The 67356-nt window shown below is 43.7% G+C and overlaps 2 protein-coding genes across 5 annotated transcripts; both read right to left on the bottom strand.

Annotated features, from left to right (window-relative positions):
• Nucleotides 1-6964: 6964 nt before the first annotated feature.
• Nucleotides 6965-21755, bottom strand: LOC120062805 (calcineurin B homologous protein 3-like). Its single transcript, XM_039012878.1, has 8 exons — nucleotides 21593-21755; nucleotides 17235-17304; nucleotides 11891-11971; nucleotides 11236-11375; nucleotides 10673-10734; nucleotides 7733-7840; nucleotides 7468-7515; nucleotides 6965-7113 (listed from the first exon to the last, which is right to left on the bottom strand). The coding sequence occupies exons 1-8, from the start codon at nucleotides 21654-21656 to the stop codon at nucleotides 7024-7026; spliced, it is 663 nt and encodes a 220-aa protein (XP_038868806.1). The 5' UTR covers nucleotides 21657-21755; the 3' UTR covers nucleotides 6965-7023.
• Nucleotides 21756-22177: 422 nt separating this feature from the next.
• Nucleotides 22178-37684, bottom strand: LOC120063400 (F-box only protein 21-like). 4 transcript variants are annotated; one of them, XM_039013764.1, is made up of 13 exons: nucleotides 37447-37684; nucleotides 32964-33099; nucleotides 32369-32478; nucleotides 31830-31951; nucleotides 30653-30799; nucleotides 28290-28426; nucleotides 27468-27604; nucleotides 26802-26981; nucleotides 26642-26656; nucleotides 26414-26546; nucleotides 24683-24873; nucleotides 24115-24272; nucleotides 22178-23805 (listed from the first exon to the last, which is right to left on the bottom strand). In XM_039013764.1, the coding sequence occupies exons 1-13, from the start codon at nucleotides 37668-37670 to the stop codon at nucleotides 23483-23485; spliced, it is 2013 nt and encodes a 670-aa protein (XP_038869692.1). In that variant the 5' UTR covers nucleotides 37671-37684; the 3' UTR covers nucleotides 22178-23482. The 4 variants fall into 4 exon arrangements, with proteins under 4 accessions (XP_038869692.1, XP_038869694.1, XP_038869695.1 ...); XM_039013766.1 differs by having other exon boundaries at nucleotides 32369-32463; XM_039013767.1 differs by having other exon boundaries at nucleotides 32964-33121; nucleotides 37447-37650.
• Between the last annotated feature and the right edge of the window lie 29672 nt (nucleotides 37685-67356).

Below are 67356 nucleotides of genomic sequence, written 5' to 3'. Positions count from 1 at the left end.
GTTGTGATTGTTTGGGTTTGGTGTGTGTTTGGTTTGTGTGTGGTTTTTTGGGTTTGTGTGTTTTTTTGTTTGTTGTTTGTTTTGTTTGTTTGTGTTTTTTTTTTGTTGTGTTTGTGTTTGGTGTGTTTTGGGTTTGTGGTGTTTTGGGTGTTTTTGGTTTTGGTGGTTGTGTTTGGGTTTGTTTGGGTTTGGGTTTGTGTGTGTTTGGGTTTGTGAGTGTTTGGGTTTGTGTGTTTTTGGGTTTGTGTGTGTTTGGTTTTGTGGTGTTTGGGTTTGTGAGTGTTTTGTGTTTTTTTTTGTTTGGTTTTGTGGGTGTTTTGGGTTGTGAGTTTGTGGGTTTGTGGTGTTTGGTTTGTTGTTTTTGGGTTTGTTGTGTTTTGTGTTTTTGGTGTTTGGGTTTTTGGTGTTTGGGTTTTGTGGTGTTTGGGTTTGTGTGTGTTTGGGTTTGTGTGTGTTTGGGTTTGTGAGTGTTTGGGTTTGTGAGTGTTTGGGTTTGTGAGTGTTTGGGTTTGTGTGTGTTTGGGTTTGTGTGTGTTTGGGTTTGTGTGTGTTTGGGTTTGTGTGTGTTTGGGTTTGTGTGTGTTTGGGTTTGTGTGTGTTTGGGTTTGTGTGTGTTTGGGTTTGTGAGTGTTTGGGTTTGTGTGTGTTTGGGTTTGTGTGTGTTTGGTTTTTGGGTTTTGTGAGTGTTTGGTTTTTGTGTGTGTTTGGGTTTGTGATGTTTTGGGTTTGTTGTGTGTTGGGTTTGTTTGGGTTGTGTGTGTGATTGTTTTTGGTTTTGAGTGTTTGGTTTGTTGTGTTTGGGTTTTGTGGTGTTTGGGTTTGTGTGTGTTTGTTGGTTTTTGTGATGTTTTGGGTTTGTGAGTGTTTGTTTTTGGATTTGTTTGGTTTGTTGTTTGTTTGTTTTGTGGTGTGTGTGAGTGTTTGGGTTTGTGTGTGTGAGTGTTTGGGTTTGTGAGTGTTTGGGTTTGTGAGTGTTTGGGTTTGTGTGTGTTTGGGTTTGTTTGGGTTTGTGTGTGTGAGTGTTTGTGTTTGTGAGTGTTTGGGTTTGTAAGTGTTTGGGTTTGTGTGTGTTTGTGTGTTTGGGTTTGTGTGTGTTTGGGTTTGTGTGTGTTTGTGTGTGTGAGTGTTTGGGTTTGTGTGTGTGAGTGTTTGGGTTTGTTTGGGTTTGTGAGTGTTTGGGTTTGGGTTTGTGAGTGTTTGGGTTTGTGAGTGTTTGGGTTTGTGAGTGTTTGTGTGTGTGAGTGTTTGGGTTTGTGAGTGTTTGGGTTTGTGAGTGTTTGGGTTTGTGTGTGTTTGGGTTTGTTTGTGTTTGGGTTTGTGAGTGTTTGGGTTTGTGAGTGTTTGGGTTTGTGTGTGTTTGTGTGTTTGGGTTTGTGAGTGTTTGGGTTTGTGTGTGTTTGGGTTTGTGAGTGTTTGGGTTTGTGTGTGTTTGGGTTTGTTTGGGTTTGTGTGTGTTTGGGTTTGTGAGTGTTTGGGTTTGTGTGTGTTTGGGTTTGTGTGTGTTTGGGTTTGTGTGTGTTTTTTTGGGTTTGTGTGTGTTTGGTTTGTTTGTTTTGGGTTTGTGTGTGTTGTTTGTGTGTTTTGGGTTGTGTGTGGTTTGTGGTTTGTGTGTTTGTTTGTTTTGTGTGTTTGGGTTTGTGTGTGTTTGGGTTTGTGTGTGTTTGGGTTTGTGAGTGTTTGGGTTTGGGTTTGTGAGTGTTTGGGTTTGTGTGTGTTTGGGTTTGTGGTGTTTGGTTTGTGTGTGTTTGGGTTTGTGAGTGTTTGGGTTTGTGTGTGTTTGGGTTTGTGTGTGTTTGGGTTTGTGAGTGTTTGGGTTTGTGTGTGTTTGGGTTTGTGAGTGTTTGGGTTTGTGTGTGTTTGGGCTTGTGTGTGTTTGGGTTTGTTTGGGTTTGTGTGTGTTTGTGTGGTTTTTGAGTGTTTGGGTTTGTTGTTGTTGGGTTTGTGTGTGTTTGGGTTTGTGATTGTTTGGGTTTGTGAGTGTTTGGGTTTGGTGTGTTTGGGTTTGTGTGTGTTTGGGTTTGTGAGTGTTTGGGTTTGTGAGTGTTTGGGTTTGTGAGTGTTTGGGTTTGTGAGTGTTTGGGTTTGTGTGTGTTTGGTGTTTGGGTTTGTTTGGGTTTGTGTGTGTGAGTGTTTGGGTTTGTGTGTGTTTGGGTTTGTGTGTGTTTGGGTTTGTGTGTGTTTGGGTTTGTGTGTGTTTGGGTTTGTGTGTGTTTGGGTTTGGGTTTGTGAGTGTTTGGGTTTGTGAGTGTTTGGGTTTGTGTGAAAAATATATAAAAAATATTTAATTGTAAAAAATGGTGTTTGTTGTTTTTCCTTCCTGTCTATTTTCAGGCACCCAGTCAGACACGTCCGGTTCAACACCAGCTCCCTGGTGACAACCAACGTCCCAGACAAAAGTCTCCACGAGGGGCCTGCATCACAGACAACGACCTCACAGCCTACTGCAGGTGACTGATAACACACAGACCCTCCCTCACCCCTCTAACACTGACTCCCGCTGACACTCTAAACCCTGAAGGCTGTTTGATGCTAATGCTATTCACAAACATGGCATACCCCGGTTCTAAGTACTTCCTCAGGCTGTCCTATCCCAATACAGATCATTGCACAAGAAAATACTTCTCATACTTCTAAGTTTTGGGCTTAGCGCACCTCTACTTTGTTCTACAGAGAACATTATGCAGAGAGCATTGGCTCATTATCTCTGTCCACACGACACAGGGGACAGAGAGTAGTGTCTGTTGTTTAACTCACCTCATTCTCTCTGTCCACACGACACAGGGGACAGAGAGTAGTGTCTGTTGTTTAACTCACCTCATTCTCTCTGTCCACATTAGACACAGGGGACAGAGAGTAGTGTCTGTTGTTTAACTCACCTCATTCTCTCTGTCCACACGACACAGGGGACAGAGAGTAGTGTCTGTTGTTTAACTCACCTCATTATCTCTGTCCACACGACACAGGGGACAGAGAGTAGTGTCTGTTGTTTAACTCACCTCATTCTCTCTGTCCACATTAGACACAGGGGACAGAGAGTAGTGTCTGATGTTTAACTCACCTCATTCTCTCTGTCCACATTAGACACAGGGGACAGAGTAGTGTCTGTTGTTTAACTCACCTCATTCTCTCTGTCCACATTAGACACAGGGGACAGAGAGTAGTGTCTGTTGTTTAACTCACCTCATTCTCTCTGTCCACATTAGACACAGGGGACAGAGAGTAGTGTCTGTTGTTTAACTCACCTCATTCTCTCTGTCCACATTAGACACAGGGGACAGAGAGTAGTGTCTGTTGTTTAACTCACCTCATTCTCTCTGTCCACATTAGACACAGGGGACAGAGAGTAGTGTCTGTTGTTTAACTCACCTCATTCTCTCTGTCCACATTAGACACAGGGGACAGAGAGTAGTGTCTGTTGTTTAACTCACCTCATTCTCTCTGTCCACATTAGACACAGGGGACAGAGAGTAGTGTCTGTTGTTTAACTCACCTCATTCTCTCTGTCCACATTAGACACAGGGGACAGAGAGTAGTGTCTGTTGTTTAACTCACCTCATTCTCTCTGTCCACACGACACAGGGGACAGAGAGTAGTGTCTGTTGTTTAACTCACCTCATTCTCTCTGTCCACACAACACAGGGGACAGAGAGTAGTGTCTGTTGTTTAACTCACCTCATTCTCTCTGTCCACACGACACAGGGGACAGAGAGTAGTGTCTGTTGTTTAACTCACCTCATTCTCTCTGTCCACACGACACAGGGGACAGAGAGTAGTGTCTGTTGTTTAACTCACCTCATTCTCTCTGTCCACACGACACAGGGGACAGAGAGTAGTGTCTGTTGTTTAACTCACCTCATTCTCTCTGTCCACACGACACAGGGGACAGAGAGTAGTGTCTGTTGTTTAACTCACCTCATTCTCTCTGTCCACACGACACAGGGGACAGAGAGTAGTGTCTGTTGTTTAACTCACCTCATTCTCTCTGTCCACACGACACAGGGGACAGAGAGTAGTGTCTGTTGTTTAACTCACCTCATTCTCTCTGTCCACATTAGACACAGGGGACAGAGAGTAGTGTCTGATGTTTAACTCACCTCATTCTCTCTGTCCACATTAGACACAGGGGACAGAGAGTAGTGTCTGTTGTTTAACTCACCTCATTCTCTCTGTCCACATTAGACACAGGGGACAGAGAGTAGTGTCTGTTGTTTAACTCACCTCATTCTCTCTGTCCACATTAGACACAGGGGACAGAGAGTAGTGTCTGTTGTTTAACTCACCTCATTCTCTCTGTCCACATTAGACACAGGGGACAGAGAGTAGTGTCTGTTGTTTAACTCACCTCATTCTCTCTGTCCACATTAGACACAGGGGACAGAGAGTAGTGTCTGTTGTTTAACTCACCTCATTCTCTCTGTCCACATTAGACACAGGGGACAGAGAGTAGTGTCTGTTGTTTAACTCACCTCATTCTCTCTGTCCACACGACACAGGGGACAGAGTAGTGTCTGTTGTTTAACTCACCTCATTCTCTCTGTCCACATTAGACACAGGGGACAGAGAGTAGTGTCTGTTGTTTAACTCACCTCATTCTCTCTGTCCACATTAGACACAGGGGACAGAGAGTAGTGTCTGTTGTTTAACTCACCTCATTCTCTCTGTCCACATTAGACACAGGGGACAGAGAGTAGTGTCTGTTGTTTAACTCACCTCATTCTCTCTGTCCACATTAGACACAGGGGACAGAGAGTAGTGTCTGTTGTTTAACTCACCTCATTCTCTCTGTCCACACGACACAGGGGACAGAGAGTAGTGTCTGTTGTTTAACTCACCTCATTCTCTCTGTCCACATTAGACACAGGGGACAGAGAGTAGTGTCTGTTGTTTAACTCACCTCATTCTCTCTGTCCACACGACACAGGGGACAGAGAGTAGTGTCTGTTGTTTAACTCACCTCATTATCTCTGTCCACACGACACAGGGGACAGAGAGTAGTGTCTGTTGTTTAACTCACCTCATTCTCTCTGTCCGCACGACACAGGGGACAGAGAGTAGTGTCTGTTGTTTAACTCACCTCATTCTCTCTGTCCACATTAGACACAGGGGACAGAGAGTAGTGTCTGTTGTTTAACTCACCTCATTCTCTCTGTCCACATTAGACACAGAGGAGTGATCTGCCACTAGGACTTCTCTGAAGACTCTTCCTCCCAGGACCATGTTCTGCCCATCTGCAGGTCTCACTACGTAGAGTCACCTGGTTACAACATCGGCCTGGCCGTTCCCTATGACATCCTGTCTTGCTCTCACCCTTCCTACTGACCCACGTACCCAATCTACAACCAGTATTTTTATACACTGGTTGTGGGCCTCTGGACACTATATACTGTATGTGATGTGTGACTGTATTGTTCTCATATCCTGGTTAAATCAAAAATCTAATCAAAATCAAATGTTAAAAGTCACATGCGACGAATACAACAGGTGTACCTTACGGTGAAATGCTTACTTACAAGCCCTTAACCAACAATGCTTTAAGAAGTTTTAAGAGAAATAAATCTTAAGTAAAAAATGAAAATGACAAATAATTAAACAGCAGCAGTAATATAACAACAGCAAGGTACAGAGTGAATGTGTGGGGGCACCGGTTAGTTGAGGTAATATGTACATGTAGGTCGAGTTAAGTGACTATGCATAGATAAGAAGACTGAATGCTGTGCTCACTGTTGTTTCATCAGTGTTCAGTCTGGTTTAACCAGGATATGGGGTCTGCACAAATCAAACCAGCTTTTATAAATCTGTTTGATTTTCCAAACTGAATTTAATTTTGAATTTTGTTTGTGAAGGTAGTGGTCCGTATTTGTTTTTAAAGAACCTCATGTTTCCTTATAAAGGTGTAATCTTGCTATCCACATTCTGTATAGTGAGTTGTTTAATTGAACTTCTGATGTAAAATAAATTAATTCAGAATAAATGCGTTGTCATGATGGGATTATATTTTGTTAAAGAGATATTGAACTTCACACTGATACAGTATGCTCCATAAATTGACCAACAATCAACTAATCTTTCTGCTTAATTTACTTCAGTGGAACTGCGTAAAGTGCTTCTGTATTCACAAGAAGATGCACGCAAAACACAAATAATGTTGACATTTTTCATCACAATTTTTTTATTTTGAATTAATAGAAAATGTATATAAATTACTGTCAAGGCTATTACAAGTTCTTTGGGCATAAGGCACAATATCCATTTAATGTATTAGAAATTGAATTTAAACAAAAAAGTAGTACATTTAAGTGGTTATTCTTTGGTTTTAGAGGGTAGGAAGGTGAAACTTACAACTTACAGAGAGTGCTGTAAGTCTCCCTACCAAGGCCATAGCAGAGGACAGTGTCCAGTGTTTCCAACTTACAGAGAGTGCTGTAAGTCTCCCTACCAAGGCCATAGCAGAGGACAGTGTCCAGTGTTTCAATTGGAAATGCACAGACATAATAAAGCTCGGTGAAGTAGATAAATGAGTCCCAAGTGTATTCTCTAGCCCTGTAGGAATGCACTGTGCCCTGTGTCTCAGGCTCTGAATGTGAGCATGAATAAAAGTGACCCTGGATGCCATTGCCAACTCTGATCCTCAGAAGTGATCCACATAACAGGTCATGTGAACATCTAGGCATTCAAAATGTCAGTACTGTAAACATAACATTGACATGAGGGGGGCGGTATGAAGGGAGGAGGGGGGTATGAAGGCTGAGGGGGGTATATGTAGGCAATACTGTGCATTTACATGTCATGTATCACAATGTATTATTCTGATAATAATTTCCCATTAATAATTAAAAGTATGAAAACATTAGTGCATATTAATTGTATTTAAATATTAGTGCATATGAAAGGTATTTAATTACACTTTAGTGCATGAAAAGTATTTTATGAAAAGTATTTGGCTTCATTACAGAGGAAGACGGGAGAGATTAATTCAACAAAAAACAGCAGTACCATAACGATGTCTCTAAAGGAGACCGAGGCTCATTTAGATTTTCCACATCGCAAGGTTGCAGTGTCCATGTTTAAGAAGCGAACATGCATCCTCGTCTCAATATCGAAGGTGTTTAGAATCTGAGGGGAGAAAAGGTAGTGGAATATAAGACTGATATGGCAGTATACAGTATGTAAAGTATACAGTATGTAAAGTATACAGTACAGTATATAAATAAACAGTATAAAGTAAACAGTATAAAGTATACAGTATATAAAGTAAACAGTATAAGGTATATAAAGTAAACAGTATATAAAGTAAACAGCATAAAGTATATCAAGTATACAGTATTTAAAGTATACTGTATATAAAGTATATCAGAATTTAAAGACACCAAATGTCACTGTTTTATAACTCATAGTGAAATGGCATTTCCTTTTTTTTAATGTAACAGCCAATTTGAATATCTTGTGCAATACACAGTAACACCATACCTGTAGAAAATTTTCAAAAGTGATTCCTTCATAGAATTCATCAGGTTCCTGAAAAACAAAGTAACCCAATTTAAGCAATAAGGCATGATGACCTGTTCTTAGGCACGACACAAAGCAGTACACAGTAGAACAGTACTTTGCACTTCAAAATAAGGTGTGGTTCACTGTAATGAATCGTGCTATCAGCATATCTTACTCATATACCTACTTCATAAACTATTTGATCAGTAGTACAATAAAGCAGTGTTAGTGATATCCCCGTTACCATTTTGCCCCTTGTAGTGCTTGCCACTTCCAGCATGGCAGCGTCTGCGATGGCTTTGGCGGTCTCCTGCCCGATAGTGCCAGCCTTAGATAGGAGCTCCTCCACCACCTAGATAGAAAACAGCACAATGGTCCATAAAACATTTATTAATTTATTGTGTTATCTTGAACTTCTGATGTACACGCAATTCAGCTTTAAAGCTGCCATGTATATTGGAATAAACTCAATTTATACTAAAATGGTCAATGATAAACCGTCCATCACAAAGCGTCACAGGGATAGGAGTGCTGACAGGATCAGTATTGCGTTTTAGATCCTAATGTAAAAGATGACTATGTGGACAAGGGGACCTGATGCTACATCAGCACTACTTCTCTGAGACACTTTGGGGGGAATTCCGACCCGAGTTAAACACACCCGTAAATGGAAAGTCCCTTTTATGCACTTTTCTCTCTATGAGTATACTGACCTTGAACTTAAGCATGAGAATAGCATGCTATTCACCCTGCTATTCACCCTGCTGTTCACCCTGCTGTTCACCATGCTATTCACCCTGCTATTCACCCTGCTGTTCACCCTGCTGTTCACCCTGCTATTCACCATGCTATTCACCCTGCTGTTCACCATGCTATTCACCCTGCTGTTCACCCTGCTATTCACCATGCTGTTCACCATGCTGTTCACCCTGCTATTCACCCTGCTGTTCACCATGCTATTCACCCTGCTATTCACCCTGCTATTCACCATGCTATTCACCATGCTATTCACCCTGCTGTTCACCCTGCTATTCACCATGCTATGCACCATGCTATTCACCCTGCTATGCACCATGCTATTCACCCTGCTATTCACCCTGCTATTCACCCTGCTATTCACCCTGCTATTCACCCTGCTGTTCACCCTGCTGTTCACCCTGCTATTCACCATGCTATTCACCCTGCTATTCACCATGCTATTCACCCTGCTACTCACCCTGCTATTCACCCTGCTATTCACCATGCTATGCACCATGCTATTCACCCTGCTATTCACCGTGCTATGCACCGTGCTATTCACCGTGCTATTCACCATGCTATTCACCATGCTATGCACCATGCTATGCACCATGCTATTCACCCTGCTATTCACCATGCTATTCACCCTGCTATTCACCGTGCTATTCACCGTGCTATGCACCGTGCTATTCACCGTGCTATTCACCATGCTATTCACCATGCTATGCACCATGCTATTCACCATGCTATTCACCATGCTGTTCACCCTGCTGTTCACCCTGCTATTCACCATGCTATTCACCCTGCTATTCACCCTGCTATTCACCATGCTATGCACCATGCTATTCACCCTGCTATGCACCATGCTATTCACCCTGCTATTCACCATGCTATTCACCCTGCTATTCACCCTGCTGTTCACCATGCTATTCACCCTGCTATTCACCCTGCTGTTCACCATGCTATTCACCATGCTATTCACCCTGCTATTCACCCTGCTATTCACCATGCTATTCACCCTGCTATTCACCATGCTATTCACCCTGCTATTCACCCTGCTGTTCACCATGCTATTCACCATGCTATGCACCATGCTATTCACCCTGCTATGCACCATGCTATTCACCCTGCTGTTCACCATGCTATTCACCCTGCTATGCACCATGCTATTCACCCTGCTATTCACCCTGCTATTCACCATGCTATTCACCATGCTGTTCACCCTGCTGTTCACCCTGCTATTCACCATGCTATTCACCCTGCTATTCACCATGCTATTCACCCTGCTATTCACCCTGCTACTCACCCTGCTATTCACCATGCTATGCACCATGCTATTCACCCTGCTATTCACCCTGCTATTCACCATGCTATGCACCATGCTATTCACCATGCTATTCACCCTGCTATTCACCATGCTATTCACCATGCTATGCACCATGTTATTCACCATGCTATTCACCATGCTATTCACCATGCTATACACCATGCTATTCACCATGCTATTCACCCTGCTATTCACCCTGCTGTTTGTTTGGGGTGGAGATCAAAGAAATGATGGTTTGGCTGTGGTGTCTACAGATACACCGTATTCTGACCTTGACTTCATTCCCACCTTTACATGCGATGAAACTGGGAATAAGATCGAGCAACCTGTTGGTTCCAAGTGGAACAACATCAACTTCTCTGATAGAAATAACACCATTCTCCATGCACTGTAATTTACAGATTGATAAAAACTATTGAAAAGAGCTAGGTAAATGAGTAGGTAAATGAGTAAGCCGTAATGACAGGACCATTGTCATCACAGTTCCATGATTATTAGGGTAGATTTATAGGACTACTGTTCAACCCCTATTGTACACTGTTCTCACCTTCCAATATGTAATGGATTGAACAATTGAATATGGTAACTTTCAGGATGAATCAAACAGCTGTATTTTTTATTTTATTCATAAATACTTTCCTAACCCTAAATAATATACAAGATCAGAGTATTTTTAAATCTACCAATTGGTTCTGAAACAGAGATGAATATGCATATATTTAGATGGCTTTCATTAATTGAGCCCTAATATTCTGAACCCTTCTCTCCATAAATTCTAGTGAGTCTGTCAAGAAAATTCAAATTAAAGATAGGCCTACACTAAATTCAAAGGGATGGCTTCAGATATATTTACTGAAAAACATATTGAATGAAAACTCCACGAGAAAATCTGTTGGCCAGCAATTGGGAGAGTTTTCATCGGTTGAATTAAATTAATTCAGTGCGCCAAGGGAACCATGCCTGCAAAGCCTGTTACGCACCAGCACAAGATGAACACCAACTACTGAGAAGTGTGTAGGAAAGGCGTACATTTCCCAAGTCTGAGTCGGGCCCTTTGTGAATACAGGCCCTGGGCCTGGAGGACTATGGTGAGGAGAGAGAAGTAAAGAGAGGCGTTACCCGTCTGTACTCCTCCAGGTTGATGGTGCCGTCGCTGTCTGTGTCATGCATGTTGAACAGAACTGAAGAGACAATAAAGAGGAACAAGCTTAACAGTATGTTTTTACCAAATATTTTCTCCCCAAAGATAGTGTAACTTAAGGGTCTCTTACTATCATTGTTCAGGGGAAGGATATGACTCTAATGGCCTATTCCACATGTAGGAGGAAGTAATGAATGATTAGAAAAAAATTGGTCTCTGAGATTCAGCCATGATTATGAGGATCAAGACAGACTGGTTGGTGCACTTTAGGCCCTATTTAGATTCTAGACAAGAGTATGATTACTAAACTGAAACTTTGTTAGAATTATATCTATGCTTGAAGAATAACCCTTAGAATAGCAACTCAGAATATGTGGTTTTTCTTCAATTATAAATCTTGGTGTTGACTTAGTATCAAACCCATGTATTCTGCATGACTCAAGACCACGTTAGCTCACTGAGTTAAAGCCTAGGCATTAGCCCAGGGTACTAACACAAGTCTTAGACAATCTTACTTTACTCATCACCAAACCAAACTCACATCGTAGTTTCTCCCTCCTCAGGTTCTCCCTCTCCTCCTCCGTTAGGCCCATGGCTGCTGGGCGGAAGTGAGTCATCACCATAAGGAACTCCTCAAAGCCAATCTCCTGGACTGTACCCGTCTCATTCTGATGGAGGTTTCTGTATCAGGTATACAGAGGAGGCATTTAGCTGGTTAAACCAGAGGGCAGGGTTCAGTTTGGTTCAACCAAACAATTAGAGAGGCATAGAGTTACAGTTACATGGCAATTCACTGACTGCCATGTGCTGAACATGCTTCACGACTAAAGCCTTTATAGCATCACTGATTACTTCATGAACAAAACTCTTGTCTATGTGTAATAACTTGGTTATAACAGTCAATGGCAGTAAAGATGTATTGCATGAGTGATTTCAATATTTTCAAATATTTTTTTAATTTTATATATTTTTTACCCCTTTTTCTCCCCAATTTCGTGGTATCCAATTGGTACTTCTCATCACTGCAACTCCCGTACGGACTCGTGAGAGGCGAAGGTCGAGAGCCGTGCGTCCTCCGAAACACAACCCAACCAAGCCGTACTGCTTCTTGACACAATGCCCACTTAACCCGGAAGTCAGCCACCACCAATGTGTCGGAGGATATTTTCAATATTACACTTTGGCTATATACTCACCTTTTATCAAAGAATGCATTAATAATTTGAGCCCGGATTGGATTGTTATCTAGAGCAGGGATGCTGGCCAAATCCTCTCGACTGCAGAAGAAACATGATATGACAATACGTTAGTAACAAGTCAACAACAAAACAGAAAACATGATATGACAATATGTTCGTAACAAGTAAACAACAAAACAGAAAACATGATATGACAATATGTTCGTAACAAGTCAACAACAAAACAGAAAACATGATATGACAATATGTTCGTAACAAGTCAACAACAAAACAGAAAACATGATATGACAATATGTTTGTAACAAGTAAACAGCAAAACAGAAAACATGATATAACAGTTATTTACCTCTATTAATCAAAGTTAAAGGGTGTCTTTTTTCTAAAGGTCAAGGTTATTGTTCTGTCAATACATATTATTTAAATTCAGTACAGTATAGAATATCAAAATAAATACTTGTACACTCCCTCTCCTTTCTTTTTAAAGGGAAGGCATGTTCAATCTATCACTATGTCACTATGCAAGGCAACCTGCCAATGATGAGTGATTGTGTGTGTGATTGTGTGTGCGCCTATGTCTGTGTGTGTCCATAACATACATACCCACAATGCAACACATTCAAAAGGACTTAGCAGGCACTATTTTAGGCCTAGATTCAATCAGATCATGCGTTGACCGGTGATAGCCGACACCCGCATAGCTGATGTTTTGGAGGTGTCGGAGGTGGAACTGCTGAGCAGCTGCTCTTGTTCATTGTCACGAAGCCACACTCATCCCACTAATATTAGTTCAGAAGGAGAACGTGTGGGCGATATAGAAATAATGACACTCACATTTAACTAATTAAACAAAATGATGAGGATTTCTATCGGCCTAATCGAGGTGTAGATTACATCTCACATTCAAGTGTTCAAACTTGTAAACAAGGCTGCATGAGATTTCTCATAATGCGACTCTGTGCAGGCAGGTGTAGATTTATAAAGGTGGGAGCACATGCATTGTCAAGGTCTCCATTCTTACTGTTCAACTTAAGTTTAACACTTACCAAATAGAAGTTTCTTTGGCATCTCATGTTCGCTTTAGGTATTATGCCAGGAGCTGCTTGTGGATTTGACAGCTCTAACACAGTTTCACCTCCGACACCGCCAAAACAACCGCTATGTGGATGTCGGCTAAAGCGGATCTGATTGAATAGTACCCTTAGTTTAGGTAAATAATACTCAACGTGTTTCAATGAAGAGGGGTGTGTTATGAATACATGGATATGGGTAACAGACAATGATGGACTGACTATATGTTGGTGTTGGTGACTATATGTTGGTGTTGGTGACTATATGTTGGTGTTGGTTACTATATGTTGGTGTTGGTGACTATATGTTGGTGTTGGTGGACTGAATGATGGTGTTGGTGACTATATGTTGGCGTTGGTGGACCGTATGAGGGAGTTGGTGGACCGTATGAGGGCGTTGGTGGACCGTATGAGGGCGTTGGTGGACCGTATGAGGGCGTTGGTGGACCGTATGAGGGCGTTGGTGGACCGTATGAGGGCGTTGGTGGACCGTACGAGGGCGTTGGTGGACCGTACGAGGGAGTTGGTGGACCGTACGAGGGAGTTGGTGGACCGTACGAGGGCGTAGGTGGACCGTATGAGGGCGTTGGTGGACCGTACGAGGGCGTTGGTGGACCGTATGAGGGCGTTGGTGGACCGTATGAGGGAGTTGGTGGACCGTACGAGGGCGTTGGTGGACCGTATGAGGGCGTTGGTGGACCGTATGAGGGCGTTGGTGGACCGTATGAGGGCGTTGGTGGACCGTATGAGGGCGTTGGTGGACCGTACGAGGGCGTTGGTGGACCGTATGAGGGCGTTGGTGGACCGTACGAGGCCGTTGGTGGACCGTGTGAGGGCGTTGGTGGACCGTGTGAGGGCGTTGGTGGACAGTGTGAGGGCGTTGGTGGACCGTGTGAGGGCGTTGGTGGACCGTGTGAGGGCGTTGGTGGACCGTGTGAGGGCGTTGGTGGACCGTATGAGGGCGTTGGTGGACCGTATGAGGGCGTTGGTGGACCGTGTGAGGGCGTTGGTGGACCGTGTGAGGGCGTTGGTGGACCGTGTGAGGGCGTTGGTGGACCGTGTGAGGGCGTTGGTGGACCGTATGAGGGCGTTGGTGGACCGTATGAGGGCGTTGGTGGACCGTGTGAGGGCGTTGGTGGACCGTGTGAGGGCGTTGGTGGACCGTACGAGGGCGTTGGTGGACCGTATGAGGGCGTTGGTGGACCGTGTGAGGGCGTTGGTGGACCGTACGAGGGCGTTGGTGGACCGTACGAGGGCGTTGGTGGACCGTGTGAGGGCGTTGGTGGACCGTATGAGGGCGTTGGTGGACCGTACGAGGGAGTTGGTGGACCGTACGAGGGCGTTGGTGGACCGTACGAGGGCGTTGGTGGACCGTATGAGGGCGTTGGTGGACCGTACGAGGGCGTTGGTGGACAGTAGGAGGGCGTTGGTGGACCGTACGAGGGCGTTGGTGGACCGTATGAGGGCGTTGGTGGACCGTATGAGGGCGTTGGTGGACGGAATGAGGGCGTTGGTGGACCGTATGAGGGCGTTGGTGGACCGTATGAGGGCGTTGGTGGACCGTATGAGGGCGTTGGTGGACCGTATGAGGGCTTTGGTGGACCGTGTGAGGGCGTTGGTGGACCGTATGAGGGCGTTGGTGGACCGTGTGAGGGCGTTGGTGGACAGTACGAGGGCGTTGGTGGACCGTATGAGGGCTTTGGTGGACCGTGTGAGGGCGTTGGTGGACCGTACGAGGGCGTTGGTGGACAGTATGAGGGCGTTGGTGGACCGTGTGAGGGCGTTGGTGGACCGTACGAGGGCGTTGGTGGACCGTATGAGGGCGTTGGTGGACCGTATGAGGGCGTTGGTGGACCGTGTGAGGGCGTTGGTGGACCGTATGAGGGCGTTGGTGGACCGTATGAGGGCGTTGGTGGACCGTATGAGGGTGTTGGTGGACCGTACGAGGGCGTTGGTGGACCGTATGAGGGCGTTGGTGGACAGTATGAGGGCGTTGGTGGACCGTATGAGGGCGTTGGTGGACCGTATGAGGGCGTTGGTGGACAGTATGAGGGCGTTGGTGGACCGTATGAGGGCGTTGGTGGACCGTGTGAGGGCGTTGGTGGACCGTACGAGGGCATTGGTGGACCGTACGAGGGCATTGGTGGACCGTATGAGGGCGTTGGTGGACCGTACGAGGGCATTGGTGGACCGTATGAGGGCGTTGGTGGACCGTACGAGGGCGTTGGTGGACCGTACGAGGGCATTGGTGGACCGTACGAGGCCGTTGGTGGACCGTGTGAGGGCGTTGGTGGACCGTGTGAGGGCGTTGGTGGACAGTGTGAGGGCGTTGGTGGACCGTGTGAGGGCGTTGGTGGACCGTGTGAGGGCGTTGGTGGACCGTATGAGGGCGTTGGTGGACAGTAGGAGGGCGTTGGTGGACCGTGTGAGGGCGTTGGTGGACCGTATGAGGGTGTTGGTGGACCGTACGAGGGCGTTGGTGGACCGTATGAGGGCGTTGGTGGACAGTAGGAGGGCGTTGGTGGACCGTACGAGGGCGTTGGTGGACCGTACGAGGGCGTTGGTGGACCGTACGAGGGCGTTGGTGGACCGTACGAGGGCGTTGGTGGACCGTACGAGGGCGTTGGTGGACCGTGTGAGGGCGTTGGTGGACCGTACGAGGGCGTTGGTGGACCGTACGAGGGCGTTGGTGGACCGTATGAGGGCGTTGGTGGACCGTACGAGGGCGTTGGTGGACCGTACGAGGGCGTTGGTGGACCGTACGAGGGTGTTGGTGGACCGTACGAGGGCGTTGGTGGACAGTATGAGGGCGTTGGTGGACAGTATGAGGGCGTTGGTGGACCGTGTGAGGGTGTTGGTGGACCGTACGAGGGCGTTGGTGGACCGTATGAGGGTGTTGGTGGACCGTATGAGGGTGTTGGTGGACCGTACGAGGGCGTTGGTGGACCGTACGAGGGCGTTGGTGGACCGTACGAGGGCGTTGGTGGACCGTACGAGGGCGTTGGTGGACAGTAGGAGGGCGTTGGTGGACCGTATGAGGGCGTTGGTGGACCGTACGAGGGCGTTGGTGGACCGTACGAGGGCGTTGGTGGACCGTATGAGGGCGTTGGTGGACCGTATGAGGGCGTTGGTGGACCGTGTGAGGGCGTTGGTGGACCGTATGAGGGCGTTGGTGGACCGTGTGAGGGCGTTGGTGGACCGTGTGAGGGCGTTGGTGGACCGTACGAGGGCGTTGGTGGACCGTACGAGGGCGTTGGTGGACCGTACGAGGGCGTTGGTGGACCGTACGAGGGCGTTGGTGGACCGTATGAGGGCGTTGGTGGACCGTGTGAGGGCGTTGGTGGACCGTGTGAGGGCGTTGGTGGACCGTGTGAGGGCGTTGGTGGACCGTATGAGGGCGTTGGTGGACCGTATGAGGGCGTTGGTGGACCGTATGAGGGTGTTGGTGGACCGTATGAGGGCGTTGGTGGACCGTACGAGGGCGTTGGTGGACCGTATGAGGGCGTTGGTGGACCGTATGAGGGCGTTGGTGGACCGTACGAGGGCGTTGGTGGACCGTACGAGGGTGTTGGTGGACCGTATGAGGGCGTTGGTGGACCGTATGAGGGCGTTGGTGGACCGTATGAGGGCGTTGGTGGACCGTACGAGGGCGTTGGTGGACCGTATGAGGGCGTTGGTGGACCGTATGAGGGCGTTGGTGGACTGTATGAGGGCGTTGGTGGATTGTGTGAGGGCGTTGGTGGACTGTATGAGGGCGTTGGTGGATTGTGTGAGGGAGTTGGTGGACTGTATGAGGGCGTTGGTGGACCGTATGAGGGCGTTGGTGGACCGTATGAGGGCGTTGGTGGACCGTATGAGGGCGTTGGTGGACCGTGTGAGGGCGTTGGTGGACCGTGTGAGGGCGTTGGTGGACCGTGTGAGGGCGTTGGTGGACCGTGTGAGGGCGTTGGTGGACCGTATGAGGGCGTTGGTGGACCGTATGAGGGCGTTGGTGGACCGTACGAGGGCGTTGGTGGACCGTATGAGGGTGTTGGTGGACCGTATGAGGGTGTTGGTGGACCGTATGAGGGCGTTGGTGGACCGTATGAGGGCGTTGGTGGACCGTATGAGGGCGTTGGTGGACCGTACGAGGGCGTTGGTGGACCGTATGAGGGCGTTGGTGGACCGTATGAGGGCGTTGGTGGACTGTATGAGGGCGTTGGTGGATTGTGTGAGGGCGTTGGTGGACTGTATGAGGGCGTTGGTGGATTGTGTGAGGGAGTTGGTGACAATACCTTAGTGTCTCCTCATTGTTACTCAGCTGTCTGAATCTCTTGTTGATGTTGCCAATCTGCTCCAGGGAAACTGTAAGAAACCAATCACAGTAGTTTAGAGCATATTAGCACTAGCAATTTATCAGTAGTGAGCCACTTAAGACTTAAAGTCCTAATAACTTGAGAGTATTCTATTTCCAGATACACCACCCTCCTAGACTGGTTGGATATCTTTACACTGCTTTTAATTTTCATTCAAGCTTTCCTTCTGGATTCTATCTGTTGTGAAATGCAAAACATGTAAATGAGCTGTAGCAAGAAATAAGGTGCAAACAGGTACAGAACAGATAAACCTGTTCAGAACTGTGACAACAATGGGCCTACGACACAATCAGCCTGATGATAAAAACACAATCAGCCTGATGATAAAAACACAATCAGCCTGATGATAAAAACACAATCAGCCTGATGGAAAAACAAACACACGGGTGTGATTATATTTGCATTCAAAGGGAACATTGAATTATTGACTTACGTGTGGGCTAATGTCTTCACATGAGCATTTGAATGTTATGGTTGCTAGATACAGTTATAGAACCACAGATTGTGATATTTGGAAGAGGTTATTTAGCCGACAATAGTGTTTATTTTAAAGGAGGAACTTGCTTCTCCTCTCAGTGCCTGTTAAGAGCACATACTCAAATGGATATTTACAGGAGCAACAACTAGTGTAGGTGAATGTGCTTCAGTAACCACAGAACAACAGGCTACCACAAACTAGACTTTGCACAGGCAGGTGTACAGATTCATGTAGGTGGCGGTGCATTCATTGTCAAGATCTCCATTCTCACTTTGCACACATGGTAATAAACTTAAGTTGGAATTTTATTGGAAACGGTCCATGATCAATCAGAGTAATATTATCAGTCTTCATTGAACTCTCTCACCGCTCTCTTCTGAAAATCAGTCATCCCGTTTATGAAAGCAGCCAGCTGATAAGATTAACAGATTAATGTTCCAAACACCTAGCTACTGCTTCAAACCTGTACTACATCCACGTGTTATACACTGAGGGGAAGAAAACCTGTACTTCATCCACGTGTTATACACTGAGGGGAAGAAAACCTGTACTTCATCCACGTGTTATACACTGAGGGGAAGAAAACCTGTACTTCATCCACGTGTTATACACTGAGGGGAAGAAAACCTGTACTTCATCCACGTGTTATACACTGAGGGGAAGCAAACCTGTACTTCATACACGTGTTAAACACTGAGGGGAAGCAAACCTGTACTTCATACACGTGTTAAACACTGAGGGGAAGCAAACCTGTACTACATCCACGTGTTATACACTGAGGGGAAGAAAACCTGTACTTCATCCACGTGTTATACACTGAGGGGAAGCAAACCTGTACTTCATCCACGTGTTATACACTGAGGGGAAGCAAACCTGTACTTCATCCACGTGTTATACACTGAGGGGAAGCAAACCTGTACTTCATCCACGTGTTATACACTGAGGGGAAGAAAACCTGTACTTCATCCACGTGTTATACACTGAGGGGAAGCAAACCTGTACTTCATCCACGTGTTATACACTGAGGGGAAGAAAACCTGTACTTCATCCACGTGTTATACACTGAGGGGAAGCAAACCTGTACTTCATCCACGTGTTATACACTGAGGGGAAGCAAACCTGTACTACATCCACGTGTTATACACTGAGGGGAAGAAAACCTGTACTTCATCCACGTGTTATACACTGAGGGGAAGCAAACCTGTACTTCATCCACGTGTTATACACTGAGGGGAAGAAAACCTGTACTTCATCCACGTGTTATACACTGAGGGGAAGCAAACCTGTACTTCATCCACATGTTATACACTGAGGGGAAGCAAACCTGTACTACATCCACGTGTTATACACTGAGGGGAAGCAAACCTGTACTTCATCCACGTGTTATACACTGAGGGGAAGAAAACCTGTACTTCATCCACGTGTTATACACTGAGGGGAAGAAAACCTGTACTTCATCCACGTGTTATACACTGAGGGGAAGAAAACCTGTACTTCATCCACGTGTTATACACTGAGGGGAAGCAAACCTGTACTTCATACACGTGTTAAACACTGAGGGGAAGCAAACCTGTACTTCATACACGTGTTAAACACTGAGGGGAAGCAAACCTGTACTACATCCACGTGTTATACACTGAGGGGAAGAAAACCTGTACTTCATCCACGTGTTATACACTGAGGGGAAGCAAACCTGTACTTCATCCACGTGTTATACACTGAGGGGAAGCAAACCTGTACTTCATCCACGTGTTATACACTGAGGGGAAGCAAACCTGTACTTCATCCACGTGTTATACACTGAGGGGAAGAAAACCTGTACTTCATCCACGTGTTATACACTGAGGGGAAGCAAACCTGTACTTCATCCACGTGTTATACACTGAGGGGAAGAAAACCTGTACTTCATCCACGTGTTATACACTGAGGGGAAGCAAACCTGTACTTCATCCACGTGTTATACACTGAGGGGAAGCAAACCTGTACTACATCCACGTGTTATACACTGAGGGGAAGAAAACCTGTACTTCATCCACGTGTTATACACTGAGGGGAAGCAAACCTGTACTTCATCCACGTGTTATACACTGAGGGGAAGAAAACCTGTACTTCATCCACGTGTTATACACTGAGGGGAAGCAAACCTGTACTTCATCCACGTGTTATACACTGAGGGGAAGCAAACCTGTACTACATCCACGTGTTATACACTGAGGGGAAGCAAACCTGTACTTCATCCACGTGTTATACACTGAGGGGAAGCAACACTTTTCACTTCCAAAAATACTGTGATATTTGTTTGACTGTCAATTAATTTTTAGATACATAATTGACAGTGTAATATTGAAATCCCAAATGATAATTTTATTCTTTTCACTATAAAGTAAAAAATCGGACTATAGAGTAAGCTGTAGACTCAACATATTAATCTTGCATGGAGCCATATTGGCAAGTTGCATGACATTCTATACATCTGGTTCAATAAACAGTGGTCCCTCTGTCCTTACCTACCACCCTCTAATCAGATTTTCAATGGAATGACAGAAGGACAATCCAACTATTGTCTATTCATGTGAAAACAGCTGGAATACAGCATCTTATTCTGTGCTCTTCAGAAGACTGACCAAAGTAATGCGACTATGCAATTCAGAATTCTAGTTTGAAATATGAAATGAGGAGGCACTTCTAGATTTGCTACACTGCCCCGGTCAACTGTAAGTGCTGTTATTGTGAAGTGGATACATCTAGGAACAACAGCGGCTCAGCCGCGAAGTGGTAAGCCACACACGCTCACAGAACGGGATCGCCAGGTGCTGAAGCGCGTAGCACGTACAAATTGTCTGTCCTCGGTTGCAACACTCACTACTGGGTTCCAAACTGCCTCTGGAAGCAACTTCAGCACAATAACTGTTTGTCGGGAGCTTCATGCAATGATTTTACTTTTGCCTGGCAGCCGCGCACACAAGCCTAAGATCACCATGCGCAATGCCAAGCATCGGCTGGAGTGGTGTAAAGCTCACCGCCATTGGACTCTGGAGCAGTGGAAACGTGTTCACTGGAGTGATGAATCACGCTTCACCATCTGGCAATCTAATAGACGAATCTAGGTTTTGCGCATGCCAGGAAAACGCTACCTGCACCAATGCATAGTGCCAACTGTAAAGTTTGGTGGAGGATAAATAATGATCTGGGGCTGTTTTTCATGGTTCGGGCTAGGCCAATTAGTTCCAGTGAAGGGGAATCTTAACGCTATAGCATACAAAGACATTCTAGACAACCCTGTGCTTTCAACTCTGCGGCAACAGTTTGGGGAAAATGTTCCTGTTTCAGCATGACAATGCCCCCATGCACAATGCGAGGTCCATACAGAAATTGTTTTTCGAGATCGGTGTGGAAGAACTTTACTGGCCTGCACAGAGCCCTGACCATCGAACACCTTTGGGATGAATTGGAACGCCAACTGCGAGCCAGGCCTAATCGCCCAACATTACCCGACCTCACTAATGCTCTTGTGGCTAAATGGAAGCAAGCCCCTGCAGCAATGTTCCAACATATAGTGGAAAGTCTTCCCAGAAGAGTGGAGGCTGTTATAGCAGTAAAGGGGTTACCAATTCCATATTAATGCCCATGATTTTGGAATACGTTCAGTGAGCAGGTGTCCACATACTTTTGGTCATGTAGAGTATTTTTCCCTTCTTCAAAGTTTAGGCTATTTATTGATAGAGTTATTTTGCATTTGATTATAATCAAATAGAAAGTGAAATAAAACTGTGAGTATTGTAAAGCCTAGGCTACTTACATCCAGTTCGATCAGCCATATCTTGGAACTCGTGTTCAGTGCCCGCAGACTGCGAGGCTCCCATTGCGATTATTCTCAAAAGAGCTGCAATTGCGCATTGAAGTTCTTTCAGGAGCGCGCTATGATCTTAACCGCAGGTAAAACTCCTTGAGTTGTACTGTCCTCACTAGTACCAAGAAGCTCTTTCCTCTGCTTTTCATAAGTTAGTTAGTAACATACTCTTTATTATGGTCCATTGGGAGAGACGCTGTGCTGACTTCCCCAAGGTCCTAAAACAGTGTACCATTGTGGAGGAATAGATTTTTTTTTACATTAGACAATTCAGAATGAATCGACTGTGTCCTTGAATTAATTACTGGTAAATGTGATGGATGAACAATCATAGTCATTAATGGCAGAATGAGACTTTCATTTCAAATGTAATCTTTGCGTGTAGTAAAAAAGGCATTGTCATTGAGTATAACGTTACAGACCCTTATCTTTAAAAAAACATATACCTACTATAATTTCAAGTCGGAGTACATTCTAGAAGAAATAACAGAAAAAAACTGCAGTAGGCTTATGTAATAACAGTCAAGACCAAAATAAACATTGAAACATTTTATTTATATTTATTAAGTCTCACAACCCATTCCTGTTTCAAGTCATTGTAGTCCTGCAATGTTTCACTTGTAAATATACAGAATTTTTTAATAACACGTTCTAGAAATGTGAAAGTCATCCTTTCATAAGTGCATGAATCATTATTATAATGTAATGTGACAGAAGAAAAGAGGGACACCTTGTCAGTTGTACAACTGAATGTATTCAACTCATGTGTGAGGAGATACTGTAACGCTCATTTTCATATCTTTTCATACTGTAACACTCATTTTCATACTGTAACGTTCATTTTCATATGGTTTAATACTGTAAAGTTAATTTTTCATATTGTTTCATACTGCAAGGTTCATTTCCATATTGTTTCATACTGCAAGTCTCATTTTCATACCGCAAGGTTCATTTTCATATTGTTTCATACTGTAAAGTTAATTTTTATATTGTTTCATGTGGAAGTGGGAAGAGGTAGAGGGACTAGGGAGTCAAGTCTGGGAAGACCTCTTCTTGACAGATGTTGGAGAAAGTATATTGAGGTGGAGAGAGCGAGAGTAAGTGTTTCGATCTCAGTAAGTCTTCATGAAGTTAGAGAGAGAAAAGGGGCTTTGGCTTTGACTGGTGTTGGTTGGCAGGCGGTGGTACAGCACATGATCCTGGTACTGAAGCATTCATGGATCGGTATTCAAAATAAGCTTCTCAGAGTAAGAGCGCTGATCTAGGACCAGTTTTGCCCTTAAGATCATAGTGAATAAGATAATATGGACAGGGGGAGGACCTGATCGTAGATCAGCACTTCCTACTCAGACTCTGTGAATACCGACGACCCTGATGGTTTTGGGGACAGGATGTTGTGTCAAGTAATGGAACTGGATGGGGAACAGAGGGCCCTGTCCAGAAACAACCCCTAGACCCTAGTAGTAGCTCCACCCTGCCCTATGATAGGCTAGTAGTAATGCCTCCCTGTCCTATGAAAGGCTAGTCGTAGCGCCAACCTGCCACACAATAGGCTAGTAGCACCCTTAGCGGCATTGGCTGAAAGCAGATGTCTGGTTTTCAGGGATACAGTATTTTCAACCTAACTTCCATTTCCCCTGAAAAACGGAAGTGAGGACTCCGCTCAGGCATCTTTCCACGTTAGGTTAGGCTAGTAGTAGCTACAATCTGCCCTATGACAGGCTAGTTGTAATTCTGCCATATTGTTTATACACATCCAATCCTTTCAGATGTACCTGTGCCTAGGTGGTAGGAACTAGGGGTTGTTTTGAATGGGGCCGAGGAGTAGTGAAGGCTTAGCTATGTGGGCATGGTGTCCTGGTTCTCCTGGCTGCCCTGGTTCTCCTGGCTGCCCTGGTTCTCCTGGCTGCCCTGGTTCTCCTGGCTGTCCTGGTTCTCTTGGGAAGGTCCCTCTGGGCCGTTGGGGCTTTCCTGTTGCACTGAGCTGGGCATCAGTCTGTGGTAGAGGTCCCGTACGGTGCCCAGGGTCTCTGCCATGTCCTCTGGGTAGCGTGTCTGCAGCTCCTCGTTGGCAACATAGTGGCTGTCATGGAACTCTGAGAAGTAGCGTCCCACCTCCGGGTGAGCGATCTCCAGAGGGGCGGAATGGGGCTCTAGATTTTCTAGGAGACAAGGGAAAGAGGCATAAAGATACGAAGTATAGTATCATTTAACAGGAAATCTCAAACTGAGCCAAGGCAAGTTACTGTACAAGATAGCTGCATATTCTGTGTACATTTGAAAGTATATAGGCCTAGACCTTAGCAGCACCTTACTCATCCAGCATGTATAACTCCTCAATAAGCATTTCAAGTATTACATTTGTCATGTTTCTTCTCAGAATGCCTCCTTAACGAACTACCACTGCCCTGACATTGAGAATGACATACTGTACATGTGACTGAAAGATAATGTCTGTGGTATAGACGTACCCTGGGCAGCGTATCGGCAGGTGCCGTCCTGCACTAAGACGTTGTAGAAGGGTTGGTTAGCCCCGCTGGACAGCTGGTGGACCCTCATGGTGGTAATCCACTCCTGGCTCATGGTGCACTTGGGGTCCCAGCCATAGATAGCACAGTTATAGCCAGACCTGGAGAGAAGGGGGACAGTCACACAGTGTCACACATGGGGAAAGGGCACACTACAGGTTGTTAAATCACAATGATTATAATAAAAAGTATTATTCCATAAATAGCTATTCTGCCATTCAACAGAGTACAGTAGTTTTACATTGATAGTGTTAATCAACAGCAGAGGATGCTTTACCAGATAGAAGCTGGTGGAGGACAAACAGCTGAGTCAGGGATGGATGGAAGGACAAACAGATGGAAAGATTGAGGGATTGATAGACAGGAAGGATTAATAGACAGACGGAATGGATAAACAGACAGACATGCAGACGGACTGTTTGCTCGTACAGGGAAGCAGGCAGGCAGGCAGACAGACTGTTTGCTCGTACAGGGAAGCAGGCAGGCAGGCAGACAGACTGCTCAGACCCACCTCTTGTGTTTCATGATGAGGCCTACACTGTACTGCAGCTCTAGGTGTTCGGGGGCGCTGCGTCTCTTCACCTCTGGCTCTACAGGCTGTTTCTTGTGCTGGATGTGTTCCAGGGTGTGTTGTACCAGATAACCCACTGCCCCGTGTTGGGACGGGTCCAACGCCTGGATGTGCTGCAGGATGTCGAGGACCTGGAAGAGGCAGGAGAGGGGTCAGACACCAGTCATTATCAGTTGGGGAAAGCTTGTCCTCTGCTCTGGACTGTAGTAACCAGGTAGAGGCAGGTAAACGGATAGAGCATTGGGCCAGTAACTAAAAGGTTGCTGGTTCGAAAACCTGACCAGACGAGGTGCAAAATATTATCTGCCTATGTGCCCTTGAGCAAGGCACTTAACCCTTATTTGCTCCAGGGGCGCCGTGTAAAACAACACATTTCACTGGACCTATCTGGTGTATGTGACAATACAACTTTTAAAAAAGAGAGGCAGACCAATTTTTTTTAAACAAAAAATCTGCAGTATCAAAGCCAGGGTAAAGCCATTTGGTCCAATTACAAGTACACTACATGGGCAAAAGTATGTGGACGCCTGCTCGTCAAACATCTCATTCCAAAATGGGAGTTGGTCCTCCCTTTGCTACTATAACAGCCTCCCCTCTTCTGGGAAGGCTGTCCACTAGATGTTGGAACAAGGTGTTCGATGGGGTTGAGCCAAGTTTTCCCACACTGAACATTTCCGTATGGACCTCGCTTTGTGCACGGGGCATTATCATGCTGAAACAGGAAAGGGCTTTCCCCTGTTGCCACAAAGTTGGAAGCACAGAATCATCTAGAATGTAATTGTATGCTGTAGCGTTAAGATTTCCTTTCACAGGAATTAAGGGTCCCGAACCATGAAAAACAGCCCCAGACCATTATTCCTTCTCCAACAAACTTTACAGTTGGCATTATGCATTTGGGCAGGTAGCGTTCTCTTGGCATCCGCCAAACCTAGATTCCTCTGTCGGACTGCCAGATGGTGAAGCGTGATTCATCACTCCAGAGAACACGTTTCCACTTCTGCAGAGTCCAATGGTGTTGAGCTTTACACCACTCAAGCCGACGCTTGGCATTGTGCATGGTGATCTTAGGCTTGTGTGCGGCTGCTCGGCCATGGAAACCCATTTCATAAAGCTTCCGATGAGCAGTTGCAACCGACGACAGACGACTTCTACACCATACGCGCTTCAGCACTCGGCGGTCCAGTTCTATGAGCTTGTGTGGCCTAAAACTTTGCGGCTTAGCCGTTGTTGCTCCTAGACGTTTCCACTTCACAATAACAGCACTTACAGTTGACCGGGGCAGCTCTAGCAGGGCAGAAATTTAACAAACTGACTTGTTGGAAAGGTAGCATCCGATGACAGTGCCATGTTGAAAGTCACCGAGCTCTTCAGTAAGGCCATTCTACTGCCATTGTTTGTCTATGGAGATTGCATGGCGGTGTGCTCGATTTTACACACCGGTCAGCAACGGGTGTGGATGAAATAGCCGAATCCACTAATATGAAGGTGTGTCCACCTACTTTTTGGCCATGTAGTGTATTTGGGTTTCGTGGGGCTCAGTTGGTAGAGCATGGTGCTTGCAACGCCAGGATTGTGGGTTCGACTCCCACGGGGGAGTCGCTCTGGATAAGAGCGTCTGCTAAATGACCAAGATGTAAATGTAGATATGCCGTGTTGAAATATCATGCTAACCTTCTCAGGCCAGATGCCCAGGTGGAAGTAGAGTCTGGCCTGTAGTAGAAGGTATTGGACGTTGTCTGGGTTGATGGTGAGGTAGAGATCCAGAGAGTCTCTCAGCAGCTGGTAGGATTTTTCATTGCCCTCCCTGCATGACATAGCACAGTGATACACAGTGTTGTTTCATACCACAACAGCGACAGTTGAGTGTAGGAATTTATTTTTGACCAACTCTAACATTACCTCAAGGATGAGATCCTGAGGACAACATAGAAAATCAGGAAAAAAGAAACATTTGGATTGATTCAATTCCATGATGTACGGTTGGAGATTTTCTGATGTCAGAAAAGCATAAATTAAATATTAGTCACATAAAAAACATCCCTATGTTCATAAGTCTTACCCTCGTTTGCCGATGTTCAGCAGATTTCCCACCATCCTTAACAGCACTTCTGTTGTACTGATGGCATTGTAGTAGTCTGCAGTCACCTGATGACCAATGAGGTACTCGCACTCCTTAGCCGTCAGCTGCTTGCCTTTACCGAAGGCGTCAATGTACGCAAAATCATAGATGTCTCCACTCCTGAAATGAGACATGAGATTTTATCAATACAAGTACAAACATGTTACTTTGACGCGATTTCTGGCGTGCAATGCAGACAATGCTACATCGGGTATATTGAAAACCAGCATTTTTGGGAGCGCAATACTGAATTTCACCCAATCATGAACTAGTTCAAAACTACATTTACATTTACATTTACGTCATTTAGCAGACGCTCTTATCCAGAGCGACTTACAAGTACATACATTCATACTTTTTTTTTGTACTGGCCCCCCGTGGGAATCGAACCCACAACCCTGGCGTTGCAAGCGCCATGCTCTACCAACTGAGCTACACGGGACTGTGGACTAAACTAAACGTTAAAACTATCCCTTCAAGATCAATTAATTTTATGATTGTCTCTATGCACTACAACTATACCAGTGGATGGAAAAACGTATAGTCTTTGATCACTAAAGAAGCATTTGCCTTCCATTCACTTCCTCTCACACTTTGGCCCCTTACCCTCTTTGTTGCTGGCACCAGCGAAGCAGGAAGTGATTGGGGAAGTTGACAGGCTCCAGTTGAACCCCCAGTTTCCTGGCCAGCGTCATGTAAAGGACAGAGAGGCTGATGGGAATGCCTGTCCGGCGGAGCAGCACCTACGTAGGGAGGAGACATGGGAGAATGAGAGCCACATAATGTCTGTCATGTTTCTTAGTTGATTGATATAGCATTATAAAGGTCCTATATAGACTTTCACTTTATTTTAATAATCAAGTTCAGGGCCCATATTAACAAAGTCTCAGATTAACAGTGCTGATCTAGGATCAGGTCCCCCTGTCCAACTACTGTTATTCATCATGATTGAAAAGACACACTGATCCTAGATCAGAACTAAAACTCTGACACGCTTTGTGAATACTGGCCAAGGAAAACATCATCATCCATGTCCTCTATAACCTCTCTGAGCTACTGTACCTGATGTATGTAGGAGTTGAGCGGGTTGAAGTAGCTCGTACCTGGTGTATGTAGGAGTTGAGCGGGTTGTAGTAGCTCATACCTGGTGTATGGAGTTGAGAGGGTTGTAGGAGCTCATACCTGGTGTATGTAGGAGTTGAGAGGGTTGTAGGAGCTCATACCCGGTGTATATAGGAGTTGAGAGGGTTGTAGGAGCTCATACCTGGTGTATATAGGAGTTGAGAGGGTTGTAGGAGCTCATACCTGGTGTATATAGGAGTTGAGAGGGTTGTAGGAGCTCATACCTGGTGTATATAGGAGTTGAGAGGGTTGTAGGAGCTCATACCTGGTGTATATAGGAGTTGAGAGGGTTGTATGAGCTCATACCTGGTGTATATAGGAGTTGAGAGGGTTGTAGTAGTCACACTCGTTGCCCTTGTACTGAAGCTGCTCGTATAAAACAGCATTGAGGGTAACGACCACCTGTCTCTGGAGATCAAAGTCGTCTACAGCAAAACAATCGCCTAGAACCAAACACAATCAGAAAACAGGATCACCTTGTAAAGTACACCAGTGAAGAATAGGGCTGAGAATTAAACAAAATTATATTTACACTCAAGACCTACAGTTGAAGTCGGAAGTTTACATACACTTAGGTTGTAGTTATTAAAACTCGTTTTTCAACCACTCCACAAATGTCTTGTTTACAAACTATAGATTTGGCAAGTCGGTGCATGACACAAGTAATTTTTCCAACAAATGTTTACAGACAGATTATTTTACTTATAATTCACTGTATCACAATTCCAGTGGGTCAGAAGTTTACATACACTAAGTTGACTGTGCCTTTAAACAGCTTGGAAAATTCCAGAAAATTATGTCATGGCTTTAGAAGCTTCTGATAGGCTAATTGACATCATTTGAGTCAACCTGTGGATGTATTTCAAGGCCTACCTTCAAACGCAGTGCTCCTTGCTTGACATCATATTAAAATCAGAAGAAATTAGCCAAGACCTCAGAAAAAACATTGTTGACCTCCACAAGTCTGGTTCATCCTTGGGAGCAATTTCCAAACGCCTGAAGGTACCACGCCCATCTGTACAAACAATAGTGCGCAAGTATAAACACCATGGAACCACGCAGCCATCATACCGCTCAGGAAGGAGACGCGTTCTGTCTCCTAGAGATTAACGTACTTTGTGTGCAAAAAGTGCAAATCAATCCCAGACCAACAGCAAAGGACCTTGTGAAGATGCTGGAGGAAACAGGTACAAAAGTATCTATATCCACAGTAAAACAAGTCCTATATCGACATAATCTGAAAGGCCGCTAGCAAGAAATAAGGCACTGCTCCAAAACCGCTATAAAAAAGCCAGACTACGGTTTGCAACTGCACATGGGGACAAAGATCGTACTTTTTGGAGAAATGTCCTCTGGTTTGATGAAACAAAAATTTAACTGTTTGGCCATAATGACCATCGTTATGTTTGGAGGAAAAAGGGGGAGGCGTGCAAGCCGAAGAACATTTACATTTACGTCATTTAGCAGACGCTCTTATCCAGAGCGACTTACAAATTTACCTTTATTATATATATATATATATATTTTTTTTTAACTAGGCAAATCAGTTAAGAACAAATTCTTATTTTTCAATGACGGCCTAGGAACAGTGGGTTAACTGCCTGTTCAGGGGCAGAACGACAGATTTGTACCTTGTCAGCTCGGGGATTTGAACTTGCAACCTTTCGGTTACTAGTCCAACGCTCTAACCACTAGGCTACCCTAACCAACTGTAAAGCATGGGGGTGGCAGCATCATGTTGTGGGGGTGCTTTGCTGCAGGAGGGACTGGTGCACTTCACAAAATAGATGGCATCATGAGGCAGGAAAATGATGTGGATATATTGAAGCAACATCTAAAGACATCAGTCAGGAAGTTAAAGCTTGGTCGCAAATGGGTCTTTCAAATGAACAATGACTCCAAGCATACTTCCAAAGTTGTGGCAAAATGGTTTAAGGACAACAAAGTCAAGGTATTGGAGTGGCCATCCCAAAGCCCTGACCTCAATCCTATAGAAAATTTGTGGGCAGAACTGAAAAAGCGTGTGCGAGCAAGGAGGCATACAAACCTGACTCAGTTACACCAGCTCTGTCAGGAGGAATGGGCCAAAATTCATCTAATTTATTGTGGGAAGCTTGTGGAAGGCTACCCGAAAAATTTGACCCAAGTTAAACAATTTAAAGGCAATGCTGCCAAATACTAATTGAGTGTATGTAAACTTCTGACCCAGTGGGAATGTGATGAAAGAAATAAAAGCTGAAATAAAATAATTCTCGCTACCATTATTCTGACATTTCACATTCTTAAAATAAACTAGTGATCCTAACTGACCTAAAACAGGGAATTTTTACTTGGATTAAATGTCAGGAATTGTGAAAAACTGAGTTTAAATATATTTGGCTAAGGTGTATGTAAACTTCCGACTTCAACTGTGCCTGGTTAGATATTTTAAAGGGCGAGTTAACTCTAAAATCAAGTTTGACATTTTCAGAACAAAAAAGGATCGTATGTCAATATGAATGTGCATGGACTCAAAACAACAGACTAATTATTCTGCTTCAAATCCACATCAAGACTACTTTTCCACATGAAGACGACTTTTTTTTGCCTTGGTATCAGCTCTTTGTATACATTCCTAAGAGACACTGAGAGAACATGTGTTTCTCTCCAACTCCTCAGTCCAGACCAACCTTGTGTGACCCTCAGGCTTGGATGAGAGGGGTTCTTTATCCGCAGCATCTTCTTGATCTTGTCAGTGATCTCCTCCAGCTGGGAGGATATACCGTCCAATGACACATCTGCCAGGGGGTTACAATACTGGTCTACCAGCAGAGCTCCTACAACAGGAGAGGAGACAATAGGAGACTGTAAAAATACATAGTTAAAAGTTGGTTATACACCACATTTTTTCTTATGACCTGAACACTTTCACTCTATTTATGTTATTTTCAAAAACCACAATGCAGAGGGAATCAGACATTGTTTTTTCCCCTAAACACCTCATTATTTCCAACATTATGCCCAAGATTCCCAACATTATTCACAAGAAGACGATGCTTACCAAGCTGTTTCTCTGAGTTTGTTACCACTAGTCACTAGGATAAGAGTGTATTGTGCAGTGCAGTGTATGGCTAAGCCCACTCCACATGTATGTTATTATGTCCATATTATTCAGCGTTACTTTGTTTGAGTGGTGTAAAGTACTTAAGTAGTACTTGAAAGTATTTCTACTTAAGTCTTTATTTTTGGTATCTGTACTTTACATTACTATTTTTTATTTTTGGACGACTTTTACTTCACTACATTAGAAAATAATGCACTTTTTACTCCAAACATTTCCCCTGACACCCCAAAGTACTCGTTACATTTTGAATGCTTTGCAGGACAGGAAATTGGTCCAATTCACGCACTTATCAAGAGAACATCCCTGGTCATCCCTACTGCCACTGATCTGATGACTCACTAAACACACATGCTTCGTTTGTAAATTGTGTTGGAGTGTGCCCCTGGCAGGCCGTAAATAAAAATATATATATAAAAAATGGTGCAATGTGGATTACTTAATATAAGGAATTTGAAATGATTTATACTTTTACTTTGATACTTAAGTACATTTTATCAATTACATTTACTTTTGATACTTAAGTATATTTAAAACAAAATACTTTAAGACTTTTACTCAAGTAGTTTTACTGGGCGACTTTCACTGGAGTCATTTTCTATTAACGTATTTTTATTTTTACTCAAGTATGACAATTGGGTACTTCTTCCACCACTGCTTTGTTTACACTGCAAGTCTTGAAAGTGTATTATCAACCTAAGTGCAGTGTAGTGTATGGCTAGGCCCATTCCACGTCCATGACTCACCCTCTAGGGCTAACTGCTGCTCTGCAGGCTGCTCCAGAAACATCTTTAAACTCCTCAGGATGTTCTTCTGGCGCAGGAAATAAAGGATTTTCTTTGCATAGTACTTCAGTGTCAGGCTTTTCCTATGGGAGGCAGAGAGAGTGTGAAGAGAGACAGGAGAAAGAGTGAGCGAGGGACAGAGAGAAGGCACAAGAAAGAGAGAGCAAAAGAGGGAGAGAGAGCAAAAGAGGGAGAGAGAGCAAAAGAGGGAGAGAGAGCAAAAGAGGGAGAGAGAGAGCAAAAGAGGGAGAGAGAGAGCAAAAGAGGGAGAGAGAGAGCAAAAGAGGGAGAGAGCGCAAAAGAGGGAGAGAGCAAGGGAGGTGAAAATGAGAAAGCAAGATAGATTGGGGAGAGTGATGAGAAAGAAGGCAAGAGAGGAGGGAGAAAAACAGATTTTCATTGTCCACTGTTAACGCTCCAGGGAGGATTAACACAGAACACAGAATTAATGGCCAAAGATAGTTGTTCGTGCTGGACTGGAGTGTGGACATGATTCTTACCTCCTGTCTGAATTGAGTATGGAGAGCAGCTCGTCTTCACAGAAGTGCTCTGGGGCGCCGAGGGACTCGATCTCAGCAAAGCTGTCCCCCAGCACCTGGCCAACGCAAGGCTGCGTTACAGATCTCTGGGTTAGTGCTAAATAGGCCAGCCCAGCTCACACACACTCAAATACGGACACCACTACACGCACGTGCACGCAGCGCACGTAACACACGCTTGCATGTGCTCAACACACACACACGATGCACATATACACCATCAGGCCAGCCCAGTCACATTGAGCATGATGTGGTGGGGTTAGGATGGCCAATAAATACAGTATCTTTCATGCAAATGTTTTACAATGTTAGTAACACCTCTTTCCGTCTCCACGAAGTACACTGAAAAAAATATATAAAATGCAATTCTAGGCCTGCCCAGTCATGAGAAATCCATAGATTAGGGCCTAATGAATATTTAAAATGTACGGATTTCCTTATATGAACTGTAAATCAGTAAAACATTTGAAATTGTTGCATTTATATTTTTGTTCAGTATAGCTAGGCTGAATCAGAATGACAATAACGATGGCAGCTTACTAAAGACATCACTTACAACTTCCGTGAAGAATCTCTGGGAGATGGATACAACTGTTCGTCGTATTTGTAGACCAACAGTGTGCCGCGTTCTGTATTCTTTCAGCCAATCACAACACTCATTCTGGCGGTAATGCTTCTGCAATCTTGGCCATCTGGGGAGTGTAGGAAAAGGGACTGCAGTCAGAAAGTTAAGGCAGACAGTTAGCCATGTAAAGTATTGACTTGAGGTGTGTGACAGTCTGACACATGATCACTCACAATAAAACAATCCAAAAAGCATCCAATGTCTGCAATCTGAATTAGGCTTCAATTTAGTGCTGAACGATTAACCAACATTTAATTTTTGGGGTTATTAAACAACTAATTGACCAACGTCGGTTCAATTATTTCAATTCTGTTTTTTGAAGCCTAACGCACCATTTCTCTAGAGAGAAATCAAATCATTCACAAAAGAAACCAAATCAAGAACCATGTGGTATGCAGGGATTAAGGGAGTTGTAGTTTTCATTAAGCAAATATTCAACCTAGTTCAGCTCAGAAACATAGTAATTAACAACAATGATCATAATTCCTTGCAGCAGTCTTTTTGCGGTTCAGACAGATCAGAGAGGAAGAGGTGAAGCGAAAGGTTTTACTCTAGCCAAAATCTGTCCAAAACAAGCCCAATGTGTTTCTATGGGTTTATTTTGGACCTATGTTTGTCACCTGCCTTCCTACCTTTGGGACAACGACTCCCATTGTTAGGGCGGAGACATGAGCATCTCGTCATTAGATACAGATCTCTGGACGAATACACCTGTACATCTGCTACGTTACGTTAGATACACACAGACCACCTGAGCGAGGAACGTACACAACAACGACAAGAGGGCCAGAGACAATGTGAAAGTATGCCTTACTTTGAAGAACTAGTAAAATGATTGTCAGACAGCTCTGCAGCACACTTTGGCAGCCTAGCTATATTGAACAAAAATATAAAAAGGCAACATGTAAAGTGTTGGTCCCATGTTCCATGAGCTGAAAGAAAAGATCCCAGACATTTTCCATATGAACAAAAAGCTTATTTCTCTCACATTTTGTGCAGAAATTTGTTTACATCCCTGTTAGTGAGCATTTTTCCTTTGCCAAGATAATCCATCCACCTGACAGGTGTGGCATATCAATAAGCTGATTAACTTCTCTAGGATAGGGGGCAGCTTTCGGAATTTTGGATGAAAAGCGTGCCCAAATTAAACTGCCTGCTACTCATGCCCAGAACCTAAGATATGCATATTATTAGTAGATTTGGATAGAAAACACTCTGAAGTTTCTAAAACAGTTTCAATCATGTCTGTGACTATAACAGAACTTATTTGGCAGGCGAAACCCAGAGGACAAACCAGTCATATTTTTTTGTTTTTGAGGTCACTTTCTTTTCAATGGTTTTTCATTGGGAATCCAGATTTCTAAAGGACCTTCTTGCAGTTCCTATCGCTTCCACTGGATGTCAACAGTCTTTAGAAATTGGTTGAGGTTTTTCCTTTGAGAAATGAAGAAGTAACACTGTTCAGAATGAGGGTAGAGAGAAGTGTACTCTTTGTTAGAGGCGCGTGACCTGAAAGCTAGCTACACTTTGTTTTCCTCAGGTATTGAACACAGTATATCCCGTCTTCAATTTTATCGATTATTTACGTTAAGAAATACCTAAAGTTGTATTACAAAAGTAGTTTGAAATGTTTGGACAAAGCTTACAGGTAACTTTTGTAGTCATGTTGTGCGAGTTGGAACCGGTGTTTTTCTGGATCAAACGCGCCAAATAAATGGACATTTGGATATATATCGATGGAATTAATTGAACAAAAGAACCATTTGTGATGTTTATGAGACATATTGGAGTGCCAGCAGAAGAAGCTCGTCAAAGGTAAGTGTAACGGATGTGAAATGGCTAGCTAGTTAGCGGGTACGCGCTACTACCGTTTCAATCAGTTACGTCACTTGCTCTGAAACCTAGAAGTAGTGTTGCCCCTTGCTCTGCAAGAGCCGCGGTCTTTGTGGAGCGATGGGTAACGATGCTTCGTGGGCGACCGTTGTTGATGTGTGCAGAAGGTCCCTGGTTCGCGCCCGTGTTGGGGCGAAGGGACGGTTTAAAGTTATACTGTTACATTGATGCTGTTGACCCGGATCACTGGTTGCTGCGGAAAAGGAGGAGGTTGAAAGGGGGGTGAGTGTAACGGATGTGAAATGGCTAGCTAGTTAGCGGGTACGCGCTACTAGCGTTTCAATCAGTTACGTCACTTGCTCTGAAACCTAGAAGTAGTGTTGCCCCTTGCTCTGCAAGAGCCGTGGCCTTTGTGGAGCGATGGGTAACGATGCTTCGTGGGCGACCGTTGTTGATGTGTGCAGAGGGTCCCTGGTTCGCGCCCGTGTCGGGGTGAGGGGACAACGTAAAGTTATACTGTTACATAAGGCATGAATTATATCTTTATTTCTGCGTTTTGTGTCGCACCTGGAGGGTTGAAATATGATGGTCTGTGTTTGTTTGCTTGGTTGCTATCCTCAGATAATAGCATCGCTTGCTTTCGCCGTAAAGCTTTTTTGAAATCTGCCATGTTGGCTGGATTCACAACAAGTTTAGCTTTAATTTGTGTGATTTGTGATTTGTGTGAATGTGTGATTTCATGAAAGTTAAATTTTATAGTAATTTAATTGAATTTGGCGCTCTGCATTTTCACTGGATGTTGGCCAGTTGGTACGCTAGCTTCCCACAGAGAGGTTAAACAGCATGATCATTACACAGGTCCACCTTGTTCTGGGGACCATAAACAGCCACTCTAAAATGTGCAGTTGTGTCACACAACGCCAAAGATGACTCAAGTTGAGGGAGCGTGCAATTGGCATGCCGACTGCCAGAGCGTCCACCAGAGCTGTTGCCAGAGAATTTAATGTTAATTTATCATAAGCCCCTTCCAACATCGTTTTATAGAAGTTGGCTATAAGTCCAACTGACTTCACGTGTAACCACGCCAGCCCAGGACCTCCACATCCTGCTTCTTCACCTGCAGGATCGTCTGAGACCAGCCACCTGGACAGCTGATGAAACTAAGGAGTATTGTCTGTAATAAAGCCCTTTTGTGGGGGGAAAAATCATTCTGATTGGCTGGGCCTGGCTCCCAAGTGGGTGGGCCTATGCCCTCCCAGGGCCACCCAGGGTCACACCCCTGCTCAGTTATGTAAAATTCATAGATTAGTGCCTAATTTATTTATTTAAATTAAGTGATTTCCTTAGATGAACTGTAACTCAGTAAAATCTTTGAAATTGTTGCATGTTGCGTTTACATTTTTGATCAGTATAGCTAGGCTAAGTCAGAATGACAACCATGGTAGCTTACTACTAAACAATCTAGAAGAAAAAGAAACGCACACCTATTCAAGCGAGGTGCTGGCTAGCGGAGTAGAAAACTTGAAAATAAAAGAGAGCTGCACACTAGGAGCTCAGATGCAAAATGAAGACAGCTTGGCTGTCGAAACGTTGGATATTACATTTTTGCATCTGAGCTCCTAGAGTGTGCGGCTCTCCTTTATTTTCAAGCTTACTACTAAAAAGACATCACTTACAACTTCCTTGCATGTTGCATTTATAATTTTGTTCAGTATAAATAGGATGACTAAAGACAGTACAGTATGGGGATGACAATCTTAGATGTCCTGGCTGACTGCTACTGCCTGAGCAGAGATGAGATGGTGAGTTAAGGAATGAAAAATAAAAAAGTAATCAAATAAAAACTAAGTAATATACACAACTGAAATATTACATAGTAATTTCCTATGTTTCTATTGATGTCTACCCAATGTGGACCTGATCAGAGACAATGGGATATTTTCTGTTTAGGCTGTGGAATTTCCATTAAAAAGCTCGAAAAACATTGTAAAGTCATCGTTTCATAATGCATTTCATGTTTAAAAATAATAATAATCGAAACTGACCTCAAAAGGCACTACCTAAATTGCAAATGATAAGTAGCTTGCTGATAGTTCGTGGCCTTCAAAGAATACCAATAGATTCTGAACCACTACGTTACTGCATGGGGCTCAGAGAAAAACAATCAGCCAAGTGCCATGTCAAGCCAACTGATTTTTGCAACAACTAACGTTACACAAGACCTGCAGTCCAATCACTGTATTTCCCACCATTCAAGGTCACACAATTTCAATATCTGTCCTCAGCGGCACGATACGGTACAAGACAATAATTGTGAAATTGTTAATTTTGACTGAGACATTTTAGTAGTACAGCTGCCTAGCTAAACTGGCTATAGTACCTACTGCTTTGTGTGATGTCAAATTTGGTGCATCAGCAGAAAATCAACGGCCGTTAATCAGCTCCCTTGCTTGCTCGCTATAACGGATCTGTCCTGACTGTACTGAAATAGATATACTATTTTAGAGGCAACTGCGATTTAGATGCCAATTAGCGTTAGATAGTCAAATCTCTAGTTAGCAAGATAATAATGTCAGTTCACCTGAGTTTGTACTGGTGTCCCCAGACCTTCCCCCTGCCGTGGCAAACGTCGTGTAGCCGCTTGCAGCTACAGGAAACGTTGCAAATGTCGACATGTTTGAGGACAGGAAAGCATAAGATGTACTCAAGTAATTCGGCTGGTAGGTCTGTAAATTGTTTCTGTTCTATCTCGGAAACGATCCCGTTCAGGCTGGAGCCCCCCTCTCCTGCTCCAGACGTCGCCATCTTTACTGTTTACTCCGATTACCTCAATCCACAAGCCCGCCCCTTTCTGGCGCAAGGGGCCGAACTTCTAGATCACCCAAAACTGTCAATAGGGTTAACAAACCGTCCGGAGGGGCACATTTCGAAGATTTATTATTATTATTTTTTAAATAAATGTGTTTTATGGAATCAATTCACTGTTGTTAATAACAACAAGACAAGTGTATGCTGCATACAGTAGTGATATATCAACATGCCATGGTTTATATGTTAGGAAGTCAACAAATGTAAATTCAATTGTACACACACAAAGTATATCTGACCAAATTATGAAAGACAAGCATTGTCAATTTGAATTCCGTAAAGTAAGTGCGGAAGAGGTGCAAAAATGATTGTTGTCTATCAACAATGATAAGCCACCGGGGTCTGACAACTTAGATGGAAAATTACTGAGGTTTATAGCGGACAATATTGGCACTCCTATTTGCCATATCTTAAGTATAAGCCAACTAGAAAGTGTGCGCCCTCAGACCTGAAGGGAAGCAAGAGTCATTCCGCTTCCTAAGAATAGCAAAGCCCCCTTTACTGGCTCAAATAGCCGACCAATCAGCCTTTTACCAAGGAAGGACATTCAACAAGCACCGCACTTATGACTGATGATTGGCTGAGAGAAATTGATCATAGTCTGCTGCTGGAAAAACGTATGTGTTATGGCTTTACACCCCCTGCTATATCGTGGATAAAGAGTTACCGGTCTACAGTGGCGATTTTAGCATGCACATCTTGGTGGGGCAAAAAAAGAGAAAGTAGGATGCATGCCACCAAAGCCACTACACAATACAACACATCAACCACTATAACCGTGACAAACGGTGCCCACAAACGGCCTACATAAAGCTGTCCCAACAGCAGTCCAAACACCTTACCACTGCTACACCTGGCTATCAGCAGAGCCTTGTCTGGCAGCGAAATTGTTCATTCAGCCTCATTTACTGAATTTAAAAAAATATATAGCTGATATGGCTGACTTGCTTAAACAAATGTGGTTTCTAATGACAATTGAGATGTACAAACTATGGCATAAGGGGAGGATAAGAGGCAATTTCGATTAAGACATTAATGAGCGAGCTAGGACGGCCATTGTCTATATAACTATTTGTTTAGCACTTTTGAAATGTACAGTGACAGTATTCAGAACATGGGACGTTCTTACAGTGTTCTCCATGTACACCAAGTCAGAACCGTAGGATCAATAAAGGGGGTATATAAGCAGACAATGAAAGCTCTTACAATATTAAATTATTAAATTTCTCTAAAACAGGCTATAGGCTGTATGTGCACCATCAAGTCAGAACAGTAGGTGAAATTAAGAGAGGTAAATAAACTAAATTATTAGGGTGAGGCACATGGGCTACTAACAGCTTTCTACACAACATACACTTAGTATTACTTTCTTAGCTACAGTATACATATCTCCCTGGCATATTACATAATTTATGCAGCAGCAGACAAGACATTTTTGGACTCACCTTGTTGTGCTGTGCTCACTTGAACAGGAAGGTGGCACATTGGTCCTTCATGGGCAAATTTTGTCATCAAAGTCTGGCATTCTCTGGATTTATGGTGCTTTCAAAATAACTAGGAACTCGGAAAAAAGCAAGATCGAATCATGATGATGTCATTGATCTTCAGGTCGTAGCTCTAGAAAGAGGCCGGACTTACAATTCTGAGTTGGATGACCGTTCAAATCATATTTTTCCAATCGGAGCTCGTTTATTCCCGACTTCCCAGTTGTCTTGAACTCACTGAAGTCAAGTTAACAGTTGTTTTGGGCACGGTACAAATCATGCTTCATTGGCAGCATGGCCAATGTTGAATGTTTATCATTTTAAACTTGGAAAAGAGCCCCTTAATCACAGATTTGGGACCACACAGCCACTCCACTGAATAGCAGGCTAGTGATTGCTTTGCAATGCTTGCAGTTAGCCACTGTCACTGATTCCTTCCAAACCACTCACTGTTGAATTTGTGATTTCCAACTTGTTATGTAATACTCATGTGCAATGGCCGATGACCACCGATATGCTTTATCTATAATTTCTCTTCATTATTTCTATTCATATGACAAGGATTAAAAAGGATTTGCCAGTAGATTGTCGACTTGATTCATGATGATGATTGCTAGCTAAGATTTTGAAAGTATGATGTTGACATGATCAGTCCAAAGCTACTGTACATGTAATGTGATTTAACGTCATTTTATCTGTGGCCAATGACCTTTGAGCCTTCTTGGATGGGCACTTCCAATGTAACTCTATGCCAGCACCCAAGGGGCTAGAATTTTCTAGATCTACCCTTAGACTTGGTGGTGACGTAGTGTCCCCAAGAGTGACATTACACTGAGCCAATCACAGCTCAACGCTCCGTATTTTCTGCTGGCTTGCCCCACCACCACAGAAAGCACTGAACTAGGCTGAAACACCTGCATTCTGGAGCTGCCTTACTCAAGAAAGCAAAAAAGAGACCATGTTTGTATGCGGCTTTATTAACTCAATGATATATATATATTTTTTACGTTGTTTGCAAACTGGTATGTGACAAGTATTATGCCAAAATAACATGCAAAACAGGCAAGCCCCCCCAAAAACAATCATATTTTTTTATTTTGCTAAAAATGTGGGTCAGAGCCCCACCTACCCTGAATGGCGGGTTGCCACTGCCTGTCTAACAGAACACAGAGTGTGTTCTTTAATGGAAGCCTCTCCAACATAATCCAGGTAGAACCAGGAATTCCCCAGAGTAGCTGTCTAGGCACCTTACTTTTTTCAATCTTTACTAACGACATGCCACTGGCTTTGAGTAAAGCCAGAGTGTCTATGGATGCGGAGGACTCAACACTTTACATCTCAGCTACTACAGCGACTGAAATGACTGCAAAACTTAACAAAGAGCTGCAGTTAGTTTCAAAATGGGTGGCAAGGAATAAGTTAGTCCTAATTATTTAAAAAACTAAAAGCATTGTATTTGGGACAAATCATTCACTAAACCCTAAACTAACTAAATCTTGCAATGAATAACGTGGAAATTGAGCAAATTGAAGTGACTAAACTGCTTGGAGTAACCCTGGATTGTAAACTGTCATGGTCAAAACATATTGATACAACAGTAGCTAAGATATGGAGAAGCCTGTCCATAATAAAGCGCTGCTCTGCCTTCTTAACAACACTATCAACAAGGCAGGTCCTACAGGCCCTAGTTTTGTCACACATGGACTACTGTTCAGTCATGTGGTCAGGTGCCACAAAGAGGGACTTAGGAAAATTGCAATTGGCTCAGAAAAGGGCAGCACGGCTGGCCGTTGGATGTACACAGAGACCTAACATTAATAATATGCATGTCAGTCTCTCCTGGCTCAAAGTGGAGGAGAGATTGACTTCTTCACTACTTGTATTTGTGAGAGGTATTGACATGTTAAATGCACCGAGCTGTCTGTTTGAACTACTGACACACAGCTCGAACACCCATGCATACCCCACGAGACATGCCACCAGAGGTCTCTTCACAGTCCCCAAGTCCAGAAAAGACTATAGGAGGCGCACAGTACTACATAGAACCATGACTACATGGAACTCTATTCCACATCAAGTAACTGATTCAAGCAGTCGATTCAGATAAAAAAACGGATAAAAATACAGGCACAGACACATGCATACACACCCATGATAGATATGTGGTAGTAGAGTAGTGGCCTGAGGGCATATACTTAATGTGTGTGCTTAATGTGCTTAATGTGTTGTGAAATCTGTTGTGATTGTATTGTAATGTAATGTAATTTTTTTTTAAATAAACTGCTTTAATTTTGCTGGACCCCAGGAAGAGTAGCCTCTGCCTTGGCAGGAACTAATGGGGATTCATAATAAATACAAATACGCACACACTGTCAATTTGCTGGCCGGCACCTTTTTTTGTCTGTACGTATTCACAGTATTTCACAGGTGTCTTCTTCCATTTTGTTCTTTCTATTTTAGAGTCAACTAAACATCCAGCAGATTGTCAGTTAAATAAATCAGCTTCTTTAGGGGAAACTGTTGCTTTGATGGGCAATGTATCCATGACTACTTATCAAGTCATCAGGAAAAAAGACACAGTTGTGATTTTTGCTCTTATAAAACTATGAGCAACTTCCCTTCAGACAGGATGAATGTTAATCCTGTTACACCTAGAGATGAGGATCTCTGATGTGGAGCTGACTGACACATGGCTCTACAATTGTGCATTAACAGGTGTATGGGGTGTAAGGACAATGAAGTTGAAATTGACCATCATAGGTAACCCTATCCTCTGATCATCCTTATCCATTCCTGGCTGAATACTTATCCTCTGACCAGCCTTATCCATTCCTGGCGGAATACTTATCCTCTGATCATCCTTATCCATTCCTGGCTGAATACTGAATACTTATCCTCTGACCAATCCTTGTCCATTCCTTATCCATTCCTGGCTGAATACTTATCCTCTGATCAATCCTTATCCATTCCTAGCTGAATACTGAATACTTATCCTCTGATCAATCCTTGTCCATTCCTTATCCATTCCTGGCTGAATACTTATCCTCCATTCCTGGCTGAATACTTATCCTCTGATCAATCCTTATCCGTTCCTCGCTGAATACTTATTGCCAAATACTGCAGCATTATGTTCAATCATGTTCTCTTATTTTACCAGATAAATCACATTATAAATAAACAAATTATAGAATATACTGGTAACATTTTTTGTCTAGGACCATAGTTAATGCACATGCTATACTATATGTACATCTTCATTTCATGTGTTGACCAACAGGTGTTGATGCTGGTCCTCATAGGAGGGCTGCACTTTACTGGGCTTCTCATCACTTGCCACAGTTCCCGAGTGGCGCAGCGGTCTAAGGCACTGCATCTCAGTGATAGAGACGTCACTACAGACCCTGGTTAGATCCCGAGCTGTATCACAACCGGACGTGATCGGGAGTCCCATAGGGCGGCGCACAATTGGCCCAGCATCGTCCGGGGTAGGCCGTTATTTTAAAATAATAATTTGTTCTTAACTGACTTGCCTAGTTAATTAAAGTTTAAATAAAAATCAATAAATCACCAGGTGTATATGTCAGGTAACATAGCGCTCCTCTTCTGATACCTCAACAATAACATGTCACACAACGGATATACCACACCACACCCTACATTCTCTACACATTTGTGATCATCACTTATATCTACACTTCACCATTCAATCCCTCAAACTAGTATAACAGTGATGATTGTCTCTTTCTGATTGAATGGGTCTAATATTGACAGATTGGGTGATGGTAGGTTGTTACTATTAGTATACTGTGAATGTTGTATGTTCTGCTGCACTTGTATTCATTCAGGGATATTTATGTCTCTCTGTGTTTTCAGAGACAAGCATCGGTGGCCCAGGAGTCTGCAACTCAAAGGAGAGACAGGAAGAGGAAGTCAGCTCAGAGAAAGTTCTTCATTCACGAGAGAGCAGGACAGGATTAATGCATGATGGGAGAAACAGTGTCATATACCCACAGCTTGCTTTTGCTTCTATTAACTAATTTATTCAGCATAATCAATGGCTTAACATACAGTATTTGCAGATATAAATAAAATGTAGATTGATGTGAATGTAAATATCAGGTTGATCTTCACTGCTTGTGATATAGATAAGGGCCCACTGTGTACTGAACAATACACTATGTGCTATTGTCAATAACTTTGCTTACACTTAACGTACTAACAATACAAACGTTTTCCTTAGCTACTGACCGAACCTATGACTCTCTGGTTATCACTTAGGGCCTACTGTAGGGTAGTCAAAACACCAGTATAAACATCACACAAGCATAGTTCAAAATCACATCACCTCATTTACACAAGGCAAAGTGGTAGTGACATGAGTAGACAGCAACGACAGTCCTATGCACAGACCACTGTATAAGATAGAGCTTCTTCAAGCTGTATCTCATAGCCTTACATGTACTGTGTGAGTGGGCTTTGGATGTTTGCAGCAGTCATAAACCACCACAAGGGGTGATAACCAGTGGTTATTTAAAGGGTAGTCTTGGACATGAAAACGTAAGCTACAGCTTCCTCAGCTGTACGTAAGATTGAAATGTCAGAGGGAGGTGTGTGGTGGGGTATGAAGTATAAAATGACCTCATGGACCTCACTCTTTCCTTACTCTTATCTGCTCTGATCATGAAGAGTCTGACGCGCTGAGCACCTGGAGACACACACACACACACACACACACACACACACACACACACACACACACACACACACACACACACACACACACACACACACACACACACACACACACACACACACACACACACACACACACACACACACACACACACACACTGTGGCTATACAGCATTTCACAGTTGTCTTCTTCCAATGTTTCTTCTTTTTTTAGAGTCAGTAAATAAATCAGCTTCTTTGGGGGAAACAGCTACTCTGGAAAAAGGACAGTGTTATTATTATGGAGAGGCAGGTGTTGGCACTGGTCCTCAGAAGAGGGATTTGCTTTCTTGGGCCTTTCGTCTACTACCACTTCCTCAAGCGCATATGTCAGGTATGAGAAACCTTTAAAAAAAATGTATTAAGGCATTCGTTTTATTTTATCGATCCGATAGTGAGAGGATGACAGTGGGGAAAGATAGAGAGAGGTTGTGTCAAAGGCGGTCTGACAGGGGCATATTTGGCAACGATTGTTTGATTGTATGTTCTGCTGTGCTTTTAGTCATTGGTAGATTATGTCTGTGTATTTAGAGACCAGCAGCAGGTCAGGAGTCTGCAATCAGATATGATGATTTATTCCTCTAAGTCTGAATCCTATCTTTGCTGCAACTCAAAGGAGAGACAGGAAGAGGAAGGTCAGAGAGGCCTTCATTCCCTGAGAGCAGACAGGCTTGACGAATGATTGGGAGAAACATTGTCAAGTACACAAACATTTCATGATATGAATACTAATTTATTCAGTATATTGAATAGCATAACATTGCAGATAGAAAAGCCTTTTTTAAAACCAGATTAATCTCCACTTCATGTAAATTTGGGTCCTCTGTTTAGGTTTACAATCAACAATTACCAGTAAGTGCGATTGTCTTTACCATTGTGCTTATGTAAAGGACTCCACACTGCTTGCTTAGCGAGTACTACTTTCTCCCGATTCGGCCCATACCTGGTGCGAACTCGGGACCACTGTGGGGATACTTCAGGCTGAGGAGTAAGTTTTACACATCCCAATGTGCTATATTTACACTTAAAATGTATTTATTTACACTTAAAATGTTTTGCAAACTGACTGAAGAGAACCGATGACTCTATCATTACCAATATAGGGTCTACTGTTGGCTACTAAAAATACCAGTATGATCAATGTCATTCCCATCTGTTGTATCACAAGAAGATGTCGCTGTATGCTAAAGTTACAACCAAATAAGATAATGCCACTTTTAATCACCTCTACATGAGTAAAATTACATTTAAACTTACTTTACTGGTTTTCTGTGCAGTTTGTTCTTCAGCAGTTTGAGGCAAAATATCCACGGGAAACTATTGTTTACCCAACCTTTTAGAAAGCCGGTAGTTATATCATTCGGTTTGGCGCCTAGGTAACGTTTTTTATATTGGATATTTGGTACTCTTTCGTCAATAGCTTTTGAATCAATTCAAATAAATAAAATAAAAAAGACAAAAAGTGTGGATTGTTCCCCAATTCTCCCCTGATTCAGAATATACCATTTTCATGGCATGCTTGGTTCAGTAGCTATTGGCAAGAGAAAACCAAATATCCAATGTAAAACTCATTTGACCTCGGTGTCAAACTGAACCATACAGTATATCTACCTGCTCTCTAAAAAGTTGGGTAAACAGCTTGAGCAGCTGAAGGACAAACCCCACAAACAGACATGGAGTTCAATGCCCCTTCTTATGTTCCGCTCTCAACAGGATCCCTCTCTCTCCCTCCCTCTCCTTGAGCAAAGCACTTAACCCTAATTGCTTCTGCTCTGAATAAGAGCGTCTGCTAAATAACAAAAATATAAAATGTACCACAAGATGGCAGTGAGTATCTATGAATGTCCTTCTGGAGAAGTGTGACTCAAACTTTACAGGAATCGCTCACAGTGTAGCCAAAATCAGCAAGGTCTTCCTTTCTTATTTATCAGCTCAGATGCACGGGAAACAAAGACTTGCAGATAGATGTCCCTGATGTACAGCTGACAGACCCAGCAAAAGGGGGTAATGAAAACATTTATCCTCGCATACAACATAAATCAAAGTGGAAATGATAGGCTTTAGGCTAATACCTGTGCAGATGTATAGTATTGAATAGGCCTTATATTACGTTTAGTCCTCTATGCCTTTCAGGCCCTGTAATGCAATTGACTCCCATAGAAGCCAGCTTAATGAACATTGCCTAGAGCCCTTGGCTATGCAAAGAATGCATCATAATAATAACTTGGAAAGGACATCAGTACAGGGGAAGCAGCCTGGACCAAGGTTGGAATGTAAATGAGTAATAACACAGATCTGCAGAATGCAAATTGCAGGTTTGGGCTGACTGCTGTCTGTACCGGGATGATAATTGGATGAATTATATGCTTGGTAAACAGTAATTATATGAGTGTTTGGCCATTTGAGGTGCAGAGTCTTAGAAGTGCATTACTTTTCAATATTTCCTTGTGCATAGAGTTGTATGGTTTGTGTAACTTTGCAAACAGTGGTTTTTGAGGAAAGAGGACATCATTTCATGGAGTCTGTGAAGGCAGAAATCACATGGAAAAAGTGGTAAGTAAGGTCCAAAAAACTGATTTTCACCAAGTCAAATTCATTTAATGTGTTGAGAGGTTTCATGATGCTTGTATCTACACCAATGTAGATCGTTTTATACATCAGTTGGGGTTTCTATAAGCTTCAATATGAGGTCCTAAACCTACCATGAAAGTTTATCCCTGTAGCTGTGTGGGCTAACATAATCAATATGTTTGCCTTTTGGTAAGTTGAGCCAATGGTTGAGCCAATGGCATATGGAGCAAATTTAAGTGTTTTCTTCCCAGGCATAAGGCAAGGCATTATCGCTGGGATATGAGATAACAACAGGGCCTGGCCTATGTTAAAAAAGTACAAAGTGTTTGTTAGGTGTTAAGTCTGTTTTAAAAGATGCTTAAAATATTTTAAAGACAAAAAGTGATTGTGATTGTGTTGATTTGTGTTTGGGAAATAAATATAGACATGGTTTTTTATCATATTTAATTCAGTAGAGAAAATTGTAGGCAGTTTAACTTAGGCTACCCTGTCCCATGGCTCAACTTACCCCATACCCGGGGTAAATTTTGCTAAAAGACCACTTTTTTTGGGCAAACTATGTTTTAAAGCTGTAATGTTTACATTCATTCTGATTATTTCCAGCGATACAAAACATCCTGTTAAAATACTATATTTCCCTTGACGGAGCACATTTTTTTTTCAATTTACCCTTCTCTCCCCTACTGTTAAAATGGAGCACGTTGAACTTAAGCAGTCAGAGATTATAGCTTTTTTAATTGGGAACAAATATGCATCTGATATGTCTCTGAGCTTTGAGCTGGATGTATACCGTATAAAGACTTTTAGCGGCCCCCTGCCTTGAACGGAGCTGATGAAAGATGGACTGTCTAATCTTTCCCTGCATTCCAGGACTTCTATACCAGGTGGTGTCAGAGAAACTCCCCAAAAATTGTCAGACTCCAGCCACCCAATTCATAGACTGTTCTCTCTGCTACCGCACGACAAGCAGTACCGGAGCACTTAGTCTAGGACCAAAAGGCTCCTGAACAGCTTCTACATCCAAGCCATAAGACTGCTGAACAGTTAATGAAATGGCTACCCAGACAAATGGCTATTTGCATTGACCCCCCTTTTTTTTTTTTTTCACTGACATTTACATTTACAGTGACTCCACACACACACCCACACCCACACCCACACCCACACCCACACCCACACACACACACACACACACACACACACACACACACACACACACACACACACACACACACACACACACTGAAGTTAAGGGGCTTTATAAATTTTAACCACGCTGCTATTTTTGTTTGACTTTTTACCTATTTATTGTTGGGAAAGGGCTCGTAAGTAAGCATTTCACGGTAAAGTCTACATCGGTTCTATTCGGCGCGTGTGACAAATACATTTGATATGTCCAGCCTGAACAAATTTAGTTGTAGCCTCTCAAGACTCTCATGACTTCGCTTACTCTCTGCCTTATTTTTATTTACACTTTTTGCTCTGTCAATCATTCACTCACATTATGAGACTGTTCCCAATCCCAAATAGGTTATGTAGTGCTGTATGTACCCTACTGGAACATAATAGAATAGAATAGAATGTTGAATTTACTGTCAATCCATTCTTGCTACTATCTGGTTTTTCAGGTTAAAAGGAAAGGATCTTTTGGATCTGGTGTGTCAGGCTCTAGGACAGAGACATCTGGTGTGCCTGGCTCTAGGACAGAGAGATCTGGTTCTGGTGTGTCAGGCTCTAGGACAGAGACATCTGGACCTGGTGTGTCAGGCTCTAGGACAGAGACATCTGGTGTGCCTGGCTCTAGGACAGAGAGATCTGGTTCTGGTGTGTCAGGCTCTAGGACAGAGACATCTGGACCTGGTGTGTCAGGCTCTAGGACAGAGACATCTGGTGTGCCTGGCTCTAGGACAGAGATATCTGGTTCTGGTGTGTCAGGCTTTTGGACAGAGACATCTGGATCTGGTGTGCCGGGCTCTAGGACAGAGAAAGATCTGCTTATTTGGGTTCCAGTATGATGTCAAAATCTCCCACACAGGTTGATGTGTTGGTTGGTACTCAGTGTTCTCCATATTGCTTGTGAGATGAATCGATATTTAGTTCTGTTCACCCGCCATATACGTCTTCCAGGGATGTCAAGAGCCTGGCAAGCAACTGTCAGGCTAATTGAGTTGTAAAAATAACAAAGCTTAATGGTGTTTATGTTGTTTTCATCTGTCTCGCAGGTTTTGGACCACAATCCCACTGGGAACAGACATCATTTCAATGTCTAGTTTTGTCAACTAACGTGAATTCAACAAAAGATTTCACCATGTCATTGGATTTTGGTTAAAAGTTGAGTGAAAGGGGGGCGCTGGTGAGCAGCAACATGTGAAGACGTGTTTTCTTGGTGCTTCTATCCAGGGCAAATAATTTACTATTAATACTTGACCAACACCTCAGGCTCTAGGACAGAGACATCTGGATCTGGTGTGTCAGGCTCTAGGACAGAGACATCTGGATCTAGTGTGTCAGGTTCTAGGACAGAGACATCTGGATCTAGTGTGTCAGGTTCTAGGACAGAGACATCTGGACCTGGTGTGTCAGGCTCTAGGACAGAGACATCTGGATCTGGTGTGTCAGGCTCTAGGACAGAGACATCTGGATCTAGTGTGTCAGGTTCTAGGACAGAGACATCTGGATCTAGTGTGTCAGGTTCTAGGACAGAGACATCTGGACCTGGTGTGTCAGGCTCTAGGACAGAGACATCTGGACCTGGTGTGTCAGACTCTAGGACAGAGACATCTGGTGTGTCAGACTCTAGGACAGAGACATCTGGTGTGTCAGACTCTAGGACAGAGACATCTGGATCTAGTGTGTCAGGTTCTAGGACAGAGACATCTGGATCTGGTGTGTCAGGCTCTAGGACAGAGACATCTGGATCTGGTGTGTCCTGCTCTAGGACAGAGACATCTGGTGTGTCAGGCTCTAGGACAGAGACATCTGGTGTGTCAGACTCTAGGACAGAGACATCTGGTGTGTCAGGCTCTAGGACAGAGACATCTGGTGTGTCAGGCTCTAGGACAGAGATATCTGGTGTGTCAGGTTCTAGGACAGAGACATCTGGTGTGCCGGGTTCTAGGACAGAGACATCTGGTGTGTCAGACTCTAGGACAGAGACATCTTGTGTGTCAGACTCTAGGACAGAGACATCTAGTGTGTCAGGCTCTAGGACAGAGACATCTGGTGTGTCAGACTCTAGGACAGAGACATCTTGTGTGTCAGACTCTAGGACAGAGACATCTAGTGTGTCAGACTCTAGGACAGAGACATCTGGTGTGTCAGGCTCTAGGACAGAGACATCTTGTGTGTCAGACTCTAGGACAGAGACATCTGGTGTGTCAGGTTCTAGGACAGAGACATCTGGTGTGTCAGGTTCTAGGACAGAGACATCTGGACCTGGTGTGTCAAAAATGTACTATTAAGACTTGACCAACACCTCCCCCATGATGTTAATTTTGTAACGTTTCATTTGGAATTGAACCCAATTTACTAATGTATTTTTTTGGTGAAAAGTTTGGACTTTTAATCATAAAATGTCGAGACAACAACGGCCGCGGGCCACAAAGGAGCAGGCCTCTGCTGAAGCCTCGGGCTCACCTAACACGGACGCTGATCCCTTCGACCTAGCCATGGTAATGGTGGCTATCATTAAATCTGAACAGACTGTGCTGGCTAAGGTGGAGTCATTATTCACTGACCTACCCGCACAAATAGCTATTCTCACCTTCGAGGTCAACATAAAGATCGACTCCGTTAATGAAGACTTGGGGAGACATGACACCCGTCTGAATAGCCTGGAAGATGGAATATTTACTCCGACAAAGTGGTGACACTGGAAGAGCAAGTCACCTGGCTATCATCAGATACCTCGAGAACAGACAGCGCCGGGGGAACGGTCACATTTTCCTTGTGAGAGAGGGACTCGAGACCGTAGGCGGAATGCGGCCTACCCTATCCATAGCTAATCTGCTACAGAAAATTCTAGGCCTCGATTACGCCCCCACCCTTGACCATGCGCACAGAACCATACAGTTCCGCACTGAAGAATGGGTAGCCGTCCCAGATACGTAGTAGTTAAATTCCACTACATTCAGGAGAAGGAGGATGTTTTCCGTAAGGCAGCGCAAGCGGCTCCCTTCACCCACGACGGCTGGAATATTCGCATTTACCCGGACTACACGGCGACAGTCATGAAGATGAGGTCAGCCTTCAACGAGGTGAGGGGGCTCCTACACCGCTGTCTGGACACCAAGTTCTGCTGCGGCTGTACAGTCACGTTGCCAAGTGGCACGGTAATAATTAGCCTAGTCGCTACCTAAGGCTAGCCACTGAGCTCTCTTTCCATGCCTTAATAGGATACCCTACTGTGGGCATGTTTAACAAAAAACATACATAATACATTCAAGTTTATACTCCCAAAGGACCAGGTGTATTATTCTTTACTATTTGACTGGTTGGTCCACCCTGGTGCTTATTGGCGGAGAGCACGGTTTTGCAGGTTGTATAGCCGAGCGAACATTGCAGCTCTGCAGGACGGGTATTAATTACCAAGCATTTGCCAGTCAATTTTACGTGTTCTGGCTTGTTAGGATGTTCAACAGAGGGTTACATTTATACAAATGTTGAATTTGACTGGGTTTGTTCTCCTATTTACATGTACTTATTTCATTAAATGTTTTTGGAGTATATGTATGTGTGTATGTATGTATGCATGTACAGTTGAAGTCGGAAGTTTACATAACCTTAGGTTGGAGTCATTAAAACTCGTTTTTCAACCACTCCACAAATGTCTTGTTTACAAACTATAGTTTTGGCATGTCGCTTACTTGCATGACACAAGTCATTTTTCCAACAATTGTTTGCAGACAGATTATTTCACTTATAATTCACTGTATCACAGTTCCAGTTGGTCAGAAGTTTACATACACAAAGTTGACTGTGCCTTTAAACAGCTTGGAAAATTCCAGAAAATGATGTCATGGCTTTAGAAGCTTCTGATAGGCTAATTGACATAATTTGAGTCAATTGGAGGTGTACCTGTGGATGCATTTCTAGGCCTACCTTCAAACTCAGTGCCTCTTTGCTTGACATCATGGGAGAATCAAAAGAAATCAGCCAAGACCTCAAAAAATTGTTGACCTCCACAAGTCTGGTTCATCCTTGGGAGCAATTTCCAAATGCCTGAAGGTACCACGTTCATCTGTACAAACAATAGTACTCAAGTATAAACACCCTGGGACCACACCACCGTCATACCGCTCAGGAAGGAGACGCGTTCTGTCTCCTAGAGATGAACGTACTTTGGTGCAAAAAGTGCAAATCAATCCCAGAACAACAGCAAAGGACCTTGTGAAGATGCTGGAGGAATCAGGTACAAAAGTATCTATGTCCACAGTAAAACGAGTCCTACATAAGCTGAAAGGCCGTTCAGCAAGGAAGAAGCCACGGCTCCAAAACCGCCATAAAAAAGCCAGACTATGGTTTGCAACTGCACATGGGTCAAAGATTGTACTCTTTGGAGAAATGTCCTCTGGTCTGATGAAACAAACATAGAACTGTTTGGCCATAATGACCATCGTTATGTTTAGAGGAAAAAGGGGGAGGCTTGCAAGCCGAAGAACATCATCCTAACCGTGAAGCATGGGGCTGGCAGCATCATGTTGTGGGGGTGCTTTGCTGCACTTCACAAAATAGATGACATCATGAGTCAGGAAAATGATGTGGATATATTGAAGCGACATCTCAAGAAATCAGTCAGGAAGTTAAAGCTTGGTCGCAAATGGGTCTTCCAAATGGACAATGACCCCCAGCATACTTACAAAGTTATGGCTTAAGGACAACAAAGGCAAGGTATTGGAGTGGCCATCGCAAAGCCCTGACCTCAATCCTATAGAAAATATGTGGGTAGAACTGAAAAAGCGTGTGCGAGCAAGGAGGCCTACAAACCTGACTCAGTTACACCAGCACTGTCAGGAGTAATGGGCCAAAATTCACCCAACTTATTGTGGGAAGCTTGTGGAAGGCTACCCAAAATGTTTCACCCAAGTTAAACAATTTAAAGGCAATGCTACCAAATACTAATTGAGTGTATGTAAACTTCTGACCCATTGGGAATGTGATGAAAGAAATAAAATCTGAAATAAATTACTCTCTCTACTATTATTCTGACATTTCACATTCTTAAAATAAAGTGGTGATCCTAACTGACCTAAAACAGGGAATTTTTACTAGGATTAAATGTCAGGAATTGTGAAAAACTGAGTTTAAATGGATTTGGCTGAGGTGTATGTAAACTTCCGACTTCAACTGTATATATATTCTAAGTCATCCCAGTGGATGGAGTTGGTCGGGGGGGGACATACCTATACCTCCTTTTTTATATATATCGTTTTACTATCCTTCAATTTTGCATATTGCATAAGATACCTTGGGTGGTTGAGGTGGTACCCTTCAGAATCCCCTTCCCTAGGTTTAAACTTGATTATGTTGGCCCTGGATAGAGCTCTACTGAGGTTCAGTTTAATGTGGTAGTATTTTGCTCTAGTCTAGGAGAGGTAGATGCAGCCTTCCAACAGGGGGAAGGCCAGCATAGTGGTCCAAGGTTTTCTTCTCTGTATTTTGTTGTTTTTAGAGTTTTTTTCTTTTCTTTATATTGTATTACTCTGACCTTTCAGCACACTGGCCATGTGATCGTACTAACATTCATTTCTGATTACTATGACTATGCCTAATGCACATACTCTAGGCTCCACTTGCTTTATCAGCTGGAACGTGAAAGGAATTAACCAGGTGGTCAAGCTTAGCCGAGTGTATTCTCATCTTAAGTCCGGACATTGTAATTACTTCGCCACTACGGTCTATTTATTGCCTTACCTCCCTAATCTTACCTCATTTTCACACACTGTATATGGATTTTTTCTATTGTGTTATTGACTGTACGTTTGTTCATTCCATATGTAACTCTGTGATGTTGTTTGTGTCGCACTGCTGTGCTTTATCTTGGCCATGTCGCAGTTGTAAATGAGAACTTGTTCTCAACTAGCCTACCTGGTTAAATAAAGGTTAAATAAAAATAAGTAAATAAAAAACCTTGGAACCCATGTTTTGAACCCCATTGTTTAGAACTCCCTTAAAATCTGGTCCCAATTCCAAAGTCACTTTAGCCTTAAACAAGCAAGCGACTTCTCTCCATTAACATCTAATCCCAGCGTCACAGATTGACACGGCATTCCAGTTCTGGCATAGGAATGGTCTGATGTTTTTTTGTGACCAATTTGTTGAGAACACATTCGTCTCATTCGATACTCTGAGGGTTGACCATAATATTTCCAACACCCACTTTAGTAGATACCTGCAAACTCGCAGCTTTGCCAAAAAACATTTCCCTTCATTTTCACTTGAGCCTACTAAGTGTCCAGTCGAGAGGTGCTTAGATCTTAACCCTTATTTTAAGGGCACAATCTCCAGATTATATGACATAATACAGAACATTAATCCGCCTTCCTTTGCAAATACAAAATCTGCATGGGACATAGGTGGCATAGGTGGCGAGCTAGACATAGGTGGCGAGCTACCCGATGATATATGGCAACAAAGTATTGACGGTATCCACACATAATTTTGCATAAGGCATGGTCTTATTCAGTTTAAGGTTTTTCACCGTTTCCATTACGCAAATGACAGATTGCCAAAAATATACCCAAATGTTGCCCCCAAATGTCTGAGATGCCACCAGAGTCCATCGACTGTGGGACACATGTTTTGGTCATGTCAATCTGAGTGGCCTCTGGGACCCCATTTTTGAGGCATTCTCACATATGTGTAATACAACTGTTAGCACCAACTCGGTCACTGCCATTTTTGGGGTACTTCTCCTAGACCAGAATGCTACCACGCATCGCTGCTAGCTCACCGCCTTGTCCTCTTTCACTGGAAGTCTGCAAAGCCACCTTCCTTTATGCAGTGGGTTAAGGAGGTGATGTCATCTCTGCCTCTGGAGAAGGTTAGGTACACTGTGCATGGGTCCCGACAGAAGTTTGACTTAACCTGGTCCCCATTAATACAATACGTGGAGAGCCTGTCTTTTACTTAGAGTAACTTACATAGTTTGGTAAGCAGTCATGTATGTTCTAGTGGCTATTTGTGCTGATAAGAATATTGATTTAACTTTTTCCCCCATTGTTTTTGTTTCTATTATTGCTTGTTTCTGTTTTTCCTTTCCTATTTAACTTACATCTATAGATGCCTTGGTGGGTGGGTGGTTTGGAGGGAGGGAGTGGAGAGTGGGAGGGAGGGAGGGAGTGGAGGGGATGGATGGATAGGAGAATGAGGGGTTGGGGTTGTACTGTTTTTGTTATATCTGAATCTCTAAATAAAGTAAAAAAATAAAATAAAGTTCAGTGAAAAACATACACAATTCCTTTACATTGATGACTTTTTGCTAATCCAATTAGTTTCCATGTTGATTCAACTTCATCCCATCGATTTTTTTGTTGTTGAAATGATGTGGAAACATTGTTGATTCAACCAGTTTTTGCCCAGTGGGATGTGTCCAAGGAGGAACCAATCACCCTTAATTTCCTGGCCAAGTTTTACCCTGAGAACGCAGAGGAGTTGGTTCAGGACACCACTCAGCTTCTCTTCTTCCAACAGGTGACAACGATTGGCACACTCATTCCTGCTCATCAACTCAATTCATATCTATATCAATGTATGAAAGACACATTTTTAAGGTAGAGCTGGCCACCAATAAGGGAGCCTAGCTCTAGTCATTGTTTGAAGGAGGCTCATTTTCAATACTTTTAATCTAAGATTTGAACAAGTGTATATTTCTCTCTTCGGACTAAAAAAAAAAATGGTTTGGATTCTTCCCCATCTCCTTCAATAACCATTCAACTTTACCTCAGAGGCCTGTCCATAAAATGTATCTCTCTCTGCTCACTGACACTTACTGATTCTTACTGCTTCTTTTACTCTTTTAATGTTTACAAACCTGAAATCACCAAACACTTCGGCTAAATCCAAAATGGCAACCTATTCCTGACATGGGCCCATAGGACTGTGGTCAACAGTAGTGCACCATCTAGGGATTAAGGTTCCATTTGGTAAGCATTGTTCTTCTTCTAAATCCTGCAGATTGCGCATCTTCAACCTCAGGATGCTGAAGAAATTTCAGAAACTTTTACAGATGCACAATCGAGAGCATCCTGTCGGGCTGTATCACCGCCTGGTACGGCAACTGCACTACATGCAACCGCAGGGCTCTCCAGAAGGTGGTGCGGTCTGCCCAACGCATCACCGGGGGGGAAAACTACTTGCCCCCCCTCCAGGACACCTACAGCACCCGATGTCACAGGAAGGCCAACAAGATCATCAAGGACATCAACCACCCGAGCCACTGCCTGTTCACCCCGCTATCATCCAGAAGGCAAGGTCAGTACAGGTGCATCAAAGCTGGGACCGAGAGACTGAAAAATAGCTTCTATCTTAAGGCTTCTATCTTAAGGCCATCAGACTGTTAAATAGCCATCACTAGCCGGCTTCTACCCGATTACTCAACCCTGCACCTTATAGGGTGTTGCCCAATATACATTGACTTGGAATCACTGGCCACTTTAATAATGGAACACTAGTCACTTTAATAAATGTTTACATACTGTTTTACTTATCTCATATGTATATATGATTATTTGTACATTTTTTATTTAACTAGGCAAGTCAGTTAAGCACAAATTCTTATTTACAATGACGGCCTACACCGGCCAAACCCTAATGACGCTGGGCCATTTGTGCCGCCGCCCTATGGGACGCCCAATCATGACCGGTTGTGATACAGTCTGGAATCAAACCAGGGTCTGTAGTGATGCCTCTCGGGAGCCCCGTATATACTGTATTCTCTTCTACCATATTTTAATCAATGCCACTCCGACATTGCTCGATCTAATATTTATATATTTCTTAATTACATTATTTTACTTTTAGATTTATGTGTATTGTTGTGAATCGTTTTTAGATACTACTGCACTGTTGGAGCTAGGAACACAAGCATTTCACTACACCCGCAATAACATCTGCTAAATATGTGTTTGTGACCAATAAAATGTCATTTGATTTGAAACGTAAAATGCGACTGACATGCCTCTCAGAGCATGCTGCTGCATTACTCTCTGTCTGGGCAGTGACAGTGTATCTTTTTAAAAATGTGTTCAATCTTCCCAGTGGCTTTCCTCACTTCGCTGGCCACTTTTAAGAACGTTAAAATAAATACTGAGGTGTATTTCAGGTCAGTTTACTTCTGAAAAGCTTTCAATGTTTCAGTGAGAATCATACAGTCATTGCAGACCTTGAGACAGCATGGAGACATTTTGCTCTTTAGGCACTCAGCCCATCAATGTAATAATACTCCATTAAATAAACGGTTATGTGCGCTCTCACAGTTCTTTGACCAGTGATCCCATTGAAATGGGCAATATAAAGCAACTGAAGCTACATCACTGATCTCTTCAGGCAGACTGCCAATAGAAGGCAAATGTTCACATCTAGTTTTTCTGGTTACTACAGTGTGAGCGACAGAGCCCTCTCAGCCAGAGCCCTCTCAGTAATACACTTTCCCTTTATCCCTCTCTGTGTTTAGCCATGTGGAATCAATGCACTGCATATTACCACTGTTCTTTCTCCCCTGTCCTCACACTATGTGGAGAATTCCTTCCCTGTTGTGTCCCAAATCACATCATATTCCCTATATTGTGCATTACTTTTGGTCAGACTACCCATCGACATCAAACTGCCTTGTTCAGGGGCAGAACGACAGATTTTACCTTGTCAGCTCGGGAATTCGATCTAGCAACCTTTCGGTTGCTGACCCGTTAACTATCTATTGCTATCTTTATCCATGATTATTATTATGGTTATTATTGTTGTTACCTCAGAGGCCTGTCAGATCCACAACTGGAAAAGACATTTAAAGACCCTCCGCGGGTAGTCTTCAGACGCACCCCCAACATCAGTCAAATGGTGGTGAGGGCCACCGGTGTCACGTAGCATCTTCCTAGACAATGTGCCGGACGGTAATTACAGATGTGGCCGATGTACTCAGGGTAACTTAACGAACAAATGCACAATGTTCAATCTAAATGGCAAGGCCATTAAAGGCGTCATTACGTTTTCCACAAGAAATGTGATATACCTGATCAAGTGTACTTGTGGCCTATGCTATGAAGGAAAAAGAAAAAGGAGCTCTGAAAACAAGAATAGCAGAACACAGGAGTTATATCAGGACACTTGACCAGAGAAACCTTGTGGCTGCGCATTTCATGGAGGCTCATCACAATAGTAGCTCTTGGATACATTGGTGTTGAATATTTTAAAGACTCCTGGGGTCTTTACTGGGGGGGTATACTGATAATCTATTATTGAGAAGAAAATTGTATTGGATCCACCGTTTGTGCACCATGTCTCCTAAAGGTCTAAACCAAGAGTTTGACATCAGACCATTTCTTACATGAATATGTCACTTTGATTTGTCATGCCTTCCAGGTCTCCTACTTGGTCACTTTGAATTGCATTGTTTCCACGCCCACCATGCGTCATGTGCGTAATGGTCATGTGAGGTGAAATGTGTATATTTTGGGGTTTGAGCACTCAGTTTGTTTGACCTGACCAAGATCCATTTCAGATGGAAACGTTGTCAATAAAGTGGTCAATTGGCAGCTTCAACGTGTCTCCCACATTTATCAATGACCTCATTAGGCGTTAAAAGCTCAACTGGCCACATTTATCTAATCAAATTTTATTTGTCACTTGCGCCGAATACAACAGGTGTAGACCTTACCGTGAAATGCTTAATTACAAACCCTTAACCAACAATGCAGTTCAAGAAATAGAGTTAAGAAAATATTTGCTAAATAAAAGTAAAACATTTAATAAAAAGTAACACAATAAAATAACAATAACGAGGCTATATACAAGGGGTATGCATAGATAATAAACAGCGAGTAGCTGCAGTGTAAAAACAAAGGGGGGGGGGTTGTCAATGTAAATAGTCTGGGTGTCCATTTGATTAATTGTTCAGCAGTCTTATAGCTTGGGGGTAGAAGCTGTTAATGAGCCTTTTGGACCTAGACTTGGCGCTCCGGTACCGCTTGCCGTGCGGTTGCAGAGAGAATAGTCTATGACTTGGGTGACTGGAGTCTTTGACAATTTTTTGGGCCTCTAAAATGTGCAGTTGTGTCAGACACAATGCCACAGATGTCTCAAGTTGAGGGAGCGTGCAAATGCCATGCTTACTGCAGGATTGTCCACCAAAGCTGTTGCCAGATAATTTTATGTTAATTTCTCTACCATAAGCCACCTCCAATGTCGTTTTAGAGACTTTGGCAGTATGTCCAACCAGCCTCGCTTTATCTCTACCTATATGTACTTATCTACCTCAATTACCTTCTACCCCGTACATCAACTCAGTACTGGTACCCCGTGTATATGGCTGTTACGCACGCCTCTATAAAGAGGGAACGCAACTCCCTGCTACAACTCAACTCCCCGTGAAGTGAAAGAGGTATGGACTGTAGGTGCGAATAAGGATGACAAAAGTCAGAATTTACCGTTTACTAGGATTTATTTCCTACACGGTAATATGGGGAAAAGGGGCTGGACGGAACCAAAGGAAAGAAAGTAAATATCAAAGCTCCCCCTCTCCTATCTAACCTGCCTACCCACTTAACTTACCTAACTTAGCACCACCTGGTGCCCTAACCAAAATACAGGGGGTGGTCCGCCCAGGTCTTACCTAGTGTCAAGTTTTGACCTCTTTCTTGTGCAATTCCCCACTTGAAAAGGACAGTCCCTCCACATGAAGATTTTAACTGGATTTCACTCAATAAACAGCCATGGAATCAGTTGTTTGTCTTTTATTTACCATTCTTTGGTTGGCAGTAAACAGGTGAAAAACCTCAAAAAAGATGACAAATACAAGTTATTATTTGAGTTGACAGCCTAATTAAATACACAAAATTATCCACATTCACCTCAGATAAACACATTTCTGCCATTATAAAATACAAGGTTTCCACTTTTAAGCAAATGTTTCCCAAAATAGAAACCCACCATTTTTAATCAAATGAGCAGAATCAGTATATTTTTTATCTAAATTTGCATTTTAGCCAAATACATTCAAAATATTATTAGTAGTAAAAAATTACATTTATTTTCTAATCAGTAGTTTTAAGCAGACAAATCTTACATTTTTTAGCCAAAGATTTTTTAGACTATACATTTGTTACTGAATTAAGAACTTGGTTTACTAAGATTTCTAGAAAGTTTAAATTACTTTTAACCATTTCAAACAAGTTCTTTGTCAACAATGAATTTGGCTCTTACTTTTCCTTTATCCCCCACAAACAACATTTGAAGTTATAAATACCACTGCAAAAGTCCTATCAAAGTTAAGAGTTAAGAGTCTGTGTTTTCCAGAGTATCATTAGCAGTGCACTGCTTAAGTCAGTCTAGCCAAGCATGGCCAATATGGCACTTACCGGCTGTCTTTCACAGTTTTGTGGAGGGCTTGGACTTGCACAGTCACCTTGATCACAAAGATGAAGTTTCCTTGGTCTTGTGGTGTTATAAATGCTCCTTTCACTGCGGTCTAAAGACAACAGCAGAGCCAGGTGCTGGCACGCCCAGATTGCCTGGAAGATTTGTTCCACCTGGTTCACCACTGATTGAAGGAGGAGGAGTTTCACCACTGAGGAGCTCCCAGGCAGTTTGTCAGCACACCTCCCACTCAATCTTCCCACGGGAACCGATGGAAAGATCGTAAATCAGCACCTACATACTGCCGGTCAGCTCCGAGTTTGATCCTCAACTGGTAGCAAGACAACCAGGCGTCGAACATCTCTGTGCAGGACTGTGGTTTGCGTAGCTTCTTTCAGGACTTTGGCCGATGGCCGGTTTAGTGCAGGTTTTGTGACAGGAAGGCAGGAGCTTTGGACCACTTTGACGTTCACGTCTCGAACAATGCCCTTAGCATCTGGATTAACGCTCACCACCCGTCCTAGCTTGAATTGGCCCCTCACTGCATTTTGGTCACACAACCAGACAATATCTCCGACAGCAACGTTGCGATATGAAGTGTGCCATTTACTTCTCAGAAATAAGTTTGGGCCGGCAAGCTGACTCCAAGACCTCCAGAATTTGTTGACCTGGTTCTGCATCTCTCTGAGTCTCTTGTAAGGGTAGTTCGCAAAGTCAAATGTTCTGATCTCACCGCTTGGAGAGGCCCGGCCCAGGAGAAGTGTGTTGGGTGACACATACTGCACGCTTTCTTCATGGCTCTGCACCCTGGCATCTATTGGGCATTCGTTGGCAAGGTTTGCAGCAAGTTGTAGTGTTGTCTGAACCTCGCTGTAGCTAAGGCCAGTGTTGTTGCCCAGGCTCTGCAGTGCCTTCTTGAGAATGCGAACAGCGGCTTCAGCAGCCCCATTGCGGTGAGGTGAGTCAGCAGGGTGAATTGTCCACTCCCATTTGGTACCTTTTTGAGCCGACATCTCTTCTATTGAAGTTCTATTCTGAGCATCCAGGAACTGGTACAGCTCTCTTAGGACAGGTTTGGCGCCGATGAAGTTTGTCCCCGGGTCGGACCAGATCTTTCTTGGGTGCCCTCTAATTGCAGTAAAGCGTTGGTAAGCCATCAAGAAGCTCTCTGTCGACATTGTGTTGACCAGGTCTGCATGAATTGCCCTGCTGGCCATACAGCTGAAGACGACACCCCACACTTTCATTGAGACCCGTTTCTTGATGTCATCTTTGACAAGGTACGGTTCGAAGAGGTCGACTGTAGTGAACTCGAACGGAGCTGCAGGTGTGGCTCTTTCAGCAGGTAAGTCAGCCATTACCTGTTCGCACCTTCTTGCTCTTGACTTTTTGCAGAAAAGGCAGTTATCCACTACTTTTTGGGAAATTTTTCTTCCTTGGATGACCCAGGCTTTCCTCCTCATTTTCAGCAGGGTTGCAGCCACACCTTCATGACCCTCATCGTGCGCCTCCCGTGCCAATAAAGTAGAGACCCATGCATTGAAAGGCAGAAGGGGAACTGCAGCGCCATTCTCCCACCGCAGACTAGTAACCCAGATTCTGGCTCTCTGTACACAACCAAGCGGTCTGTAGTGGTAGTTGGGAACGTCACCCCCTCTTGAGCAGCAAGATAGATGTCTCTTATTGCCTCTTGACGTTCTGTGGCGGTGATAACTCCTTTTGTGGGAATCGCCTCCCACTTTGGGGTCTCGATGGACTTTGTTGCAGATCTAAACTTTTTGGCGGCTCTCCAGATAAAAGCAACAGTCTTGATTAGACACTTTAGGCTACTAAAGCGCCTCTCATCCACCAAGTTTAGGACAGCTGCACCAGCAGGAAATCGTCCCACAAGACTTGGAAGACTTCTTTTCGCTTGGGCTCTGGTGAGTGCTGTCACAAATGACTTATTTTGCATAGGAGCTTTCACTGCCATCTGAAAAAGTGACAGCGACTGGTTCAGTTGTTGCCTTTGGTGGAGTAAGAGCTCTTGGGAACATTACTTTGCTTAGCTGGACGTACTCCTCAAAAATTCCAATTACATCTTTGCGGAGCTCATCCGACAGGGGAAGGTCCCATGTGTCCTTGACCATGCTGCACTTTGATTTTGCCTCTTGGAATGCCCTTCGGACCAAGATAGCCTTTGCTTTGATGGCGTTGTCAGGCCAACTGGGTCGTACAAACCAGCAACTTGACTCAGCAGTTCACGTCTTGTCAGCGGGTCTGGTGTCTGTGCTCGTACTTCTTCTAGCAGTAAGTCTTGGCCAAGTCTCATCTTTTTCTTCCGCCTGGAGAAGTTGACCCTCACCATGACATGCAACATGTCTTCATCCACAATGTAGCCGAGACCGAGCGCCTTGTTGTCTTCCTCCTTAAGCTGATTTGGCAGGACAACAATATTTGGTGATGCCTTTTCTCTTTCTCCTTTATTTTGGCCTGAGAAGACCCAAGGCTTCAGTGCAAACCCTCCTGCTTTTAGAATCAGCTCCACATTCTTTGTGATGACTTCGAGTTTTTCACGGCAGTTGTGGGATGTCATCGACGTAGCTGTGCTCATGTAATACTTGGCATTCATCTGTGAGGTGGCTGAATTGAGGCAGGTTAGCCGTCTCCCTCATGGCCAGTTGTGCTATGCACCCTGCTGGCTTGTCCCCGATATTCACTCTGGTTATGGCGTATTGTTCCACCTCATCGCCCTCTGAATCCCGCCACAAGAACCGGTGTAGATGGACTTCCCTCTCCTCGAGCCACACAGAATTGTACATTTTTCTGACGTCTCCTAGAGCGGCGTAGGAGCCTTGGCGGAACTTGAGGAGGACAGCTCGAATCGGATTTAGAACGTCAGGGCCTTTCATCAGAAGGTCATTGAGACTTTGGCCTTTGTACTTCTGACTGCTGTTCCAGACAAGTCTTACCGGAGTTGTAACAGAGTGGGGGTTGGGTGCGATAAGATGACTAATATACCAGACAGGTCCATTCCAGTTGGTTAGATCCTCTTTGGTCAGCTTTCTTGCAGCCCGGCGGTCAACCATTTCGTGGACTTGAGCACCATAGGCTTTTTTCCACTGCGGTTCTTTGGCGAGCTGTCTCTCTGTTCTGAGAAAGGTTGCCTCCACTGCTTTTATGTTGTTTGGCAATGTAGATGGGTCAATGAGCCATGGATACCTTGCATGCCAGTGTGGACTATCACTGTGGTCATCAGCACCAACATAAGTCAGGCCACCCTTAACAACTTCCAGCTCCCTTTCTTCAGCCAGAGTCATTTCTTTGCCACCAAGTTGACAACTGTCGCAGCGACATCCTCCACATTTTGGGGTGCAGGGGGCGCCAATGCTATCCCATCTCCACCACTCAATAAAATCCTGAGTGGAAATAGCAGAATAAGAAGACTTGATGGTAGGTTTGGCGCAGATATGTTCTTCATACATCAATGCTGCTGTTCTCATGGATCTGGCGAAGTGCGCTCTGGACTGGTGTGCTGTAACTGTAGCCTCTTCAAACAGACCAGGGTGTGTCCCTGCAATTGTCTTTCCCAATGGCCCATCCCATAGTACAAGGTCCCCAACGGTGCGTATTTTCTGTGGGACCAGTCGCCCTTCCTTATGGCTTATCAAAAGCTGTATCTGTCTTGGTCTAACAAGTTCATTTTGGGGGACATCTGTAAAGAATTTTTGGAGTCTTTTGGCTGTCACATGTTTGTGAATCTCTGCAATGCTGTCCAAACCATAGCAGAGGAGTTGGTGGGATCTGACATTGCCTTGCTCTGTGCGGACCCGGATCTTTAGGAGGTACCGTTTTGTGGTGACTTGAACTTTCATTCCTCCCACACCATGGACAACAAGGGTTATGGCTTCACTTCTAAGGTTCAAACGATCAGCTGCATCATGAGTTATATAGTTTGTATCCGATGCCAGGTCGATCAAAGTCCCAACTTTTTGTCCTGCATTGGCCGTGACCTCTAAGAGCATCATGATGACTGGCCACTCCACTATTCCATTCTCTGCTAGAAGACTGGGTTGGTTGGACACAAGAGAGGTTCTGGCTATAGTGTTGCAAAAGGCATTGCAACACTTCTCTGCAAGTTCAGGTGAGAGACTTTTAATGAACTCTTCTTGGGCTTGGGTATAACGCTCTCTTGTGTCACCTCCCACTTTGCTGTTATTGGACCTCTGGACGACATTCCCTTTGGATGTACCAGCTCTCGGGCAGAGGTAATAGTGGTGTTCTGCAGCACGCTGTTCTATGCAGTCTGGCCTCCTGCACAGAAACTCTGATTTACAATAGTCACCTTCCTTGTGAATCTCCAGGCATCTTTTGCAGGCTCCCAGCTTCCTGACAGCATCTCTTTTCTCTGACAGCTTAAGCGTGCGAAACTTTTGGCAGAAATATAGCCTTTTCTTATGCTTGCAGTCTCCGCAGACCACACATCCTTGAGCCTGGTCGCTTAGTTGGGTGGAGGTTCTGGTTCGACCTTGCCGAGGTTCAGATTTCGGTTTTGGTTCCTCCTCTCTCAGTTGGTCCAGCTTCTCATAGATGGCTTCTTGACCTTGAAGAAACTTGTGGAGGTAGTCAAATCGCTTGTCTTCTTCAGCTTCATCACCTTTGCCAGCTACATGAAGAAGCCATTCCTTCTTCAGGCCATCAGGAAGTTTACTCTCTATTGTCTTTGTTACAAGAGGGTTCTTTATAGCACCGGTCTTGCCAAGCTCGTTCAGATCGACCAGGGCTTTTTCTACTGATTGGATGAGCTCAACAATCCTCCTGGGCTGGTTACCTTTAACTGCTTGGAGTCTTTGGAGCTCTTCTACTATCTCAAGGGCTATAGTTGTCTTATTTCCAAAGCGGTTCTCCAAGACCCGGAAAACCTCCTCAGCAGTTGTGTAAGTTGTCAGGTGAAGGTCTCGTATGGTCTTCTCATCCACACTGTCGAGAAGTTGGAACTTTTTAACCTCTCTGGATCCAGTAGGTTCTCCCTGCATCTGGAGCGCTTCCCAGTCTTTTTTCCACCGGTGAAACTCTCGGCGGATGCCAGAAAACTTTGGGAGGGCAGCAGGCTTTAATTTAATTGCTGGTGTGGCCACAGAACTGTTTGAAGTAGTACTCAATCTGCTGGTTTCTCCTCTAACGTGTGCCCCTGTAAAGTCTGCTTGTCTTATTGTGAGATTTGGCAGGATAGTTTCAAGGTCTTTGATACGACTCTGGAAATGTTGTTGCTCTGCTGGGGGGGCCCAGCACTTCCAATGTTTATGCACCTCCTTCGCAGCCTTCACAAGTTTCTCTAGTTGTCCGATCATGAAGAGATATGCATCTGGGTTTTTACTTGGGTCCACAGCTCCCACGTTTTCTGCTTGCGACTCTGCTGTTGTAATTGCTTGTGTCAGTTCATATTCCCCGAAATTGGCCCACAATGTCTTTTGTATGAGGTCCTTTAGCTCTTGCAGTTTTTTCTCACACTCATTGGCTGTTTTGACCAAGTCAGACTTCTGCTGCTCGCTCAACTCCTCTGCATCAGAGTTTTCTTCAATACATTGCCCCTCTACATCATCGTTGGCTTCCAGGACTTTGCCAGCTTCTGCAGTGAGCTTCCTAAAATTGTCTCTGAGCTCCTCTTCTGACATCATTGTATGCATTCGTAGCACATTATTGGCCAGACGGGAAAACTGACGCTTCGCTGATGTCCTTGCGGTCTTTAGCTGCTCCACCAGTAATGAATCAGCCATTTCAATCACAGCAGCAGGCGGGAACAGTCTTTACTTGTCTCTCTGGACACGTGTGGTCACTTGTGTGGTCACTTTTCTGGTCCTTTTCCAGTCTTGAGCCACGGTTTTTCACTGCCAAGTTTTGACCTCTTTCTTGTGCAATTCCCCACTTGAAAAGGACAGTCCCTCCACATGAAGATTTTAACTGGATTTCACTCAATAAACAGCCATGGAATCAGTTGTTTGTCTTTTATTTACCATTCTTTGGTTGGCAGTAAACAGGTGAAAAACCTCAAAAAAGATGACAAATACAAGTTATTATTTGAGTTGACAGCCTAATTAAATACACAAAATTATCCACATTCACCTCAGATAAACACATTTCTGCCATTATAAAATACAAGGTTTCCACTTTTAAGCAAATGTTTCCCAAAATAGAAACCCACCATTTTTAATCAAATGAGCAGAATCAGTATATTTTTTATCTAAATTTGCATTTTAGCCAAATACATTCAAAATATTATTAGTAGTAAAAAATTACATTTATTTTCTAATCAGTAGTTTTAAGCAGACAAATCTTACATTTTTTAGCCAAAGATTTTTTAGACTATACATTTGTTACTGAATTAAGAACTTGGTTTACTAAGATTTCTAGAAAGTTTAAATTACTTTTAACCATTTCAAACAAGTTCTTTGTCAACAATGAATTTGGCTCTTACTTTTCCTTTATCCCCCACAAACAACATTTGAAGTTATAAATACCACTGCAAAAGTCCTATCAAAGTTAAGAGTTAAGAGTCTGTGTTTTCCAGAGTATCATTAGCAGTGCACTGCTTAAGTCAGTCTAGCCAAGCATGGCCAATATGGCACTTACCGGCTGTCTTTCACAGTTTTGTGGAGGGCTTGGACTTGCACAGTCACCTTGATCACAAAGATGAAGTTTCCTTGGTCTTGTGGTGTTATAAATGCTCCTTTCACTGCGGTCTAAAGACAACAGCAGAGCCAGGTGCTGGCACGCCCAGATTGCCTGGAAGATTTGTTCCACCTGGTTCACCACTGATTGAAGGAGGAGGAGTTTCACCACTGAGGAGCTCCCAGGCAGTTTGTCAGCACACCTAGTGTGCCTAGACATTGAATATACTACGGGTATATGTATGCCCTCGGGCCTCTTGCCTAAGCACTCCCTAAGTGCCTTCCCCTTCCCCCCTGGGAACAAATGAAACAGAATAATTATTAACAATTTCACAAACACTTTACAACAAAACTGAATAAACTAACTCAGGCCACTAAAGAAGCTTTGACAAAGCAACAAACACAGAACTCTTTCTAATGATTTCTCCAAAACATTCAATCTCCCTCTAATCTTTTCTCCAAAATATTCAATCTCCCTCTAACCTTTTCTCCAAAATATTCAATCTCCCTCTAACCTTTTCTCCAAAATATTCAATCTCCCTCTAACCTTTTTTTCTGAACAGAACACTGGCTTTTATATCTTCAGGTGGCAATGGTGATTAGAGTCAGCTGCTTCTTGACGAG

Source organism: Salvelinus namaycush, chromosome 18, assembly GCF_016432855.1.
Source record: "Salvelinus namaycush isolate Seneca chromosome 18, SaNama_1.0, whole genome shotgun sequence".
Lineage (NCBI taxonomy): Eukaryota > Metazoa > Chordata > Actinopteri > Salmoniformes > Salmonidae > Salvelinus > Salvelinus namaycush.
This window is presented reverse-complemented; position numbering and strand designations above follow the sequence as displayed.

Excerpts from the sequence above, each read along its gene's own strand:
- LOC120062805 (XM_039012878.1), bottom strand. The coding sequence starts at position 21,656 with ATGGGAGCCTCGCAGTCTGCGGGCACTGAACACGAGTTCCAAGATATG. Across the intron at positions 10,735-11,235 it reads GAGGAGGGAGAAACTACGAT|TTCTGTTCAACATGCATGAC; the intron begins GTGAGTTTGGTT and ends TTGTCTCTTCAG. Across the intron at positions 7,114-7,467 it reads CTTTTGAAAATTTTCTACAG|ATTCTAAACACCTTCGATAT; the intron begins GTATGGTGTTAC and ends TTCTCCCCTCAG.
- LOC120063400 (XM_039013764.1), bottom strand. The coding sequence starts at position 37,670 with ATGGCGACGTCTGGAGCAGGAGAGGGGGGCTCCAGCCTGAACGGGATC. Across the intron at positions 32,479-32,963 it reads AGAGATTCTTCACGGAAGTT|CCTTGCGTTGGCCAGGTGCT; the intron begins GTAAGTGATGTC and ends TCTGTAACGCAG. Across the intron at positions 31,952-32,368 it reads ATACTCAATTCAGACAGGAG|GAAAAGCCTGACACTGAAGT; the intron begins GTAAGAATCATG and ends TGCCTCCCATAG.